This window comes from Clytia hemisphaerica, unplaced genomic scaffold (genome assembly GCF_902728285.1).
Source record: "Clytia hemisphaerica strain Z4C2 unplaced genomic scaffold, Clytia hemisphaerica genome assembly, whole genome shotgun sequence".
Classification (NCBI taxonomy): Eukaryota; Metazoa; Cnidaria; class Hydrozoa; order Leptothecata; family Clytiidae; genus Clytia; species Clytia hemisphaerica.
Genome location: NW_027103378.1, coordinates 271,121 through 343,209, shown reverse-complemented (window position 1 = coordinate 343,209; position 72,089 = coordinate 271,121). Strand labels below are relative to the sequence as shown.

The 72,089-nt window shown below is 35.4% G+C and overlaps 4 protein-coding genes and 1 long non-coding RNA gene across 6 annotated transcripts in view; 2 read left to right on the top strand and 3 right to left on the bottom strand.

Annotated features, from left to right (window-relative positions):
- The window catches only part of LOC136824754 (pleckstrin-2-like), a 16,169-nt gene extending 11,634 nt beyond the window's left edge, over nt 1-4,535 (bottom strand). The window contains exon 1 of the mRNA XM_067080727.1: nt 4,508-4,535. The gene's annotated coding sequence lies outside the window, so the exon portion shown is untranslated. The remainder of the gene's footprint in view (nt 1-4,507) is intronic.
- Nucleotides 4,536-18,521: 13,986 nt separating this feature from the next.
- On the bottom strand, nt 18,522-35,351 carry LOC136824752 (periodic tryptophan protein 2 homolog). Its single transcript, XM_067080726.1, has 21 exons — nt 35,263-35,351; nt 35,060-35,172; nt 34,573-34,667; nt 33,943-34,042; nt 33,316-33,459; nt 32,758-32,893; nt 32,187-32,313; nt 31,767-31,821; nt 31,116-31,253; nt 27,655-27,862; nt 26,341-26,489; nt 25,893-26,040; nt 24,953-25,103; nt 24,123-24,303; nt 23,772-23,865; nt 23,177-23,230; nt 22,329-22,452; nt 21,640-21,705; nt 21,073-21,291; nt 20,322-20,547; nt 18,522-18,686 (listed from the first exon to the last, which is right to left on the bottom strand). Exons 1-21 carry the CDS (start codon nt 35,278-35,280, stop codon nt 18,593-18,595), a joined length of 2,640 nt encoding a protein of 879 aa, XP_066936827.1. The 5' UTR covers nt 35,281-35,351; the 3' UTR covers nt 18,522-18,592.
- Nucleotides 35,352-35,541: 190 nt separating this feature from the next.
- On the bottom strand, nt 35,542-36,382 carry LOC136824751 (uncharacterized). The gene is made up of 3 exons (XR_010849163.1): nt 36,281-36,382; nt 36,076-36,132; nt 35,542-35,719 (listed from the first exon to the last, which is right to left on the bottom strand). It is a non-coding gene; the product is annotated as an uncharacterized lncRNA (long non-coding RNA).
- Nucleotides 36,383-47,844: 11,462 nt separating this feature from the next.
- LOC136824745 (protein KIBRA-like) lies at nt 47,845-60,038 on the top strand. Of its 2 annotated transcripts, XM_067080717.1 has the most exons (11): nt 47,845-48,158; nt 51,268-51,308; nt 52,488-52,556; nt 52,947-53,041; nt 54,308-54,364; nt 54,986-55,108; nt 56,008-56,268; nt 57,949-58,409; nt 58,537-58,954; nt 59,128-59,667; nt 59,895-60,038. In XM_067080717.1, exons 1-11 carry the CDS (start codon nt 48,025-48,027, stop codon nt 60,036-60,038), a joined length of 2,343 nt encoding a protein of 780 aa, XP_066936818.1. In that variant the 5' UTR covers nt 47,845-48,024. The 2 variants fall into 2 exon arrangements, with proteins under 2 accessions (XP_066936818.1, XP_066936819.1); XM_067080718.1 differs by lacking the exons at nt 47,845-48,158; nt 51,268-51,308; nt 52,488-52,556; nt 52,947-53,041; nt 54,308-54,364 and adding an exon at nt 54,632-54,652.
- Nucleotides 60,039-60,043: 5 nt separating this feature from the next.
- Nucleotides 60,044-64,657, top strand: LOC136824746 (protein WWC3-like). The gene is made up of 4 exons (XM_067080720.1): nt 60,044-60,565; nt 60,946-61,101; nt 62,171-62,967; nt 63,952-64,657. The coding sequence occupies exons 1-3, from the start codon at nt 60,044-60,046 to the stop codon at nt 62,348-62,350; spliced, it is 858 nt and encodes a 285-aa protein (XP_066936821.1). The 3' UTR covers nt 62,351-62,967; nt 63,952-64,657.
- The last annotated feature ends 7,432 nt before the right edge of the window (nt 64,658-72,089 follow it).

Sequence of the window (72,089 nt, the reverse complement as noted above, 5' to 3'; positions counted from 1 at the left end):
AAAATTATGTTTTGTATAAGAATCAATTATTGTTATTTGATTCAATTGGTTCAGTGAATCAAAACTCTCAGTTTAGTTGACACTTTGGTAATGGTATCTTCATTGCATCAAGCGAAAGGTTTGTTTTTATTTTAGTTTGTATCTTTGAAAGACCCCATCGGCTTTAAGCTGGGCTGTCGGCTTTAGGACCTCTCACGGTACTTATGAAAGCACTGACCAACCGACTGAACTTGTACCGTAGGTCGGGGAAACTTCGGACAGATTTTCAAGTTTTTTCTTTATTTCTCCTGGAATATGAAAAAAAGATCAACCAAACTTACTGTACATAACATTTGTGTTATTGTCTTTCAGAAAACAAACGTTACAAGTAAATCAGCCAGGTCATTATGAAAGAAACACCATCTCAATTTCAGAAAGGTCAACTTCGTAAAATGTTAAACTTCGGAATGATTTGCCGTCATTCCAACGATCTACCATCATGACTGGATGCTGCGCCATTTCAAAACAAAAACATTGAATTTGAAGTGCTATTTGTTAAAAAATACCAAGAGACAAATTTGTGTGAGCCGAGAAATTAACGACATAAAGATACGGATTGCGCTTAATTGGTCAATTAATTTTCTGGGCGTGCGATGGAAGTGTGAATAATAAAACTCATCAACCAATCATTAGTTTTTGCACGTAATTTTTTGTGGACGCTAAACACATGATTAGAGGGTCTTCCTCAGAGTGAATTGGTGAAACAAACACGTTTTATAAGAACTTTTTCGATTAGACTGTCTCGTTTCCTTATGGTTACTATCATATCGTTATATTTCGTTAGATATTTTTCTTATTTTTCGCAGGACTTTCGGATGCTAAGGTCTAAGTATTATTTTTTTTCGGAAGCCCATAAACTTTTCCGACTTTCAAATAAAGTAACAACGGTCTTTTTAAAACACCCCTGTGTCGACTCCCGCTCGACTTGAAAAATTGGGCCGAGATTTCGTATCCGGTGGGGAAACATCTTTTCAATTTCAACCTCATTAGGAAATTGAAGCACTTCAAAACGACCCCAACAGATATTTTGATAAAAATTTCAACCCTATTTTTATGTGTTGTTTTGAGTGAAGTTCCACCGGGGCTTTGTGAAACATGGGTGTTATAGAAATATAAGCAAGAGAGCTAAAATGTTCATTGTGAAAAAACTTTTAAAGTTTTATTTTTCGCAATATGAGAATTTAGTTTTGATTCCCGTATTACATTATACATTCCCGTATTACGTATACATGCACTTTAGTAGTTTCAATGAAATCGGGATCAAATGAGCAAAAAGCCATCGGCTGTGGACAAATGGGTGTTTTATACAAGTCAAGTGAAATTTAATGTTTGCTAAAATAGCGCTTTAAATAACTTAAGTTACTGTTGACTTTCATATTCAACTTGACTATACTAGGAGGCCACAGCTTTTTTCTACACAGCCAGCGGAATAAATAAAACCCGGTCTTTGATGAGGTTTCCAATTTATCAAGAGATAAAAAATTGACTTTCTATTCAACAGTAGACTACAATTTTGATTTCGATAATTGTTCGACGATGGACCAGGTGGACGTGCGAGGAAGTTAACGCGATCAAGATCGTGGTTAAAAGTAACCCAATATACTACACAAGGCTTGCCTATGTTTTAGTAGGGAAAGAAATCGGAACGAAACGCCGTACTCTAAATTACGAATTAAATACTAATTTAATGTTTTGTTACCAGTGGGACTACGGGCGGATCACAAGTTCGTCGATGCAGGTTTTATAGATTAGATTAAAGAGAGATGGAAAGAAATAAATACAAAATACCTACCGAGTAAGTAAGAACTTCAATGGTAGACTAGAAACATAATACTGTATCTAATTCTGCTTCATTGCCGCTGTATATGTCTTACCTTACTTTAAATAAGACACCCCTATCTCACAGTGGCCCCGGTGGAATTTTTTCCAACAGAGGGGATAAAAATTCCCATTGATATTTTTGCCAAATTTTCCAGTGGGGCTGGATGATCTGTGACACAGGGGTATATTAAGCACATACCATTTGACGGGTTTGAAATTTTTGAACTTATCGTCTTTTGATTTGAGTTAAAGGTTAAATGTTACGATAACGAAATTTAAATTTGTTAATACAGCCGACGGATTTAAGACGATAGAGCAAGTATGTCGGAAGCATACGAAGGAGTGCAACGCTCGTTAAAAGACAATGAATTTACAATTACAAATATCTTCCTCTGATAAGTTCGACATGGTCTAAAACCGCCTATAACCCTCCAGTAACATTGTGCTACAGAGGTTTCTTGAGTCAAAATGATTTGTAATCCAGCTGTAAGAACCATCGGCTGTCATAGCACCAAAGCGGCCTTTTTGCTAATGATATTTCGATTGTCTATTTACAGTATTTTTTTCACCGGGACACATTCATTAACATTAGTAAAAAAAGGAACAGGTAAACAGGTTCTATCACAACCATTCAATACAAAATGTTTAAGTGGAAACACCCCTGTCTTGACTACCGAGATGATAAAAATGTTTAACCTATTTCAGCTATTGTTAATGGGCTGAATGACAATAACTTAGGGGTAGTTTTCACATCAAAGCCACAATAAATTGATTATATTTATATTGGAGAAATTCGGCACCTGGATCTGGCGAAATCACTGATCACTTTAGGCGTACAAACGAGCACAAAGTTTCGCGAGGCCGAAATAGCGCAAAGTTTACGACAAACTTTCACGAATCGTTAATTTTAAAATTTTTAAACAAATAATGGCTTATTAATAGGAAAAATTGGATTGCAACCTTTGTCTTTTGACTTGTGAATGAGGCTTTATCAGGCTAAAAGTGCGATGAATCCGTGCGAATCTTATATTTATTACAGCTTTTTACAGATTTTCTATTTCGTCAAAAACTTTTCGTCTACATAAACTTTCGCGAATGGCCTGAAAGAGAAATTTCTTTTCTGCATAAACTTTCGCCAGCAGAATTTTTCGCGACTTTTGCAAATTTTGGCCTTTTTGGCGAAAGTAAATGTCTTTGAAAATTCTGAACAGGCCAAGTTTATGCTCGTGAAAATTTCTCAAAAGAATTGGAAATCTATAGAACCTCAAAATCGTAATAAATATCAAATTTTCGACATCATTTTATAGTTTAATACCTGTTATAGTCGAAGAGCAACAGTCTTTATCGGATTTAAGGTATATTTTTCCATTTTAAGGCAATTTTCATTCAAAAGTTCTCATTTATATCCAACGATTCGCGAAAGTTTCTGCTCGCGAAAGTTTGTACGCCTAAAATACATGCACTACTGTCACACCACCATGGAAAGAGCATGACAAACGCGTCTTCAAGTGTACCACCGGAGGCTCTTTAATTAGTTACGATAATCTTAGATTTAACTCATTAGAATTTGCACCTACATATTATGTGTGGATCAGATGGTGACTTACAAGCAAGCATTTTTGAAGAATTGTTTGACATATTCTGATGTTCTAATGAAGAAAATCCACCATCATCGACTTCTAATAAAAAAGGGTTTTCCCTTTACCTTACTTTATACTAATAAAGCACCAAATTATCTGCACGTTTATCATCAATGTCTGGTGACGTCAGAGCAAAGTTCTTATAATTGCTTCGAAATCACATTATGTTTCTCTTGGGATTCGTTTAGAGAAGATCTTTCTCGGCTGACGGTAAAGCTATTCTCGCAGTGACTTTCTCGGCGAATTTATGGAGCAACTTTGAAGAGCTATTGAAGATTGAGGAATGCATATTTTTAGCCCAAATAACTTTTAACGTGACATTCAATGTCTCCTCTTTTCATCACGTAAATAAAATTATGAGGTCGCCGCTTTAGATATCCAACAAATCTCTTTACAATGGAAGATGGTAAAATATCGTGGTTTTCTTCAATTTCTTCTTCGTTTTTCTTTCGGCGTTCCGTCGCTTGATATGTATCGTCGAGTGTACTTCATTTCTGAACTGTGAAAGAAAAAAGTACAATAAAATGTTAAATCCTCGCGAAGTAATCACTTGTTAAAGATTTTAGTCCGAAGTTTCCTTCATTCCGAAGTTTCCCCGACCTACGGTAGATGTTTTATAACTCGAACAGAACATAATTGCAATTCACCCATATACCTTTTGTCATGCTGTCATGTTGGATAGATGCATGATTATTAAAAGTGTGAACTATAAAAAAATTTTCTCTAACATGAATGATTTCGCATATAGCAGTCTACTGTAGTAGAATTCTGAGAACTAAAAAACTAAAAAAAAGTTCCGTTTTCGAAATTTGACTAGCTAGCTAGACTGTCTAGCAAAAGGTCTAAATTTTAGACCTCAGTTCTATGGTTTAATATAATTTTGACAGTCAAGGAAGCCCCTCAACTGTGGTATACTGCAATTGCGGTAGTTTACATTCAGCGCTGGTCAACAAAGATAAACAACTATCGACTGTGAAAATCGTGTACGAGAAGATTTCTTTATAGACCTTTTCGCCTTTCCATCCGCCATCTTGAATTGTATGCAAAAATACAGGAACGAAAAAGCCGTGGTTGGATTTAGTTGGAAAATATGCAAAACATATGCAAGTTTACACAAAGATTAAAAAGACAACAAAGCATCTTATAAATAAATTTTATAATCGTTAGAACAATAGAAGATGTAATTTCTTAATCCAAAAAGAAATATTTACCGAACAACAAAAACCTTTTAGAAATTTGTTCTTAAAGACATAGCATATTCTGTTTTCATAAAAAATTCCACGAAGACGGAGTACACACATCAACTTTCAAAACAAGCAAACTGAAAGCAGTAATTATGACGTCACGCATTCAGCGGGTTCAGATCAATGTTTTGATTTGTTCGTTTGGCGGTTCTATTCCCAGGAGAATAATTTACCGTCAGCCGAATAAGGATTATTTTTGTACCTTCGCGGGTGATTTTTCAGTTTGAGTTTATGTCTACGCTATACAAGTGTCCTTGGTCTAATGTTATGGTTTTTTGAAGTGCTTGTTCTAAGAGATGGGCAAATTTTATTATTTCTAGTTTTCAAAAGAAGCAAGTTTCATCTTTCTTCTACATGATTACACTTTAATAAAATGCCAATTATACATGTAAGTTTTATATTCATACTTTCTTTTTGCATATGTTTTGCATACTTTCTAAGCAGTGGCGGCCTGGCAGGGGGTGCAGGGTGTGCAGTGCACCACCCAGAAAGACCTGAGAGGGGCCCCAAAAAAGCTTTTCAAGGGGGCGCCAAAAAGCTTTTTGATCTTTGGTTGGGCGATTTGGCGCCCTTTGACACGTTTTTAGTGCCTTCTATAAGTGCAATGTAAATTTTTTTTCGCCTGCGGCGCTTCCTTATATTTTACGAATTTTTTCAAAACTATTATCAACATTGAATTGCGAAAAGTCAAAGCAAGAGAAGTGTTGTATCCACCAGGGGTTAAAGAGGATGCTCACCCCCAAAATGAGAGATTGATCGAAACTGCTCGCTGTGGTTTTTGTGGTCTTATGCGGACTAACTTTCTCCTTTTTAGAATATCTTTTGAGCTGTTTGACCTTTCTTACACCAATTTTTTTTGTCTGCGGCGCCAGAATTACAAAGAACCCTTATTCCTGCCAACTTTCTGAATTTTAGGGCCTCTTTCAGCCATTGATATTTAATGGAGAGTAAAGTAACACCAGAAAATAACAAGGAAATAGATATCAAGTTATCATTACCACCACCTTCGTATAAATAAACGTTTGTTAACTCAGAGATTCCGGGCGTTACTTTCAACCAGTCATTGCTCTTACAGTTTAATATTTTCACTTAATTGTGGAGGGCGCAAATAAGGACAAAAATACCAGGGGCGCCAATTTCATAGTTTGCACCACCAAGAAAATTAAGCCAGGCCGCTACTGTTTCTAAGGGAATTTCACCACGGCGATTCGGCCACCATAATTTTTGCATACAATTCAATATGGTGGATGGAAAGGCGAAAAGGTCTATTAAAAGAATCTGATCTTTTACGAAAAAAATTTTTTGTGTGTGTGTTAAAAAGATATGATCAATTATGTACAAAAATTGCCTGTTTTCTCCTTGAATCTTGAAATATGTTTCTTGTATATACTGCAGTTGCGGTATATAAAACAGTATAAAAATGTAAAAGCCATGTTTATACGTCAATTGTAGTAAAAAATTACTACCTGTATGATTGATGCCAGTGTGGAAACGATGCAAAGTCCACGCCGAATTGTTATTTGATTAAAGTGTGGTGCGCGGCAAAAGAATTTCCGCTTGCAGAAAAGGCTGGCGATATTTTTGCAGGGGGGTTTAGGGAGGCGCTGTAAGCCCCCCAACGGATCCAGGGCTGAGCCCTGAGATTTTGATCTTCTCATGTCTAAAAATTGCTAAAAAATTTGTAGATCTTCTCGTCTCGAAACAGCTCGAAAATCCTGACTTAAGCCAATATCTTACTTTATATCCACTCCTTACGCCAAAAGTAATTACTGCCTCACGCCGCATATATATTCGGCGTGCTGTTCACTAATATAATTCCAGCCTGGCCTCCTGGGGCTGGGGGGATATAGACCTTTTCGCCTTTCCATCCGTCATATTGAATTGTATGCAAAAATTATGGTGGCCGAATTGCCGTGGTGAAATTCCCTTAGAAAGTATGCAAAACATATGCAAAAAGAAAGTATTAATATAAAACTTACATGCATAATTTGCATTATATTAAAGTGTAATCTTGTAGAAGAAAGATTAAATTTGCTTCTTTTGAAAACTAGAAATAATCAAATTCGCCCATCTCTTAGAACAAGCACTTCAAAAAACCATAACATTAGACATAAACTCAAACTGAAAAATCACCCGCGAAGGTAAAAAATAATCCTTATTCGGCTGACAGTAAACTATTCTCCTGGGAATAGAACCGCCAAACGAACAAATCAAAACATCGATCTGAACCCGCTGAATGCGTGACGTCATAATTACTGCTTTCAGTTTGCGTGTTTTGAAAGTTGATGTGTGTACTCCGTCTTCGTGGAATTTTTTAACGGCATGAAAACAGAATATGCTATGTCTTTAAGAACAAATTTCTAAAAGGCTTTTGTTGTTCGGTAAATATTTCTTTTTGGATTAAGAAATTCCATCTTTCATTGTTCTAATGATTATAAAATTTATTTATAAGATGCTTTGTTGTCTTTTTAATCTTTGTGTAAACTTGCATATGTTTCGCATAATTTCCAACTAAATCTAACCACGGCTTTTTCGTTCCTGTATTTTTGCATACAATTCAATATGGCGGATGGAAAGGCGAAAAGGTCTATTGATGATGACGCTCTTCTTATAAAGAATAAAGAACATTAGAATAAAAAATAGATAGATATTAAAAACATTTACTCGAAAAAGAACAACAGCATAATGAATAATTTTACCACTAACTGTCCAGAATGGTCTGTATTGCACAAAATGTCCAAGTTTTAGAGGCAGGCATCAGAAAGTCAACCGCATCCAGCATCAGCAGGCATTAGTTTCTCAGAACTTGTCTAGTCGGCTCCACCTGTAAAAAAAACAACCGACTCAATCCAGTCAATCTGATAAGTATCTGATTGGTTAAATCTCTAAATTATGATGTAATCAGTACCGTGGCTGATATGGGCATCCCTGCGCCTATCTTGCCGCGGCGGTTTAAAGACCGGTCTCCACTTGTGCGCGCTTCAATCGCACTTTTTTCGAGAAAAGCTTCCACGCTATTGGTCAAAAGAAAAATGAAGCAACTCCATTGGCGCGATCTGACGTAATGGTTTTTTTCGTGCGCGCGCTATATTTTTATGACGTAATCTTTTTTTTCAAGCAAAAAGGATTGAAGCCAAAAAGTGCGATTTCAGCGCGCGCAAGTGGAGACCGGCCTTAAGTCAGGTTTAAGTCAGGCGGTCGCCTGTCATCTTAGGCGGTCGCCTAACTTTTCAGGCGGCCGCCTATCTTTTAGGGCGACCGCCTAACTTATCGATGGATGGTCATCAAATTAGCTTTCTGGGGCAATCTCCATTAACCCGACCTCGACCTCGACCCTGACCCTTGAAAAAGGCCGACCCTCGACCTTGGAAAAAAGCCGACCCTCGACCAAAATACAATAAAAAGCCGACCCTGGGTAAAAAAATGCTTTAGCGACTTTTATAAGATTTTTTTTGGATGAATATTCCAAAAACTGATCATTAGAACACTTAGAGAATACTTCAAGAATAGTCGTCGGTGGGGGGGGGGGAGGAGGATGAGAATATTCTTCACAAGACCCCCCCCCCCGGGGCATCATATTATTGACCAACGTATGATCAGCCTCGTATCCATATATCCCAGGCTTAATATTTACGTTTTACGTTGATGCACGACCGTGTGTATCCCATTCCACCCCCTGCTTGTCTGCTCAACTTTTATATTTTAAAAAACACTGCCACACTGTTTTTTTTACCCAGGGTCGGCTTTTTATTGTATTTTGGTCGAGGGTCGGCTTTTTTCCAAGGGTCGAGGGTCGGCCTTTTTCAAGGGTCAGGGTCGAGGTCGAGGTCGGCTTAATGGAGATTGCCACTTTCTGGTATGCATTTTATATTTGAATCTTAGGCGGCCGCCTATTCTAACTCAGGCGGCCGCCTAACTTGTTAAATCTTAGGCGGCCGCCTGAGTTGGGATAGGTGGCCGCCTATTCTAATTCAGGCGGCCGCCTAACTTGTTAAATCTTAGGCGGCCGCCTATCCCAACTCAGGCTCCCCGAAAAGATAGGCGGCCGCCTAACTTAAACCATCGCGGGAAGATAGGCGCAGGGATGCCCATATCAGCCACGGTAGCCGCCCGAGATAATAGGCAGCCGCCTAACATTGTCCGCCCATCTAAGATAAGGGTAGGGTTGCCCATATCAGCCACGGTAGAAAACGAAAGTGGGAGGCGGGAGGCTGAAAACGAAAGCTGGGAGGCGGGAGGTGGGAGTCGGGAGGCTGAAATCAAAGGTGATAGGCTGAAAACGAATTCATGGCATGCACCATTGCAATGTCTTCCGTTCCACCCAATAGCTGATTGGTTGAAAGTGACGTATTGACTGCTTTTACGTCACTTCCAACCAATAAGCTTATTGGCAGAAGCAGCCAACGAGCCCATTTCCCCGAAATATCTGTTTCCCTTTTCCAGGAGAGAGCTTTTTTGAAAAATGGGGAAACAGATCCGATTTTCTAGGAGAGACCTTTTCCTTAAAACTATCTGTTTCCCCACTCCAGCTGATGACGTCATCAGAGAGAAACAGATCAATATTTCTAGGAGATGACATAATAAATTGGGAAACCAGATATCTGTTTCGAAAAAAGATGATATTGCATTGGAAACAGATTGAACTTTAAGGGGGAAACAGATATCAATAACAAAAAGAAAGGGAAACAGATGAAAATTTCCAGGAGAGGCGAACAGATATCCTATATTTGGGAAAACAGATCAAAATTTTAATTCTGAAAATTGTGGAAACAGATCAAATTTTCTAGGAAAGATACTTGAAATTAAAAATTTAGGTTTTGCGGAGAAACAGATCTTCATTTCTAGGAATAAAATTTTTGAAATATTCGACCAACAGATCAAATTTTCCAGGAAGGCTATGTCTGGGAAACAGATATTTAAAAAAAGGTCCTCGTTGGATGCTTTCGTATTGGCTCCGTGACGTAATGCCAGAAGACATTGCAGTGGTGCATATCATATGAGGGGGGTTTCGGCTCATAATTCGGTTGAAAACAAGAAGTCGTGGTTGGGGGCGCCGTCTTTCGAAGGATGTCGTGGTTGGGGGCGCCGACTCTCGAGAGTCGTCGTGGGTGGGAGCGGCGTCCTTCGAAGGTCGTCGTGGGACAGGTGGTCGTGGCACAGGACGTCGTGGGAGCCTCTCTTTCAATTTTTTTGAACAGTGCGGCGACCTTCGAGAGTCGTGGTTGGGGACGGCGAACAGTCCGGCGACCTTCGAGAGTCGTGGTTGGGGACGGCGAACAGTCCGGCGACCTTCGAGAGTCGTGGTTGGGGACGGCGAACAGTGCGGCGACCTTCGAGAGTCGTGGTTGGGGACGGCGAACAGTGCGGCGAACTTCGAGAGTCGTGGTTGGGGGCGGCAAACAGTGCGGCGATCTTCGAGAGTCGTGGTTGGGGGCGGCGAACAGTGCGGCGACCCTCGAGAGTCGTGGTTGGGGACGGCGAACAGTACAGCTACCTTTGAGAGTCGTGGTTGGGGACGGCGAACAGTCCGGCGACCTTCGAGAGTCGTGGTTGGGGACGGCGAACAGTGCGGCGACCTTCGAGAGTTGTTGTTAAAACCAATTAAGTATAAGCCCGAAGAGCTAGAATTGAATTTTTAGCCTTTCTCAGGCAAGAAAAGTGAAGCAAGCCTTATAATTTACGCAGTGTTTATTATCACTAAGGCGATCAGTGAATCACACGTCATTAGAGTTGATGGACCACCCAAAACAAAAAAAGAACGTATTAATCTTATTCCGAGCTGGTAATTTTGTTAGGTCCTTAAAACTTTAAAATTGGCTCACTAAAAAGATAGCTCTTGAAAAGAACTAACAAACTCAAATATGACATGTTTTGCTTCAGCCAAGGCAGAGAAGTTAAAACATCATCATTATTAGAAAAAAAAATTAGGTTTCCCACTGTATTGAAGGAGTCAACAGGCCATATGAAATAGCTCAGGAATCTGTTATTGCAACTATTTGCAGCATTTCAAAAATTTTTGCGTTTAATGGTGTTTTTTCCGCCAAACTAAGATCAGCATGCCGACATCCGACAAACCCGGTTGATTGACATCCCCTGGCCTATTTAATTTGCTATTAAATAAAATTTATCTTTATCAATTGTTTCGATCGAAGATTCTCCCATTTCAAATTCATGCTTTTTCTTAATCTTTGTATATCTCTTTTGGTAGCAGCACCAGATTTCAGAATTTGCAACTATATATATTTCCAGGCGTAGTCAATCGATGAAATCGATGCGGAAAAATAATCCATACTAATCGATGATCAATCGATGATAATCGATAATAATCGATACGTAATCGATAGTTAATCGACGATTAATCGACGCGTAATGTTACGTTCCATCGATTGCCATCGATTGACCATCGATTAGTATGGATTGATCAATCGATGGTAATCTGCAATGATCGATGGTAATCGATAACTAATCGATGATAAAAGTTACGTTCCTATCAATTACATATCGATTACACATCGATTATATACCGATTACCGTCGATGAAAATCGATTATTACCGAGTACATCGATAATCGACGTCGTCAATTGACTACGCCTGGATATTTCCCAGAGGCTTGAGAAAAAAACTCAAAAATGTAGCTACTATCAATGTTGAACAACTGAGTGTTGTTAATATAATAACAGAAACTTTCTGGAAAGGGTCTAACAATGGAAGCAAAAATTTGCCCCTGAGATCTCAACGATTTCCGCAATACCCTGCAAGCTGTAGATGACTTTTGTCATTTGTAAAAAATAAATTTTGAAGTTTAATTAAAAATTTTAATAAAAAGTTGCTGCTTGACCCAACCACGACTCTCGAAGGTCGCCGGACTGTTCGCCGTCCCCAACCACGATTCTCGAAGGTCGCCGCACTGTTTGCCGCCCCCAACCACGACTCTCGAAGGTCGCCGGACTGTTCGCCGTCCCCAACCACGACTCTCGAGGGTCGCTGCACTGTTCGCCGTCCCCAACCACGACTCTCGAAGGTCGCCGCACTGTTCACCGCCCCCAACCACGACTCTCGAAGGTTGCCGGACTGTTCGCCGTCCCCAACCACGACTCTCGAGGGTCGCCGCACTGTTCGCTGTCCCCAACCACGACTCTCGAAGATCGCCGCACTGTTCGCCGCCCCCAACCACGACTCTCGAAGGTCGCCGCACTGTTCGCCGCCCCCAACCACGACTCTCGAAGGTCGCTGCACTGTTCGCCGTCCCCAACCACGACTCTCGAAGGTCGCCGGACTGTTCGCCGCCCCCAACCACGACTCTCAAAGGTCGCTGCACTGTTCGCCGTCCCCAACCACGACTCTCGAAGGTCGCCGCACTGTTCGGTGGCTCTCGAAGGGCGGCGTGGGTATATTAAGTGATATTTTAAGGACCAGCTAGAAAATATTGAGGAATAGAAGACCAGAAAAAATTGAAAGAGAGGCTCCCACGACGTCCTGTGCCACGACCACCTGTCCCACGACGACCTTTGAAGGACGCCGCTCCCACCCACGACGACTCTCGAGAGTCAGCGCCCCCAACCACGACATCCTTCGAAAGACGGCGCCCCCAACCACGACTTCTTGTTTTCAACCGAATTATGAGCCGAAACCCCCCTCATAATATCATGAATAGACGAAAGGCCGAAAGCGAGAACTAAGTTGCAAAGATAAACAAAATCTTGTGAAGATAAACAAAGACAACGGTTTAAAAAGCACTCTCACGAGTTCCGTATCGTTTGTTAGTATAAGCTTTTTCAATTATAATAAGGAACCTTACGGAGCCTGGAGTATGTAATTGATCTAAACAGTTAGCCTAGCCCATGAGGTCAGTTCACCTGCAGTAGTGTTTTTTATTAGGATTTTCAAATTGCAATTGTTCGATAGTACATTGCTAGCGCGCCGAACTCAGAACCAATGACAAGAGACTATGCTAGTTCGAGCCGGGGTCAAATTTTCAGTTTTGAAAAAAAATTCTAAGTCGCAAGGCGTTTTAAGCATTTACCTACATTTCACTCTTGGTGTTTTCAAGTTAGTCTTTAATTATTGGAAATATGAATTACAAAGTAAAATACTTTCATTTATCTTTTTTTCTACGCTCAATGTCAATTGTTTACCAATAGACGATATCGGATTTAGATAAATGCAATGCATTCTGGTTTCTAGGGACTCTCAAAGGAATTATAATAGATCAATTATAATAGATTATAATTCCTTTGAGAGTCCCTAGAAACCAGAATGCATTGCATTTATCTATAAATCCGATATCGTCTATTGACAGGAGCAGCCACCGGCGGACTTTTTCCAAAAGTCTGTACTATTTTTTCCAGGAGGAGCATCACCATCTCTCTCAGAACAGATACATCCCAGATACATGTTTTCCAGGAACACTAATTTTCTCCCAGATAGAACAGATACATGTTTTCCAGGAACACTAATTTTCGCCCAGAACAGATATATTTTCCCAGGAGCGGGTTATGAAAATACACGTTTTTTTTTTTATAAGGAACCTTAACTTTGCTTTTGCTCTGAGCCTGAAGTTCCTTATTTTTACAGAAAATTTCAGCCTCAAAGTTCCTTATCAGTTCCTTATTTACATAGCTGCTAAGTTTGGATAACCATCTCTTACTGTTCCTTAAAGCTTGATTTCTTATTCTCAGCCTGAGCAGTTCCTTAACAATTCCTTATTTTTTGGACCATTTTCAGCCTCGAGTTCCTTATAAACGTGTTCCTTATAAAAAAAAAAACTTGTAACAGTTCATATTTTCCAGCGAAAAAAGGCCTCCCGAACAGTTATTTTGTATTTTCTAGCCGTTGGCTGCTCTTGTATTGACAGTATGTGCGGCAAAAAAATTGGCTTTTAGAATCGCACCCTTACAGTGCAGAAAAAACAGAAAAAATTCGGTGAAATTCATACCCTTACAATGCATTTTTTCAAATTTTAAACTCTTTTAGAGCAAAAAAAATCAAGATTTTCGAGCAATCAAGATTTTTTGAGCAATAATTTTTCCCAGATTTGCTGAAATTTCCACCCTTACAGTGCATTTATCACCCATTTATCAAAAGTCCACCATTACAGTCCATTTCTGACTTCTTAAAGAAATGATTTTAGATTATTTCCAACATGCAAGAGCCGATTGCACTAAATATATATAACACTCGAAAAATCATGTTATATTTTTACATCAGCAGTTTCGAAACAAAGCTTGCTATATTTTTATGTAAAATTATTTTTATAAAGAGAAACGCTTCCTAGGATTAAAGGAAAAAAGAGAGAACGGAGAAAACACTTGGTTTCAAAACATACTATTTGAAATATTTTTTTTGATGGATTGTGTGTGTTTATAAAAAATAAATGATCTGATTTTTCTTAGCTCTTTGTTACCTATCCCTTGACCAAAAACGTTTGTGCGTGGCCTTATAAATGAGCCTCTCACTTTTGTTTTCAGCCTCCCGCCTCCCACTTTCGTTTTCAGCCTCCCGCCTCCCACTTTCGATTTTAGCCTCCCGCCTCCCACTTTCGTTTTCAGCCTCCCGCCACCCACTTTCGATTTTAGCCTTCCACTTCCGTTTTCAGCCTCCCTCCTCCCACTTTCGTTTTCAGCCTCCCGCCTCCCACTTTCGTTTTTAGCCTCCCGCCTCCCACTTTCGATTTCAGCCTCCCGACTCCCGGCTCCCGGTTCAGCCTCCCGCCTCCCGGCTCCCAGTTTTCCTGTATGCCCTTGAGAGTAATTCATTGATCGTCAATTTCTTATCAAATCGTCAAACCAACGAGTAATAAATTGCTCTCAAGGGACTAATGAATATAATTTGTCAAGTTTGGTAATTTTTGATAAGAAATTGACGAGCATTGAATTACTCTCAACTAATAAATGAAATTTGTCGAGCATTGGCTGCGTTTAGACCAACTGGCATTTGTAATTTGGCATTTGCTCATGAGGGATTCGATTTTAATAGCTTTTCCATTGTATTTTCTGTCATGGCATTTAAGGAATCGTCTTTTTAGAGTCATTACTGAAAAGGTGATTCCCTCAAGTTCAACTTTGACAGATCAAACAATGAAAAGCATGGAATTTCTCAAAAACTGCAGTCAATAAGACTGAAACTTTTTGCCGTAGGGCTAGGCTATGGCAGATCTTGCAAATTTTACAATCTATAGTATAGAAAGAACTGAATAAAAAACGTCCAAATACTTTAAAAAATCAAAAATGTCATTTTTTCTCTTTGTTTTGGTTCCTTTGTTTGATTTGAAATGCCAGGAAAGGGGATTCCTTTGCTCAAAATGGCATTTCAAATGCCAACGAAATGCCAACACGTTGGCATCATTAGGCGTTTGACAAACCGAACAATTGCGCGGAACAATAGAATTCAAAAGAATACTGCAAGCAATTACAAATGCCAGGCTGGTCTAAACGCAGCCATTGTAAGCTTTGATGAGAAATCAACGAACAATGAATTACTCTCAAGGGACTTATGAATATAATTTGTCAAGTTTGTAATAATGGATATACAGTATATGGCCCCCAAAACGGAGACCACGACCACGACTCTCGAAGGTCGCCGCACTGTTCGGTGGCTCTCGAAGGGCGGCGTGGGTATATTAAGTGATATTTTAAGGACCAGCTAGAAAATATTGAGGAATAGAAGACCAGAAAAAATTGAAAGAGAGGCTCCCACGACGTCCTGTGCCACGACCACCTGTCCCACGACGACCTTTGAAGGACGCCGCTCCCACCCACGACGACTCTCGAGAGTCAGCGCCCCCAACCACGACATCCTTCGAAAGACGGCGCCCCCAACCACGACTTCTTGTTTTCAACCGAATTATGAGCCGAAACCCCCCTCATAGGAGGTTTTCATTAAAATGAAGATTCTGACTTGTAGATTTATCAGAATTAAACGATTTTTGTTAATTTCGCCTTAGTGAAAGTATTACGACAGGCATGGTGCGGCGGCGGCGGCGATATCGGAAGAAAATTTAGAAAACGAAAGTACTTGGTACGGTGGACGAACTCACTAAAATCAATTTACAAATTACACGCTCGTATAACCACGGAAGATCTTCGCAGTTTTTCTTTGGATTACGTCATTATATCTTTGTGTCTTTAGCTTCACAGTTTTGTTTTTTCTTTATTTTCTTATAAGCATATACTTTATAAGAATCAAAAATAACTCTTGATAGACGGTGATATACCTTTCGGTAATTAGTTCTTACAAAGTAAACAAGGGTTGGCGCACAATATGAGCATATTTATTTTTCTTATAAGTATTTACTTTATAAGAATCAAATCAATAACTCTTAATAGACGGTGATATACCTTTCGGTAATTAGTTCTTACAAGGTAAACAAGGGACGGCGCACAATATGAGCATATTTATTTTTCTTATAAGCATTTACTTTATAAGAATCAAATCAATAACTCTTAATAGACGGTGATATACCTTTCGGTAATTAGTTCTTACAAAGTAAACAAGGGACGGCGCACAATATGAGCATATTTATTTTTCTTATAAGCATATACTTTATAAGAATCAAATCAATTATTCCTGATAGACGGTGTTATACCTTTCGGTAATTAGTTCTTACAAAGTAAACAAGGGTTGGTGTACAATATGAGCATATTTACCTTTCTTATTAGCATTTACTTTATAAGAATCAAATCAATAATTCCTGATAGATGGTTTTAAACCTTCCAGTAATTAGTTCTTACAAAGTAAACAAGGGTTGGTGTACAATATGAGCATATTTATTTTTCTTATAAGCATATACTTAATGAGAGTTTTTAAAAATTAAACAACAATTGTTCTTAAATTGGTCTTATTTTTTTAGCGATTTTAAGCTTCGTTGTTCTTGTTGTAAAATTGTTTCATCAAGGCTCGATGTAAAGTAGATTTCAGATTAGTTTCATCTACTTCTTGTTTTTCTCATGTAGTTCAAATTCTAGGTGAAATTTTCGACTTCAAGTCGTCTTGTTCATTTTGAAAGAATGATGGTTATACTTAAAAATGAGCATGTTTTTGCTGGTTTGAGACAGATTCAAAATAACATATTTGCGTCTAAAGAAAATATTTTAACACCAAAATTAGATAAAAATTGCATATAACTCACTCTACCTCGTTGGATATTGAACATAAGTTATGAAAACGGGGTATAGGAGACTTTCTACACCTAATGCCGTTCAGAAAATGCAAATACATCTGTGACTTTAGAGGCTGGGTAAAAGATATAGCATCTTGAAGGTCAACCAGTATTTTTCAGTTTCATTTAAGCTTTTTTTCTAAAATTTTCACAGCTTATTCCATACATGAATGGAACTATTTTCAAAAGAGATTTGTTTTCAAAAACTTGATTAAGAAGTTGTTAAATCAAAATTGTCATTTTGAAATATTTCATAAAAATCCAAAATTTTACATCCATCGGGTCGTAAATTTAAGGGAAAACACAAATATGTTCATAGTTTTTCCCCCTATTACCGCTGGGCTTAATAATTTGATTTTAACTACACCTCCGTTTTGGGGGCCCCAAACCTGCAGTTTGACAATCAGGGGTATACTGTAAAAATTTTATCATATAAATTTATGCCCAAAACCCTCTAAATCATATTTCCAAACTATGGTTAAAATTTTGTATTCATATCTTAAAGATATCTCGAGAAATCGCTAAAATTTCAAACCTCCGTTTTGGGGGCCATTAGAAAGAAGCTACCTATCTTTAAGCGATTGAAAAATATTTTTGAAATTGAAAATTTTGAAAAAGAACTTCCAGGAAATAAAGTAGAGATGTTAAAGGTTTTCATGCAAACAAAATTTTTGTAAAATCTCTTTTCCTCTAGATTTGAGAGAAATTTCAAATTTGATCGCCATTTTGGGGGCCACATACTGTACCAGTTTAACTGAAATTTCTTTTTACTTCAGCTTTTTATTCTTAAAAGGGCTTATTGGTGAGTAATTCTTTAGAAATTCTAATTTTGGGGGTGTTGATATCTCTAGGCATTAGAATGGCAAACAATCGGATGAAAAAGTGCTGACGCTAGCATAAAAATGTGTAATGGGTTATCTTACTAGTTCAAAAAGGGGTCACAATGTGGATCCAGACAGTCAATACCAAACAATTCCATTTTTTCATCGGCTCAACAACCGGAATGATCATCAAATTCCCAACTCGACTTGTAAAGAAAGATGGCTATACTGGCCTATTCAATTTGAAACTTGCTAACAAAATTTCAAAAGTAGAGTATAATTATATGTTCAAAGCTCGTTGTTGCCCATTGTGACACTCAGCTCATAGGACTATTATAAAATATTTTGAATCATTTAAAAGAAATTTTGCAGAGAATTGTTCAGAAAATTTTATAGTATTGATGAAAAATCTTAATAGTTTAGCCCTGTAAGAGTATCAGAAAAAGGTATTTGGTGGTATTTCAAGAGACATCATGAAAACTTAAAGCTATACTATAACAGTGACAAAGGAGTCGAAAAAAGTGTGTACAAAAATTCACAAAGGAAGGTGTCGATGGTATAAGAGTACACTATTCTCGAGAAATGTCAAATTCATCACAGGCATTGTTATCAAGTGATTTGGTAGGCTGCATGCATCCCCAAATTAGTTTTGATATATATCAAAACTTATCAGAGGGGATGTGTGCAGCCTAGTGATTTGGCACACCTCGAGAACAGTGCATTACGGATGAAAAGATTTCGCTTTGAACTTTCAGTTTGAACCCTTTCAAAGGGATAATGGAAAAACGAAACAGAATATACCATACCATGTATAGATATAAATTCTTTCGAAATATAAAAACATCCTTTGTAAAAAACGTAATAAAATTCTATTCGGTTTCCATGAGTTCAACTTCTGCATCGGTTGAACTTTGAAGCGGAATTGAGGTCAAATACTTCAACGTGTAGGTATTGCTATCACACCTGAAATAACGAGAATGCAATAAAATTTATGAATAGTGTTCACTGCATCTAATTTGATCCTCGAGAGACGAAGAATATTTTTCGAATTTGCTTCAAATTCAAATTAAGGGTTTTAGTTTATACAGTATATAGCCCCCAAAACGGAGGTTTTCATTAAAATGAAGATTCTGACTTGTAGATTTATCAGAATTAAACGATTTTTGTTTATTTTGAAAGAATGATGGTTAGACTTAAAAATGAGCATGTTTTTGCTGGTTTGAGACAGATTCAAAATAACATATTTGCGTCCAAAGGAAATATTTTAACACCAAAATTAGATAAAAATTGCATATAGCTCACTCTAGCTCCTTGGATATTGAAAATAAGTTATGAAAACGGGGTATAGGAAACTTTCTACACCTAATGCCGTTCAGAAAATGCAAATACATCTGTGACTTTAGAGGCTGGGTAAAAGATATAGCATCTTGAAGGTCAACTAATATTTTGTTGGAGCCCTAGAATCAGCATTGACAAAACCGAAAATTCTAAATATGAGAAAAAGCAAAAAATCTTGGAATTCTATTCCTATCACCTTGAGTTAATAGTTTATAACAAAAAATTAACATTATATATAAATTTTTTGGCTGAATCAGCAAAAACGGCAAATTCTGTCATTTTTTTGCAAAACATAGGAGAAAAATATCTTTAAATCTTAATATTTTCAGTTTCAGTTAGGCTTCTTTTCTAAAATTTTCACAGCTTATTCCATACATGAATGGAACTATTTTCAAAAGAGATTTGATTTCAAAAACTTGATTAAGACGTTGTTAAATCAAAATTGTCATTTTGAAAATTTCTAAATTTTCCGTTTGGACTTTGCAATATCGAAAATCTTGAAATATTTCATAAAAATCATAAATTTTACATCCATCGGGTCGTAAATTTAAGGGGAAACACAAATATGTTCATAGTTTTTCCCCCTATTACCACCGTTTTGGGGGCCCCAAACCTGCATTTTGACAACCAGGGGTATACTGTAAAAATTTTATCAAATAAATTTATGCCCAAAACCCTCTAAATCATATTTCAAAACTATGGTCAAAATTTTGTATTCATATCTAAAAGATATCTCGAGAAATCGCTAAAATTTCAAACCTCCGTTTTGGGGGCCATTAGATAAAAGCTACCTATCTTTAAAGCGATTGAAAAATATTGTTGAAATTGAAAATTTTGAAAAAGAACTTCCAGGAAATAAAGTAGAGATGTTAAAGGTTTTCATGCAGCAAAAATTTTTGTAAAATCTCTTTTCCTCTAGATTTGAGAGAAATTTCAAATTTGATCGCCGTTTTGGGGGCCACATACTGTATGGTTTTTGCCTGTACCAGACGACCACAGAGTGATAACAAAATCGCGTGTTGGGATAGAGATAGGCTAATATGGTTTTGGACCATCATTATAATTCGATTTATAGAGATATGCGCATATGAAGGTTCGAATTACAGGGTGAGTTGACGCTAAATTGACATGGCATGTTCGAGATAAGGGGATAGACGGCTTTGATAAACAAGCGACGTAAAAAGTCATCGGAAAAAATACTTAAATTGCAAAAAATTAGATTTTGATTCAGAAAGAAAATTTGATCCATTCTTCACTTACAATGAAGTCAACGATGAAGAATGTCGAACCAAATTTTTTTGAATCAAACGCAAAGTCGGTAAATATGAGCGTGAGTGTGACTTGATGTAACCTCCGTGACACGACAATATGTGTTTACACCACGCCAAATAGAATTGTACGTGTGGTGAGTCTTCCAATTGTTTTCCAACGAATTCTAATAGTTTTGATAAGAACATCCGTGGTACTCCTTGCACGAGTGTGCTTACTATAAAAAAAAAGAAAGATAAAGACTTAAAAGTATAAGTATTTTGAAAATTTTTCGAACTCGTACCCAGAGCCACCCACACCTCTTTCACTTGTGGACTTGATACAAACCTTTCGTGAGCCCTATCAGAATCATTAAAACGCAAAATAAGGGTCTAGGTTCGAGTTTGTTGATTTCTTCCTTTTATAGCTGCTTACAACAGACAGCCTCAACCAAAGGAATACAAATATAAGACAGCGTATCTTTCTAAACAAATTTCCAGAACCTTTTTCTATATTGTGAAAAAGCATGCTTCAAAACACTCATCAGTACAGCAGTCTCTTAATTGGTCCTAATAACTCGAACCTGTATTACTCAAACGCCTCATTGACTTGATATTATTTTCTCGTCCATTCACGATGCAGACCGCTATAAAGAGTATTCTATAACTTGCATTTTCCATAACTCGAATTTCAGTCCCCCTTGTATGATCAAGTTATAGAGGTTCCGTAGTAATGTGTATCAGTATGTATGGAAGAAGCTCACCGTCGTCGATTTTGATATTTTCGATGACCCGTATCATATACTTCTGTTCGTTCAGTCGGAAAGCATAGTTTAGTGCATTCGAGTGTTCTTTGTTGTTGGAAAGTTCTAAAATCTTCTCTGGAGTGATGTCAAGATCCAAACCCTCCGGTTGAAAAGCAACGGAGCCGTCCAAAGAAAAGATCAAAAGTCCTTCGGTCGTCGCAGCTGCCCATGATCGTCCTAAATTACAACGTGAAAGATTGAATAAGTATTTGAATTACAGAGCCAGAGAGAATAAGATAGCAGAAGCTGGTTGCTAGATAAACATAATGTTATTCGGTTGACGCTCTATGATTCGAATTCCAAGCAGAATTGGATTTTCACCAAATGAAGGAGCGTATCGGACGGTAGAGCGTTGTTTATGAGAGTTTCTTGTTGACGGTGGCTTTCAATATTATCGAATAATGGAGATTATCGAATAGTAGAAGTTTTCATATACAGCTTCAGCTTTATATGAAAATAAAATTGGCAGTTAACCAACAAAAATGTGATGCATACTGAAGATGATCAATCAATTTAATGGCTTACCTGCTGGCGAGAATCGCAAGGCTTTGGTTTGAACTTCCGGTTGCACACGTCTGCATGACATATCCCCTAAAGAAAATTTGACAAATTTAAAGCCATAAAAAAATTAAAATGAAAAAAAGTTTTTTTTTGAAGCGGGAATCGGTGACGTTATTGATTCTTTCAGAAAGGATACTATGGTCTATTTGCTTTCTTATTCTTTCTTTGCCGATAAAATTTGCACCAGACAAATGAATACGAAAGATTAGATTATTGGTTTGGATTGCAGGTTGTATATATGCTATAATGAAGAATAAAGGCCCAATGCAAAACATTTTCCTCTTTTGAAAAACTGACACCTGAAGGAGCGACGACCAAGTGGCCAAAAATGTCATTGTTTCAAACCATAGGGGTTCGTGGTTCTAATTGCCGCTTCTTCCATAGTTCCGTTCAGTTGATAGATAGCCGAGCAAGCTGCCCGTGGACCCCGTGAAAACAACCGAAAGACTGCATAATTCATGATATGCACCACTGCAATGACTTCACGAAATTATGCAACTTTTCTGTTTTTGTTCCACCCAATACATCACTTTTTCTATTGTTTAGGTGACGTGTTGGGTGGAAAATTTTAAAAGTTCTCAGAAGTTCTCCAGTGGTGCATATCATGAATGGTCCTAGATTACTGGGCTATCCATGTTAAATATCGACTGTACCTTTCTTGACACCAGGGAGAGCAATCAGACTTTTATCGCCATCTTCGTCATCACTGCGATTATCCAAGTCCATCAGATCGATTGGTCCTGCTTCTGTCACCCCTCGCTTACTGTGCTTGAACACCTGTTGCAAGAAATAGTAAGTAAAGTCAACTCTCTCCAATTCGAACTTCTATTATTCGAATCCTTCTGTAATTCGAACTTATCATCATTCCCTTTCAGGAAAAACCTTAGTAAAACGCTTTCTATAATTCGAATCTTTCTATAATTCGAACAATTTAGATGCCCCCTTCGTGTTCGAATTAGAGAGAGTCAACTGTATCAAATTTTGGGAATAGGCTATTACTCTTGTTTGAGATGCCTGCTTGCGAGAATAATCACTCTTACTCATATCAAGCTATTAAAACTCTTGAAATGATTTTTTCCTGGTTAAGGTACGATATACAAGTCCATTTTGAACTATAACATACAATTAAGATAGCGAGTAATGTTATTAAGGGGTGAGTGCAAATTTTTGTCATTTGTTTCACGACCTATTCGTAAATTTCCAGTAGCGTAGCCAAGAGGGGCGCAAAATTTGTGTAGGAGAGCAGATTTTTATGACACTGTAATTATCTAATTAATAGACAATTACAGTGTCATAAAGATCTGCTCTCCTATACAAATTTTGCGCCCCTCTTGGCTACGCTACTGATTTCCAAGAATCTTTTATGAATCCTCCACCCTTTAAAAATATGGATGGTAAATGAGAACAACCTGATGATAGAATAATAGTGAAGAAGTAGGAGCAAACTTTAACTCAGCTGAAATAAAGTCGAGTGAAAAAGTTCAGTGAAAAGTTTTCCCACCTGCATTCCGTCCAATGACATATTGTTTGAAATGTTGAATCGGCGAAGCATAATCTAAATATATAGGGAGAAGAAAAATGCTCAAGAAAGTTGAAATTGCAAGGTAAAGGTTAAGTCGAAAATAGAATTTTAATTTTTTACGGCAATAAGTTTTATACCATAACAGAGTTCACCAAAGTTGCTTTTTTGGGGACCGGAATACCATTTTTGAACCAGACTTAAACAGAAACCTGTCTAGATGGCAATGGCAAAAAAAATGTAAAAGATTGAATTAAAAATGTGAAAAAACTAAAAATGTTACGAGTCTAAACTTTTTACCATCTGAAAGAGGAAGGGTTAACTCAAATTTTGAGCGATCACACTTTGAGTTTGCTTCACGTGTTCAAAAGTTATGAAAAAAAAATCGAGAAAATTCTCTTTCGAAAAAGCGTCATTTTTGAGGAAAAAGTGTGTACACTTTATTTTTGAAACACACGGTATATGATACTTAGGAAAGCCGTAATAACAATTGTATTGTGAATGTCAAGTGTGAAACTAATCAAAAATATTCAAAATAAAATCAAAAGAATTTTCAATGAGAATAAATTGCTGTTACCTCTTGTCGAATGTGATAGATACAGACATGGCGGGATTTGCCACCTGCCAGTAAATGGTGACCATCAGCACTGTAGCACAAGCTCGTGAAACACCTGCAACGAAACAAATGAAATAGTGTTCTTCATACGTCTGTTTTATTAATCATCCTCAACACATGAACAAGGAAAGTTTTCCTTACTTCTCAAATCATTGAAATATAAGTATATAAGTCCAAGCATATCGTGCATAACTTCCATATTGTACAAACCTACACTAATTGTTGAGCTTTGACTTATCGCTTGTGGTGAGCGGAGAAGCAAAGCTTGTTCCTTAACAGTCTACGGAGTTAAATAAGAACAATTCTACAGACCTCCTACTCATCAGTTGTTTGGAAGAGACGAGATCATTTTTACGGCGACCAACCAACAAATCACGCCTTCCTTCAATTGAGCCATTTAACCGGCATGTATCCGGATCCCAAAACCGGATTTCACCATCTAGCGATGCGACAGCTATTTCATGACCATCGGGTCGGTGTGTGACAGCCGTCACTATAAAGCCAGAAATATTAATTTTAATAACGAGTTTTGAAGTTAACGTGTCCTAGACCAACCTCATTTCCGTGTATCCCAGACTTTATGTTACTGATTGATGTCAGAGGATATATCATCTAGCGTTATCATAAGGCATCAAAAAGCTGATAATACGCAGGGAACGAGGTTGGTCTTAGCCATAACAAAAATCAAAGAGCTATTAGGTCTCCGTGAAAACAAAGTACGAGTAATTTGACAATGACTTCGTTTGTCAGACAAAAAATTAAAAATGATTGAATTTGTGAACTGATAATAATATATCCGCTACCATGGGCCCTGAAAACTTTCGACTTTTCACCCTTATTTCACCCCTCTAAACGGTATATATAAGATTAAAAAAAAATTACTTTGCAGACGGGGGCAATGGGTACAATTATTGCATTATCATACCTAACACCTTGACACGTATGTGGAGCAAGATTGGTCAGAAAGAGGAAAAGAAAAACATTTTCCCGCTTATATCAGCATATATATCAAAAGGCAGACACTGCCCTTTGATATGAAACGGGAACACCTAATTGTCTAAAACACTAAAAACTAGTTTCGAAAATGTATAAACAATGTATTAAAAACAATAAAATGTTTCTTTCAGTAATCGAAAACATACCATCAGAACCGATAGAGATCGTATCCTTTGGACTGGTTGATGCATAGACGTCCCATAAGCGAACAGTTTTGTCCCAAGAGCCGGACACCAGGATGGCTTTGGCCGGTGAAAAGGATAAACAGCTGACCGGTCCTTCGTGCCCACTCAAAACCTACGAGAAGAGGGTTAATGTAAATATGATCAGCTTTTTGCAATAAACAGCTTTATACCAGATCTCCTTTAACCTGTTATATCTCAGAAACGATACTATTTTAAGTCGAAAAGTCCTAGAAGTTTCCAGAGCTTTCTCATGCAAATCCTGATATTTTCACACGTTTCTACTTTTCGAATTACAAGAATTCACGGTAAAAAAACAATGGTAAAAAACAGAAAGCCAAGAAAGCCAGAGAATACTGGGGTTTAAAATTCCATATTCGACAGAATGATAATTCAAGCATCACCCTTAAGTTATTCTTCTGCCACTTTAAAAAAACCGAAACAAGAACTACGGTCAATCTACCTTTCGAAGTCTTCAAGTAGAAGTCACGTGATAGAATGACTTACTTTAGTTAGAATGAAAAAGAATTCTCTTACCTCTCAAAAAAAAAGTAAAGATGAAAAACAAAACTTTGTTCATTCTTGACGTTTCGATACTTCTTGTATCATGATCACAAGCAAATAGTTAGCTTACAAGCAAAAAACGTGTTGATAAATCAAAATTTCAAAATCACATCTAGCAATTATAGGTCATAAAATTTACATAATTGAACGCATACATATAATTATTCAAAAAAGCTCTAGAGGATAAGAAGATACCGTTTTATTTGAATCAGGTTTTAAATGCCTGATGATTAAAGATTCTTTTATATAAAGTTCTTCATCAGTTTTTCCTTTTTCATAAATCATAAACCTTCATGTTCTCTAGGGACACGTCGTGCCCAGTTCTAAAAAGATCTCTTACCTCTAACAAGCGCCCAGTCTGTAGTGACCACATGCAAATTTCGAAGGTATCCAATGAACCAGCGCATATAATCTCTCCACTGTTATCCAATGCCAGACAGTAAAATTGACACGGCCGTGGTCCCGTGAATGTACGGAAATTACGGTATCTGTAAGAAAAGGGCCAAAAAAAAGTTAAGAAACTGTTAAGTGTTAACTAAACGGTTCCCGTCGTGGTAAACATCGGGTTAAAAGTACTTCTTACGCTTGATATAAACCACTTAGTTTGTTAAGGGATTTCACCTAGTTGGCGAGTGAGAAGCAGTGGATGTGATATTAAAAATTGTGTCGTGCCGTAGATTTTATGATGAGCCCATCTCAAGATATCACGAAAAACTCTCGTCTCTATAATAAATTTGCAACCCCAGAAAACATCCCATTGACGATAAAAAGGTAAAAACTTCAAATACCTGTTCAGATCGAAAGCACGAACAGAACCATCGAGCGACGAGGATAGAATAACTTGACCATTCTGACTGAACTCCACACCTGTGATACCTCCACTGTGTTGCGTGAAGGTTACAAAACAAAACCCAGAAATTGTATTCCATACTTTCACCTGAATAGCACAAAATAGGTATGTTTAAAGCACAAGTCACAAAGATTCATGCATTCATTCATTTTTATACATCTAGTGTACAAGGAGGGTTGCCACAGGTTTGCCAAGTTCGAAATTCCAGACTTTTAGTCTAAAAAGCCATGTTTTTCAGATTTTTTTACCTGAAAATATCAGACAATTTCCAGATATTCTGACCAAAAAACCCAAATATTTTCCAGACATTTTATCCATTAGGGAAAGTTTTCAGTCTTTCCTTAAAGGGAATAGCGCTATACTTATAGTAGGGGTCGGAGTTGCTGGTACTTCCATGGTATACTCTGAAATACATGCTGATGTCAGCCCGAAAGCTGATTGGCTTAACCGACAGTTTTACGTGGTTTGAGAGTATAGCTAAAACTTTGTTATGTTTTCAACAGTAAACGAAAGTGAATGAAGACAAAATGTAAACAAAAAGATTGCAAAGAAGTTTTCGAATAAATTCACAATAGAATGTCTTCATTTAAAAATAGAAACACTCGATTTCATTCAAAAGAAAAAGACATTCTTTTTTTCTTTCAGTTTTATGTAAGTCTTTTTGTGTTGTTGTTGAACATTATAGTAAATTATATTCACTTTTTTGAATATATTTTTTGGAATAAAGTCACTTTTGGTTTTTGTTATGATCCAGCACTCCTAAATACTCCTCCGTATGGGTGTTTGTGCCAATGCTAGATCAGCATTTCATAAATATACCATGCGTCGTTCCCTTTAACGTCAATTGAAAGGCCAGATTGAGGAATACAACGTAATGAGAAATTTAAGAATGAACACGATTTAAAGATTTGGTTGCGAGCGTAACGAGCAGAAATTTTTAGGGATTTTAAAATTGGGGCAGCAAAACAAACTTTTCCTATAAGTAAGTTTGCGACCGCACTCGAGGGCGACCGGAAGGCTACCTTTTCCTATAGCTGTTTACCCTAAGGTAGAAGAGGTCTCCAATCCTTCCCCTGGATTTCTCCACTTACCCTTGATCCGTCTCTTTAGTTGCTGAGCATCAAGTACCATTTTGGGAATCTTTGGTATGACCCGACTGGGGATCGAACCCACAACCTTGTGCACCGTAGCTGAATGCTCTACCTTCATGCTACGGTCGCATGCAATTTCCTATAAAAAAATTGTTTCAAACCTTTCCATCATCGCCACCAGTAGCAATATATTGACCATCAGGCGAGTAAGCCATCACGTTCATGTCATAAAAATGCCCTTGTTGTTTCAAAACATACGTCTCACTCTGCCATTCCCATACTAGGAGTTGACCCAATGCTGCGGATCCAAAAGCTAACCATTCACTGGATGCATTAATGGCAACGGTGTTAATCTTGTACTGTGAGATACTACAAGATAAAAGAGGTTTTAGTAAGCATTATGCTTCATTTTGGAAAAGTAACAAGGGCTTCTTAGACTGCACTATAATATATTGACAAACGATATTTAACAATATCGTTTTCGGACCGTAATGTACGAAGTAGGAATCTTCTTTCAGTAAACAATCCCCCTATATTGTTGGAAAATTGCAAATCAAGAGTCTTGTCAAGTGAAAACCAATTTCCTCCGTCTATGTTAGAGTGTAGTCAAAAAAAACACATCATCTTTCTATGAAGATTTCGGTCACGGCCTTTTTCAACACTTATAAATACATTCTATAATTAGTCCTGAAAACTCCATGTCGAAGGGGGGGGGGGGGTGGCTGCGTATTTAAAAATCCATAGGGGCACTAGATTTTAAGGGTACGTGATGCTTTCAAGGTAGCCCTTTAAGAGCTATAATGTTGCAATTGAATTTTTGTGTTTTTTTAAGCAATTATATCCAAATCTTCTTTATTCAGTTGCGATTGCAATCGAAACTAAACATGATACTGCCATTAAAAAGTCATTAGAACGGAACGATTCAAAGTAGCTCTTGTTTATTCAGTTGCGATTGCAATCGAAACTAAACATGATACTGCCATTAAAAAGTCATTTGTTTCTCATTAGTACTAGTTTAAAAAACCACAACTTGCTAGTACACTTTCTTAACAAACTTAATAAAGTAGATACAGTTTTGGTTTGAGGTTTAATAGAGGAATATTGAAACGGGAAAAGTTTTGAATCTTTTTTTTGTTGGTTTGTAGTTAAAGTCACCATAAAGATGTCCTGAGATGTCATTAGATACCAGTACAAATTTGAATAATATCAAAGTGGATTTTGGTGATAATGTCACTTCCATTTTTTATTGGCATGAAGTGACTTCTCTTCGAACACTGAAGGAATCCATCAGTAAACGGTATCAAATCGATCTGCATGATATTCGAAGTGTAAAGCACAACAATACTGTATTGAATGAGAACAAATTCAGTCAATTGTATAAGACTCGTTTCACTGAATCCGTTGAATTGAAAATCGAAGTTTCTGATCGATCAGTCATCGAAACTCAGCGACGATTGATGATACGCGAGAGACAGAGATCTGGTAACATTCAAATTCACTGGACACTTTCAATTGATCATAAAATGAATGATTCTTTTAAATTCATACCAAAAAACTCCAAAAGAACAATCTTAGATCTAAAGCATGATCTTCACGATAAAAAAACCTACTGTCAAGCAGAAACTATTATTCTTATACTCAATGAAAAAATCATTTTAAGTAATGATGAATTATTATCGGATATATTTCTCCATTTCGAGAAATTACAAATAGAAATTGGTCAGTAGAGTTGATAGACATATCGTAGAACACCAACCCTTGCTAACGTACGTTTTACCATTCATTGATCTTATCGTTCCAAGGACTAATGGTGAAGATTCTATTACACAATATCCTATGATCAATACAGGTGTGATCAGCCTGGATGTGTTTCATGATTGGATTGAAGCATCTTACGGAATCCCAAAGCGAAAACAAATACTTCGGTTAGAAAGAGATCAAAGAAGAGGTATTCATACGGCATACTTAAGTAGAACTTGTTTGGAAATGAGCGAGTCTATATTTCATCCAGAGCACTTAAATCACAGAACTACACAAGCAATAAGAGTCTTATTATATACCATCTATCGTGAGAATAATATAAGAACACTGGCCCCCATTCATTTATCTAGTTTCGAGATAGATCACCATTGGGAATATAGCTACATGACGAATGGTCATTTTTTGGATTACTTTATCAAAGAAAAGTTCAAAATACCATTTGAGAAACAACAATATTTTATGGGTGGTTGCGTAGTCTCACTGCGGGAGGAAATCACCGAGCAAAATCTGACAGCTGTTAACCCAATTGAAATAAAATTTGCCGCTCAAGTTGATGACTGTGAACATGAATTATTAGAAAACATCAAACGATATGGGATCAGCCGATTACGGTCTATAATTATCAAACATCCTAATAATGGTTTGGCACTCCTTGAAATTCCCTTATCAAGGTTTGGGAAAGAAGGCCACTTTGGTCTTATTTACGAGATACTTAGAACAACATATCATGAACTATCGTTAGTTGACATCTGCCTTTTACGAGAAGAGGAAGGACACATAACCAGAATTTGGGACGGCAACATCTATGATAACTTTGCGGCATATAAGGATGGTTATTTTAGAGAGAATTTGTACGCTACTTTATTACTGGGCTCTATCGGCTCGACAAACGTAACCGAAGTTGAAGCATTCTGTCAGAAACATCAAATGAAATTCATTAAACATATCAAGATCAATTTTTTAGCAGGCCAGTTCAGCATCGATACTGTATCAAATAATTTGGAAACGATTGCGGAAGTTAAAAGACAAGTCAGCAGTTTAAGGGGTATACCACCTCACCTACAAATTTTATATCACGAAAAGGTAGAGCTTATCGATGAGACTAGTTTGGTCTTACTTAATAAATCAATGCTCCTGGATTACATCACTTTCAATCTAGTTGTGAAACCAGCCAAAGAAGTCGAATTAAAAGTCGTGTGTAATTTTTTCAACGACAAAGAAGAATTTCAAATGAAAGTAAAGGAAACAGATACTATCGGAATATTGAAAGAAATGATAAGCGAGAAAGTTGGGGTACCACCCATAGGCTTCAATATTCTTAATTCTCACTTTTCAATACTATCAGAATCGGCCTATATTCATGATTGTTTTTTTCGGAACAATACTGTCGAAGTGAGGTCAAGGGTAATTGTTTCTATAGCTGACATCGAAGGTGTTATTAACGATATGAATTATAGTATTGAAGATCACCACCATGATACTGTTCAAGATCTTATCGATCAAATCGAACGCAACCATGCTGATAATCAAAGCTTTTTCACTTTGACAGGGAACGGGTTGAGTAAAAATACTTTATTGAAAAATGTAGGCGATACTAAATTGACCTTCGTTTTGAAACGTAAAAAGAGGTCAAAATGTACAATACTCTGATAGAGCAAGATGACTAAAGCGCGAAGACTCAGCGATTCTGACATTGTTGTTGTTGAAGTATTTTAAGTTAAGATGGACACAATATCTTTGGTGGAAATTTGATTCTTATTGTTTTTTGGAACCACAAAACTAAAATTGCAAGTACAGTTTCGTATGTTCAAAGGTAAAAGCAAAAAAAATGCATGTTAGAATGAGTTACCAGTTACTATACCTTAACGAGTGAATTTGAATGAAATCGGGCATTTCGTAGAGTTGGAAGATCCCTGAGGTGTGGCCAACAACAAGAATCTTTTTGTCTGCATGGTATTCAGCTGATGATATTGAACTTTTCTCTTGACCAAACAAATGCCTAAGAAAGAACATCGTTGTTATTACTTTGTTCAAATACTAAGGGGAGAGAACCTCCCAACTCCCCGTAAGTATCAAAATGGGTCAGAAATCTTCATGAAGGGAAAGGGGGTGGCCGAGACGCATTAAACCTTTTCTTATTCAAAATTGTTAATGTTTGTGTTATGAAATTTTTACTTTCTGAAATATATCTTTAAAAAACCTTTAAAAAGTGTTGAATTTTTATTGACAAGCGATTTTTAAGTGTCACCTTAAGTTATGCCTAAATTCCCCAAGTTTTTTCAACTAACTTAGGGAATTTTTGGACATGCCATGTTGTAAGCTACACGAGTTGTTTATAAAGGTTTCGCAAGACAAGCCAAGTCAAACAAAGCCAGAGAAATAATTAGTCCAACAAACTGTTCTGATTGGTTGTTCTGTTTATAGAATAATAATGATACTTAAAATTGTAGTTTTTCTACGCAAACGGTTTAGAAATATTAAAATAGGCAACGAAGAAAGAAAACAAAGATACTTTTTTTCCAGCGTCCAACTGACTTGTTCCTCTCCATCTTCTTCGTCACTTTTTTCTAAGAAAACCCAAACGAGTTTAAAGTAAAAGGTTTTTACATTCTTGATTCTCATCATCTTCTAACCCTTAAAGACACTGTTAAATTTTGTGATTACTTTAATAATTAACAAAAAAAGAAAATCTCAGAGTGTTCCCACGAGTCTCAACCCCAAAAAAATAAAACAAAAAACGATCAAACTCTTTCTAGAACGTTTAGCCCATCTTGATTTTAAAAGCAATATTGCCTGACTATAAAAGTCCTTTGTCCCTCTCTAAAGTAATAGTTTCAATTAAATTTACAGATCAAAAGAGATATATTTAAAAAAAAATACTTCATAACACAACAAGATTTATCCAGAAAATTTATTAGTTTACTCGACATACCTTCACCACTTTCTTCATCATCATTTTCCAGTTTTCTTTTGCGAACTTCATATTTACTTTCCAGTTCTTCTGGGTTGTGTGAAGCTGTCCATACAGAAAGAGCACTGTCTCTACTAATCGAATAGACCTAAACACGTAAAAGGTGGTCAAGGTATATGTAACTCTTTGTAACTTTAAAAATGAGGGCTCGAATATGAAAATTTTGAATTCTGTGAATACACCACTTTGTTGCGAGATGAGCCACTGAGGAGACTGGTCACATCATTCTAGTATATCCCACACAATAGTTTGTCCCCCACCGAATAGCTATGTTTAAACAGGTACATATACATCTATCAACCATTTAAACGCAAGAAGACTTTGTTAGAATCTATTGGGAAGGAATGCAATTAAAACTCTGGATTAATACAATGACTTCAGATATTTGAGGTGAATCCTTTCTGGTTAAGTCTGACCCAGTCTTCTCACACTTTAGGGGTTGATCTGGGTTGATAGAAGTATTTCCATTATTAGTCCAAGTTTTTAACACCCAAATCAGTGTTCCACTGTTCAAACTTTTATGAAAAGATACATTTAGTGAGTCCTTTTCAAAGAAGCAGTTGATGATAGTACTTCTATGACCAGTTAATGAGAAAACTTTGAATTTTTCCATTGAGAATACTGGATAAACTCGAACTGTCATATCCTTGCCACCGATCACAATAAACCTGAAAAAAAAAGTAAGTGCTGTCTATTATGGTTTTAAAAGTACAAAAATTGGCTGGACTCCGAAACATGTTGGGAAACGAAAAATCAAATAATAATAGTCGCATTCTTTTTCACCGTACAACCATCTTTCTGGTTCAACTTGGTTGGTATTTGGTATTGGTTGGTATAATTAGTATAAGATCAACATTAAAAAAATCGGAAAAACAAAATACTACAAGCCTTCCAGGGAGACAGTGCTTCATTCTAAATTTTAGGAAATCAAATGCTAAAAAAAATCCATTCACCCTGTATTTAATATAAAAACCTAAAGATAGACATTGGGAAAGACTTGTCCTTTAAAAGTAAATCCTTAGAATATTACAGTGATAGAAAATCGAAGCTCAAAAACAGAAAGGATTTTCTAGGCAGTATAATTACAAACCTTGAATCGCTTGACCAATTGAGGCATGTTGTTTCGTCATAGGCACCTGATAAAACTTTGAGCAGGATTGTGGAGTGGAAAGTTTTGGTGATACCAGGCGCTCTCCATACTTTGAAACCTCGAGCATGTGTTGTTGCATAAAACCTAGTAAGATAAGATACACCATTATTTTCAAACCAGCTTTTTGTCTTGGATCTTTAATCTAATTTCTTAATAAAATTTATTTTTAAAAACAATATAATTCCTTTATTAAGAGCTTTTAATTTGGTGCCTATTGAAGTTCTGTGTTAAAATTATGAAATCTTGCAATTGTACAGATATTCCCTGAAAAAAATAGAAAGGTTTGCAAAAAGAACCCTGGAAAAAGAAATCTTTGCCCTATGATAAGGGTTATACGTCCCTGGAAATTCCAAAATTTTCTTCGAACACTGGAACGCATAGCTTTATGACCCCTTGAAAAATGAATAATAAGTAGACGACACTTGGTCATCTAAACAACCCCTTCATAACTTGAGCAAACACTCTGGAAAAATACAAAATGTTGCCTTTAGACCCCCTGGAAAATTTCAACCATGCCCATATATGGATATAAAATTTAATGTCCCAATGAAAATGAAGAGCACTTACTCTCCACTTGGGCTGAATTTGATACATTTGACTTTCTTTTTAAAACTGATCGTGTCAACAACTGTTTGTGTCAGCAAATTGTAAATCAAGCATTTACCAACTACAAAGAAAGTTGTTACTTATTATCAATATCCAGTCTTAGAAGCCAGTGATATAAAAAAATCAAAAAACTTTTTACCCTAGACTGGAGCATAGCAATACTGATGTTTTATGATAATATGGTCATTCTTACAGGATAATATCAGTTCATATAAGCAAGAAATTGTACCTCTTCCATTATTTCAATGCTCATTTTCTACACGTTTTTTTTATAAAAACAAACTATATAAGAACATAAGGCGCCCATGGCCAAAATGTTAAGAGCAAGTTAAGAATATTTTAAGGCTTCGTGGATTATTGGATTCTTAAAACTGCCAATTTCTTAGGAAAATAGGTTGAAATGGTAACAAAATGGTGAAATTGAGAACATTTACAGGCTTGAAACCCAAAAAGTTAAGAACATCCGAAGGCCTAGAAAATTTTGAATGTTCTCATAAAAAAGTGTACTTTGTCTTAATTAGTCGACTAGCATGCTAGAACATTTTTTTTAAACATAGAAAAAAATAATAAAATAAATATCATAATGTAAACCTTCATCGATGGAGAATAGAAGATTCTTTTGTGAACACAAACATATTTTGCTGATGTTGCAGTTGTTTTCAAATGGCAAAGTTGATGATTTGTTGCTGTAAAAGATTAAAGGTTTTAGTTTAACATAGAGTTTTTTGGTTTCATACCAGGTACATTATTTCATATCAGGCAGATGTTTACTTGTTGTTTCATAATGCAGACTAAACAAAATTCAAATTCCTTCATCATTCTAAACAGAATTTCTCCACACTAGAGCTGGTAATTTAAAAATGACTTATTCATTGAAAATTTGAAATGTAAAGGATCTTTCAATTCAAAATTAAGCAGTAAATTGTGCAAGAAAAAGCAATATCAACTTCTTAAAAAACGAAACCTTTTAATCTAAGAATGACAATTAGAAGTAATATTTTTATAAGAACATTTAAACTATACTTTTTTGGATAGAAAAGAATTGTACAAAACTTCAAGGAAATTATTTTCTGCTTACTTTTTCAAGTCAAAACATGTGACTCGATTACCAACTGGACTATATAGTCGATCACCTGATGCAGAAAACACAACATTTCCTTTTCGATAAACCGTACCACAAAGGTTACTGAACTGAAAAATAAAAATAAACAAAATATGTTAAATGAAAGGTACAAGCTAATTAAATTATTGGATAAAAAATGATTTAAAAAGAATTTTTACCTTATAATCAACTTTCATTGTTTCCAAGCAAATAGAAGAATACAATTTTTCAAGATGTTCTTATTTCCTTTTTCTTTTTCCCTAAAAATAAACATAGTATATCTAATCATTTGAATAGTAAGGAGCAAAACAAATGGTTCATTGTAAATTGTTTACAGATCGGGTTGGTTATTGTCACATAAGTTTAACGTGTTGGTAAGAAAATACTCAAATAAGGTTAGACAACCTAACCTACTTTTAGTTACCTAATGTAATATCAATTCAGGCAGGGGTTCAATATAATGATGAAACTAAAATATTTCCAAAATCATGCGTTAAATATACAAAAAGTCTAATTATTTGAAAAAAAATTTACAATATTACAATACTTTTTAATTTAAGACAGTGTACATAATTTATATCATCAACACGAATTACTCCTTTTTTCTGTCAAAAGGATCTGACCAAACCTTCATATCTATAACATAATAATGTGAAAATCAAAAAAAAATGAATTATATGAAGATATATTTTCATGAATCTCTCTTGGCTAAGATGTTACATTACAAGTGAAAATGTGTAAAAAAAATGATATCTTTTCAAAAATCAAGATATACTTGTGCAGCCCATTTTTCATGCCCTTTTAGCATCCGGTTATCGGACGCTGCCCCTCCTGAAATTACTAAAATATTGGTAAAAACAGCCTTTTTTGTGGAAAAACACTGAAAAAAGTGCCCTTTTTGACCACCAACGGACACTGCCTTGCCTTTCTAAAATAGGGCCTGTTGTGTATAAACAGTAAACAAAATAATATTTTTAAAACTTTTAACATACTTCCTGGTTGAACTTCTTCTTGTACAATATCTTTACGTGTATCTTTTTGTATATTGTCTGAAACAATAAAAAAAGATTCGCTGCGTGTAGAATAATGACCAAAGAAACAACATAAAAGGGCAAAAAATGATTAAAATTGCTTTGTTTTATCTTTTAATAACATTGCAAAATGAGAAACTCGTAAAAAGCACAAACGTTGACTTACGATATATGTCTGGGCGTTTCATAGGCACAAAATAAATAGGAACCAATGCTATTCCTATAGCAGCTACCAGACCACCAACAAAAATAACATTTTTATTCATCTGTAAATGAGGAATAAATGCTTTTGATAGTTGAGTACACTGTACCCCGTAAATCCTCGATTTAATTTTTCAGGCTCTAAGGGGGGCGCTCATTCAAGCAGGGCGCTTTTTCGAGCGGGCGCTTATCTTTTTATCTCAGAAATTCGTATATCAACAAATTCGGAATCTGCTTAAACTTAACTGTTTCAAAGGGTTGATTTTTTAGAAACTTTCCTTTTCCCCTTTTCAAAAATACAATGCTGACATAAGTTGACACAACACTTTGACAAAAATATTCCCCATGCGATGTTATATTGAAATCTGCAACAAAAACGAAAGTCAAACCACTCTTGTTGATTGCTTCTGTGAAGAATTTTTTAAATTTCGAATTTCTACCAATGAGGACAGGAGCAGAGGAGGAGAATTCTATAGAGAAGCCTTAAAAAACGTACCCTATCTATTCATTTTGAAGAAATTGTGTGAAAATATTTTCTTTTTTATTGGTTCAGTAGAAATGAGGAATTCAGAAAATGTTCTATGTTTGATTTTTTACACAAAGCCTTGCAACTACGAGCCTGCACCCCATTGCCAAGATAGTGACTTGAAATCAAACCAGTATATGAAGTTGAAACATATCAAAAATAAAATTACCAAAAATGAAAGTGAATCAGCTCTCTTTGATAAATCCAGCAATTATAAAATTACCGCAAATTCTTGACAAATAAATTCTTAACACATAATTTTTTTTTGCATTTTAGCTACAATGGGGATTTTCCATGTCTTTATGTGTGCGCGAGGTTGCATGTTACGAGTACAAAACGTATATGTGTTAGAAATCAAATTTATTCAGACTCGTTCAATGCAAGTGCTTTTCATTTCCCTAACAATATCCAGGGTTGCAATTATAGCTTCGCACTTTGCAAAGTGCGAAGTGAATTTTAGATTTAGCGACCCAAAAAGATTTCCTAACTAAAAAAACTATAAGAAAACACCTATTTTGCTACTGCATTCGGCAATGCCGACTTGAAAGCCGACGTAACTTGAGCTGAAGTCGTCTTTTATTTGCCGACGTAATTTACACTCTAGGTCGGCGTGCCGACAAAAGAAATGTTTTGGGTCGGCAAAGCTGACCTAAAGAGGAAAAATATTATTTGTTAGGTTAATCTAATTGTGTTATCATTTGATAACACATGATAATCGAGCCTCATTCCATTCTCTTTATAAAACATAAAACTTAATAACACAATTATAGAGCAGCAGAATTTGTTAGTTCGTTAATTTTCTTCCTATTTTGTCTTTGCCGACCTAAACAAGCTACTTAGGACGGCTTTGCCGACCTAAAGTGACATCTAGGTTGGCAAAATTTTGCCGGCCTAAGGCCGGTTTTGGTCGGCACTTCAGTGCCGATATGATTTTGTCTGAATTCACAGGGCTGTTCACTGGTTTATCTATTGCTTTTTCTACTTCACTACTTTATTCACTCGTTCATCTATTGCTTTATTAACTTGCCACTTCGCTACTTTATTCACTTGTTTATCTATTGCTTTTTCTACTTGACTACTTTATTCAGTCGTTTATCTATTGCTTTATTAACTTGCCACTTCGTTACTTTATTCACTCATTTATCTATTGCTTTTTCTACTTGACTACTTTATTCACTCGTTTAACCATTGCTTTATATAAAATACAACTTCGCTAATTTATTCACTCGTTTATCTATTGGTTTATCTACTTGCCACTTCACTACTTTATTCACTCGTTTATCTATTGCTTTATCTACTCAGCTACCTCGCTAATTTATTGAAGATACTTTCGCATTTTCTTCCAAACAACATCGCAAAATACTAAAAATGCTTCGCAAACAGGGAAAAATCTTTGCCTGCAGCGCTACTTTTTTAACTCCCTTCGCTCAAAAAAATAGGGAAGCTCCTAAAAAAATCGATGCGATGGGCTGAAATGAATTATCTCAGAAAGAACATCAAGGCGATGACACAAGATCAACTAGTTGATGCTATTAAAAGCTTTTGGAACACGGCTGGCCAAGCGAAATGCAACCAATACATTAACCACATAAACAAAGTATTGCCGATATAATGGTTAAACGAGGGGGTAAAGCCTCAGGACCTTGTGTAACTTATAGTTTGTCCAAAAAGCCATAAGTTGGGTGTAAAAAATCAGGGGCCTTAGACATGTTCATTTATACCTTTAAAGAAGCGTATTAGGATGTAGAATTCTAATATCACTGTTAATAAAATTAAATTTTTCACCCAAAAAAGTTATTAAAAGACAAAAACCAAAAAGTGCTGATGTCAGCAAAACTTTTTGAATAACTCCAGTTTGGCTGATGGTATAAACATGAAATTTTGACAAAAGTTGCACATCCTTTAAAAGGATCATTTTGAAAAAAAATCCTTTTGAAATTTTGTAGATGTCAGCAATCTATTACAAAAATTTGTATTTTACTGATTTCTGTTGACGTAAGCAAAATTTGAATAAGAAAATTATGCAAAAGTATCAGTGAAGGACTATTGCAAACTAGGATAAATTATCCTAATTAGGCTTTTATCCTAAATAAGCAAGAATGCTTATCATATATAGGATAATTTATCCTAGTTAGGCTATGCGAAAAATTCAAACTGAAATATTGGAAGAATGATACCGATCCCCGTCTTCTTTACTCTTTTAATCAATTATTCACATAAAGAACATTAACTTTAACCAAATATAAACTTCTTATTAGCACGAGTAAGAAAATATAAAACACTTATCCTAACTAAGATATAATAGTTTAATTAGGAGGAATAGTACATGATATTTTTATGTGTTACGCGCTTTTCCCGTCATAAAATAATAAAAACTTTAAAACAACTTTGAGTGAATGAAAGTGTCAAAAGTGTTCATTCTCCTTTCAACGCTGTGTTATATCTTGTTTTCTTTATCTATGCCTCTAATTGAAGATTTTCTTTAAAAAACAATCATCATAAGCAAAGTTATCACCAAGAAAGTTTGATGCTTAACATTTGGATATGTAAAGTACTTCTTGAAAATTGAATAACTTCTGAATGCACGCTGACTGTGAGATGAGACTTCACAAGAATACTTTGCTAGTTCTAAATTACTCAAAATCATGCAAATCTCGACGCGGATCTCAAAGTTTATTAAATTTTTTGCTTTTTGCCTAATAACAGTGATTTTTGAATTCTATATTCTAATGCGCTTCTTTAAAAGGTATAAATGAATATGTCTAAGTCCCAAATTTTCTGCACCAAACTTATGGCTTTTTGGACATGTCATAAGTTACATGAGACATTAAAAAATGATAGCTACTTTCATTGACGTTTCATCAGTGTTTTTTGTTGTTGTTGTCAGCGTGAGAAAATAAGGATTAAAACTTTTTTTTCCAAATTGAATCTGCCAGAATAAATTTCTGGACAGGGGAGAAAAGTTGAAATGTCCAGCATTTGTATATTAGTATGTCACATTCAGATTAGGAAGTCTTAATTCAATATTTTTATTAAATTTCTAGTTGTTTCCATTATATATGTATTTTCTTCAATTTTCTATTATTTTTTTAGTAGAAACAACATTTGTTTCCGTTGTTTCCTTACCACATTTGGAAATCTTAGACTGAAAGCGGTATTCATCCAATCAGATTCACCTAACACGAAAGCGAAAGCGAAAGTGAAAGTAAAGGTCGAAATATATTATTTTTTTGACGTGATTTGCATATATTAGGACAAAAAGAAACTCCAATTTGTCAAAGATTTGTTTAAAACCACCTTATTTTTTGTTGAGTATCGCCTAAATTTATTGCAAAAATACACATCTCAACATAAATCTATTCAACATTAAGTATTCTGGGGCTTAGCGCCAAAAGGAAAATAAGCTGGTGGAACCGCCCTTGTAGTTTAATCCCGGGATTGAAAAAACCTGGAGAAAACCTTTTCCGTACCTATAATGTAGCTAAGGAATTTTAAAACATGGCATTTAAAGTGAAACAAGATGGCGGAGAAGTAGTGATTGGAGGTTTTTGTAATTAGACAGCATGACAAAGGTTTGTTATATTTTAGCATAACAAAGACAAACTCAGGAGGTAAGGTAAATTGCGTTTTGACTGCTTTTAACCATTTTTCTAATAAAGAATATCTTCAAACTTGACTTCACTGAAAGTAGCTTGGAAAAGGTTGAAATGAGTCAAAAAGGTGGTAGGCCCCATTTTCAAGGGTTCTCTGGAAATGGAGGAACAACAAGTTATAAGTAAAGAATAAGTTTTTCTGAAAGGAGAAACCCCAAATGAAAAGAAAATCCATTTCGGCAGAAATGAAAACTTTTTTTTGGGCCATTCCCATACTAAAGAAGCAAAATAGTGAAAAAAACTACAGTACTGTATATACATGAAAATGAAAGAACTAGAATTAGCAAATGTGATTTTTGAATTCCTCACCCTTTTTCAGATAAACATATAAAGTTTCAGCCTTTAACTATTTTTTCCTCCATTTCCAGAAACATCTTTGTTCATCAACAGTTGCAACTTTTTTTTCTCCCGCTGAATTCGAATTTTCAGATGTTGCAAAAACGTTCAGCAATTTACCAACTTCTTGCCTAGCCCGTGTCCACAGTGTTATATACCGCCGGAAAGCTAAGATCAAGGACTTTCATTTAGTAAAAACCGGAACGCTTTAGCATACATAGATAGAAAAAAAGTTAGAAGGTTTCAAAGATCACGGAAAAATGAAACATTTCATTTGACGTCAACAAAAGTTGCGTCACTTCTGGAGTCGCTACCATGGTTGCAAAATAGTGGCTACAGGTAATTCCTTTCTTCTTTTGCTGTTTTTTTTTTGTTCTATGTGACGTAAAGACGCTTCACAAATGGAAGTACTTCCACTGCACTAAATTACTGTCTAACTCGCTCTCTAGCAGTTGAGCACACTGTCATATTTTAAACGACAAAAAAATGAGTAATCACATCATTTAGCGCCACGCTAAACAAAAGAAAAAAAAGAAAGATCAAAGGCTTAGAACAGAAAGTACTTAAAACGTTCAATAACACGTCGTGGTGAAAACAAAAATACGATATTCGTTTAGCGGCTCTTATAAGGAACACATTGATATATATTTCTGCTACCCCACAACTTGCAGTCGAAAAATTGAGCAAAATATTGAAAATATTTCTGCGGTGAAGTTTTTCAAATTTCCTTATAGAAATCTCATGTTTGGCACTCCTACACGGTAGAAAAAGTGAAGAGATGAGAAATATGACGTAAACATGATGCAAGTAGTAATTATATTCCCAAGTGATTACGAAAAGTTATTCTTTCAACAATGGTAAGTTTTTTATTACGCCTATTAGGATAGCGTCTTTGCAGATTCCTGTGAGAGTTACTTTAAGAAGGTCATTGACATGTGAATGAGTTCAAGGATATTATCTAAGGCCCTCTTTATATCACGATCAATAGGGGATAAAAGCTTGCTTTTTTATGCTTTCTCACAAGCATTAATGCATATTAAGGCAACGTAAAAATCTCGGTCAAATAGTGGGAAGAAATATTATTTTATCAGGTACGTATTATCCCTGTATCACGCGAGTGGTATTTTAGCTCTCCCGCTTTTCGCACCTCCCTGTGTCACAACAAAGGAAATATACCATATTACATCCCTGTCTCATGCGAGTGTGCGAGTGATGTTTTGCTTTCCTATCTCCCTGTCTCACAACGAAGGAAATACACATCATGTCCTTGTCGGAATACACATCATGTCCTTGTCGGAATACACATTACATCTCTGTCTTGTGCGAGTGGGATTTTTTACTTTCTCGTCACTTTTGTCTTGATGACGCGACTTAGAATACCGCTATTATTACCCTAAGTCGATTAATTTTCGCATGTACTTTTTTTTAGAGAATTGAGAATTTTAAAAAATTCGCTGCAAAGCAGCCTCTTTCTCACTAGATTTCACCAAATTTCTTTAGTTTTAACGGATTTTCAATTTATACTTTAATCGTAGAAATTTTAGCGAGAGTAATTTTAGCGTATATTAGCGAGTCAGGAAAATCTTGATTGTTTTTGGATTTATTTTAGCGAATCACGATTTCAAAAAATTTCGCGTGGATAAATTTTAGCGAATACTTGTCTGAGAAAATTTCGCGTGGATTAATTTTAGCGAATCGCCATTTCCAAATAACTTTTTGAGATGTATTTTGGTGAAAGTTCGAGATATAACGGAGGTTCGAGATAAGCGTGTGTTTTTAAGCCTACATTTTCTTACAGAATTCTAGGGACCGACAAAAATAAATATCTTTATTAGTTTTCGCAAAAATCGTAAAAAAAAAGAAGAACAAAATTGGATTTATTTTAGCGAATTGCGTTTTTGAAAAATTTAGCGCGGATAAATTTTAGCGATCTGTCGATTCGGCGTGTTTTAGCGAGATTAATTTTAGCGAAAATAGGGAAAATTCGCTAAAACGCTAAAATTAGTCTCGCTAAAATTTCTACGATTAAAGTAGCAAGAACTAAGTTTTGATCGTGTTAAAAAAAGAATGACAAAATGAAAATTCACAAAAAACCTTAGTTTTGAGAAAATTGACATACATTAACGAAAAATGGGTTTGATCTTGTAAAGTTTTAGGAGAGGATTCTTTACCCTTTCACTAAGCTGCCTGAACCAAAACTTTTCCAAAATGTGAATTATTGGGGCTAAAAATGACTCTTTTGTATGTTTATGGAAAGTTAGCCTCATTCTTACACAAAAGTGACTATCACCAAAAGATCTATGAATTTAAGCTGAAGATGCCCCATAGTATTGCCCAGTATAATTATGTGAATTAATTTCTGACCAAAAGTGTGAAATATTGTGGTGTCTTTGAAGTAAACTTAAAAATAGTTACAAAACTATCTTAACTGATAAAAACTAAAATAGTTGTGAAAATATTATGTAAAATATGTTTCTTGAAAGGTTATGAGGTAAGATATCGATAAACTCGAATTGAAACAAAAAACGTGAAAAATTGTGGTTAAAATCCACTTTAAGGGTAAATTACCCTACTTTTTTAAACTAAGCCACATCACTTCACATATCAATCACAATAACATAAACTTAGTAGAGGGATACTAAGAAGCTGTACAAAACACATCATTGTAATTTCATAGCAAGCTAGTAGTTGTTTTGGGATTTTATGCTGCTTCATATACGACCCTTCTTTTCAGACCTGTCAAATTATTAGCCACACTTGTGCACATTTAATTTTAGAAACAAAATTCTCAAGAACTGAGAAGAATAGAACAAAAGCTATCTGTTGATATATTATAACACAGTTGTTGTGTAGAATATGGGTTAAAATGTGGCTAAAGTACTCGAACTTTCTATTATCTAAAATTATCCAAAATTAGTAAAAAATCGCTAAAGATATAACATAAATAAGATGACGCTATGATTTACTATTAAAACAAGTTCAAAAGATGAGAAATTTGTCATATAAAGTATTTTTAAATCTTCCACAATTAAACAAACTCAATTGAAAAGTCTTGATAGTCATTTTGTGGCTAAATATTCGCCAAAGACCTCAATGATTAAACAGCGACATCCTGAAATAAAAACAAAAAAATTATCAGAAATGATTAGGAATAGAATTGTCTTTTTAAAATGATTTAAAAAATCATATCACTAGAATAAAAATAAAGTGAAAAAGTGTGGCTAAAGCTGAAAATTCTGAAAATTCTACAATTCTACTCAATACTTTTTGCTGAGAAAATTAAATTGTCAAACCTGAATGGTAATTACAGAATTATGTTAATGAGAATATACTCTCCTATGCATAAATAACTATATGTGAATCAAAGTAGCCACTTAAATTCACAAAATAGAATAAGAATTTACTTCCTCAAATCCTTTGACAAACATAAAACAAAAGTTTCTAAAAGTACAGTCAGCATAGTAATGTTTCCAATTCTAAACTAATATGTGCCTTCAAACCTGCTTGTAAGAATATTCAATTTTAGCCACACTTAATCACTTTTATTAAAATAAATTGTGTGCATTGGTGCAAAAATGTTATGTGATTCTTATTTGATTTTAATTGAACCTTTAAGCTGGTAAGATTCTGGGAGAAATTGTGGTTTTTATTGAAAAAACATCATTTTTTGATGAAAAACCACACATTTTCACTAAGGTTTATAGGTAGAGAGAATATATTTGCAGTCACGTTAAAGTAGCCACCTACATTCACAAAATATGATAAGAATTTACTTTCTCACAATCCCTTGACAAACCAAGGTTTCTAAAAGTAAAGTCAGGATAATAATGTTTCCAATTTTAAAGAATATAGTAGCTTGTAAAAATATGTTAAATTAGCCACATATAATCACTTTTAACACCATAAATACAGTTGATTTAATATGTAAAAAAATGTTAGATCCTATATGTGCAAAAATTAACTTTTAGCTCTGGCAGGATTCTGGGAAAGATAGCGGTTTTTGTTAAAAACACCTGTTTATCATAGAAAACCACATTTTATCACTTTCTTTCAAGAGATGTGAGAAGATGTATCGCATAAAATTTGAGTAGCCACTGAACTTCACTAAATCCATACAAAAAATAAATTTTCAACTGCTCTGATGGTTGATGAATTTAATTTTTTAAACTTAATGTAATACTCAATAAGCTAATATTTACTTACCAAAGACAATGTCTTTAAAGCCACAAAATTTCACATTTTGGGTTAAATTTTGATCAAATATTATAGTTCTATATCTGAAATGACTATTTTCCAATAATTCCCGCTTAATTTCACATTATCCTTTAAGTAAAACATGCTTTTTGTCAAAGGATATTGTTTTTCAAAAATAAACCACAAATACTCACCAATTTAATGACTTGAGCCACATTTCTTCACAGTTAATGTTTCTTCAGTCCTTTACCAGGGTATCCCCGAAATCTTGACTTGCTTCCTTCATCCGTAAAGAAGTTATAGGGCTTTCAAGTGAGCTTTGCATGGTTAGCCGCAGTGAAAATTAGCCGCATTTTTCCACACAGTTCAAACGCTTTTTAAACGCCGCTCAATTACACTACAGACTTCGTTCTTTTCGGAACAAAAAATTTAGTATATTCCTCTTTTGGGATTTTTTTCTTTTTTTGATAGCCACAATTTATCACAAATCATAGCTGTTTGAAATTTATCAACAAAAAACACCAAAAATGTCATTCTTTTTTGAACACGATCTTTTGCGAAAAGGGCCAAAACCCATGAAAATTACGAATTTACCATTTTCATCGACCACTAACGTTAGAGGTCGATGCCATTTTCAATTACTCCACGCGAAGTTTAATCCACCTAAAGCGGCAGATACGTAAGGTATTTGAGTACAGAATTTCACCGGTTTGGGGACTGTAAAGATCTTCTAACGCCACATGATGGACATTTAAAAATGTTAGAAAGGTTTTGAAACGCTGTTGTGTGTCAACTGTTTCATATTTGATCGGTATTAAGATGTGGTTTTGCCAGTTGAAGATTAAAATAATTTGAATATATTGCTTTTCTTTCTAGATATTCCAAATGGACTTGCCGAATAATGGTACAGCTATCAAGTATCCCGGATCGAAAAGTCAACGCATCGTCATATTGCACATAAAACATTAATTAGGAAAAGGTATTTCGTTCTCGAATGTTTCACCTGGTTTTATCGTCATCCTTTATACCATTTTCATATGTATCTTTTCTTCTCTAGTAAAATAATTTTGTCTTACACCCCTATTTACGTTGACTTCTATCTAAAGATAAGCTCAATAATATAATGAAGGCCTGAATATACCGCAAAATTAGTTACATGACAATGCTTTTTAATTCATTCGTTGCCTTTTATAGGGACCATTGGGTGAACCGATAATCGAGATCGTTCTCAGGTAGACATGACTCTTAATTGTCGACTTGACTAAAACACGACAGAAAAATCGTTTGTTCACATCGAAGCGCGAAGAACTATGCACCCGATTGTATCCACGGAGATTATATTTACAAATTCTTTTATTACACCCCTATATCAGTGACCCGGTCAGCTCCACTCAATGATGAATTACCCGGTGAAAGAAATTGCATAGAACCCAACAGAACCCAAATCAAAGATCTTATTTATGGTCTTACCGTCTTACCCCGGTCAATCTCTGTTTTTTTAAGAATTCTTGAATATTAGTTGAAAGTCAATTTTTCCCTACCAGAGGAAGTTTAAAGGTTATCACTTAGTGAGCTTTGGAGATCCTATATTAAGACCCGGTGGGTTTCAAAACTTCACGTTGGGTCACTGAGAAAGGGGTGTTCTATTATATATGAAATATAGAAAATGTACGTCTATGCGTGTTAGTAAATGTCCCGGGACAATGTATATCATCCGTTTATGAATTGGGGAGAGAAAAACTCCATATTGAGTAATTAAGTCATTCTGAGGGGCTCAGATAGCCGATAGAACTTTCCAAAGGGGATAAACTTGAAAAATTTGGGGGAAATGGGAAATGATGAAAATTTTGAAGAGTTAAAAAAAGTACACGCCGTCGCAATTTTTCCCCGACCATTTAAAACCCCAAATTTTTTTCCCCGTTAAAATATTTTGCAATAGAAATTTCCCGCTGTAGGTCCCCACCGGGTTCTGTGATGCGAGAGTGTTGTGCAGATTATTATGTTCTTCTATTGCTCGCTTATCCTTCTGACGTGTGATATTCACAGCTTTGGTAAAAAAAACAAACGCAAAGCAAATGCTTGATGAGTTTTTTTGTTCTTATAAAAAGTCTTCTTTTCTTGCTCCATCTTGATTCCAAAGAAGACAGGCCCTAAAAATGAAATCGGAAAAATGATCAAATTATATCTAATCTCACTAATTATGCCAATTAACTAAGTGTTAATAACATTTTCAAGTTTCAATTTATACCGTTGCAAAATCAATTTGCTTGCGTGTTCTCGAGTTTTTGGATATCGTGGGATTTGAAGATTTCTAGTGTTTTAATTGCTTTGATAGATTCAAAACACAAGTTACTCTGCGGTGGAACATTATGATGTTCTCATTCGATAGGTCTTTTTGCTTTTCTTTTTTGTATAGAGATGACTTGAAAAGATCGCTCAGTACTCGACTGTCTAGTCTAAAGTGTCTAGAACCAAAAATATCTTTAGAAATTAACCCTAAATACCAAATAGGACTACAATTACAGGGTACAATTAATCCAAAAGATCTAAAATTGACCGGTTCTCCTGAATCCTGACTGACTAAATTTTCAACTTTTAAGTTTTACAACATAAACCCATTTTTACGTATTTTTACGCCATGCTTACTCGGTCGCCATCTTGAGTCATGAGGAAATTTACCGGTGCCGACAAAAATAAACAATTATAAATAATGAGTATCTTCTTTGCTCTAGGAAATATCTTCTTTGTTCTGATAAAAGAACAATCGACTTCCATATTTGGAACAAAAGAATGTTTGCCGGCACTAATGATCGATCAGAGATGAAATGTTTATGGTAATTTGTACAGAATTGATGTCGAGGGAAACATGCCGAACTGGCATTTTTGGGAAGTTATTATTGTATTTATATGTTAATTTTTGTAAATGGATTTGATAAGAATTGGATGATATATTTTATTAAGTCTTGATGAAGTCAATATTTGACGAATAACAGAGAAACTATGCCTCGACCTCGAAATGGAGTTATTCCAAAACCCCTTCCTGCTGGCTGGGAAGAAGCAAAAACTAACGAGGGAAAATTTTATTACATTGACCACAATTCTCAGAAGACATCTTGGATTGATCCTAGGGATAGGTATGTTTAGGACATTTTTATAGATTATATAATTATTTTTACTACAAAATCCATGAACCAAAATGTCACAGATAAAAGGGGAAAGAGTTTTTTGTTTTTTTCTTTCATTGAAACATTCCAATCATTCTTAAAAACATGATTATTTACTTAAGTTGATTTCATCATAAGTGAAATCAGGATAGCAATTATGTCACATGACACCATTGATAACTGAGTGTATAAAATGCATTATCATGTGATCAAAAGACAAAAGACAATGACATATGAATAATGCAAATTATTAATCATGGAGCCATGTTTGCATTTAGCCCGGGACATAAAGATGGATTCTAAAAGCAAATCAAGATTTATTTCCAATTCTTAGTATTTGTAAATGAACTCCCGCAATTTCAAAGAGATGAACTGAAGACTACTTTTAGCCTACGAGTTATTAAAAATTGTGCTTTTTTTTACATCAAAATGTTTGTCAAAGTGAAAAACATGACAAGCTAAATTATACCTAAGAGGTAAAAAGCCTTAAAAGCCCCATTCTGTGCTCTCACCCAATTGTGAATTTCATTGTCGAAAGGAATTATTGGCTGTAAAAGCAGTTTCTGATAATTGATGGCAAGAGAAATCTTACATTTTCACAGCCGTCTTTTACAGTGTGCAAAGTTTTGGGTTTAACGCTTTAACGCTTATTATCCTAATACATCATATTATGTGAATAATACAAAAGAATTTAACTCATAGCAAGAGAAAATGTTTTAAAATACAATCAAAACAAAACTTGATAACCTTTGGGCGAACATGATGGTCTGTAGTCCTTTATTTAAAAGACCGTCGTGTTCTCCCAATCAACTATTGCATAACTAATTACTCCAAACTTCAGTGGATGCAAGTAAAGTAAGCAGGAAATTAGATATTACCTACAAATAAGTTTTTTTCAAATTGGCACGCTAACATTCTTGCAAATTAGCATGTGAAATTGCTGCAAATCTTCCCGGGCAACATCCTATAAAGTATTAGCTCGAGTATCAGGGTTTTATTTTTGTAATATAGAGCAGATAATTTCCGGCCTAAATTGCTGGGGAAATGTAATATGCCAAACTGAGTCAAAAGGTCTTTGTGTTCTTTCAAACAACTATGTAAACAAGATACAATTATACTGCACACTTTAGTGCCCATTGCTATTTAAGGGACCCCTTACAGACCGCTATCTTTTTAAGAAAAAATATGATTTTATTCTATCTAACAACAGCTCACTGATTTTAATGATTATAAAGCTAATAATGGATTGACATTTTAATTTCAATAATTTGTGCAGTAGTTGCTTCTGTCTTTGAAACAAAAGATGAAAAAAACATTTTAGAAAATTTTAGATTTTATCAGTGGGAAAAAGGTAAAAGAGAAAATTCAGTTTTTTAAATATTTCATTTTGCAAGGTTTTGATTTTTGATAAACACTTAAGTTTTCATATTGGTGTTGCTATCAAATTTGAAAAAATGATACTTTTTACTATTATTGTTTTTTATTATGTGCTATCTTTGCATGGGAAATTTTTTCATTCTTGTCATTCAAAAATAATATTTTCGAATCTTGAAATATTGCTTTTGGTTCAAAAGAAAATATCTTACTTTTTCTATTCTTTGTTGAGTTTTATACACCAATTTTTCATGGGCTTACTTAATTGAGTGCAAGCGTAAACGACTGGGGCAGGGAAATGCTGAGGATTAACCTAGGCATCAGAAATAAGCAATAAATAAACACTATTGTATATGTCGAAACATGAGTAGATGTATTTCCAAAATAAACATTTGAGTCGCATTGGTGTTAAGGGTTTTGGGCAAGAATGTTAATGATACGGATAAAGGATACCACGGTGGCTAAGGCTGGAACAAATGACTGGGCGACTGGGCCGGAACAAATACTCGGCGACTAAGGCCGGAACGAATAACTCGCTGACTGGGCCGGAACTAGTAAGCTAGGAAAGTGCTAAGGGGTTATGATAATAACCCACATCCCCCTAATAACCTCGATGAAACAACCCGGACAACACTTCTGCCTGGCTTAAAAAACCGTAAAGAGACAGGAAAAAACCGTGGCAGAAGCAGGGGAAACACCGAAATCAAATAGGCCTCAGGTATCTTCGTTCTGGACATCCTGATGGCGATAGAACTTGGCTTGGGTAATGTCTGAAAATAAAAGAGAAAAAACAGCAACAGCAAAAGGCACTATAACAATGCAAAATTATATAGGGAGGGAGGGAGGGGAAATTATGTCTGAACAGCTCAGATAACAGACAGTGAAAGAGGAAGTTCACAAAACCGCAAAGTAGAAATGTACCAATGGGGCGCTATTTCACACAAAAAGTAATATAGATAGAACTGGCGCTGCATAAAGGTTACGGGACCGAAATACAATAACACCGCTATCTCAATTAACCTGAGTTATGAATAACTCCAATTGATTGAGTTCAAGCGTAAATGACCGGGGCAGGGAAATGCTGAGGATTAACCTAGGCATCAGAAATAAGCAATAAATAAACACTATTGTATATGTTGAAACTTGAGTAGATGTATTTCCGAAATAAACATTAGAATCGCATTGGTGTTAACGGTTTTGGGCGAGAATGGGGATGTTTGATCGAGGGTTAGAAATGCACTTAGCGTACCACGGCAACACAGGCCGGAATGTTAATGATACGGATAAAGGATACCACAGCGGCTAAGGCCAGAATAGTACCACTGTGGCTACGGCCGGAACGTATACTCGGCAACTTGGCCGGATTAGTAACACGACGGCTAAGGTCGGAACGAATAACTCGGCGGCTAAGGCCGGAACGAATGACTCGGCGACTGGGCCAGAACTAGTAAGCTAGGAAAGAGCTAAGGGGTTATGATAATAACCCACATCCCCAAATCCATCTACCTACCCAATTACAAATAACAGAATAAAAATAGTGGTACTAGATTTATTGATTGACATTTTATGCCACATGAAAGAATCAAAATCTAAATTTAGGATTGTTCCAATCCTTTGGGTTATGTTAAACTAGATTTCGACCTGTTCAAATACCCACTTTGGGTATTGGTGTACAATATTTATAGTTTTTATTGATATTTTTCAGGGAAATCAAACCAAAGACCTTTGCTGATTGTATAGGAAAAGGTATGTCACTTTATGATACAATTGCTTGTAGACCAAACTTAAGCCCTTAGAGGTTTCCAATCAGTATTTATGACCTTGAGGCTGACCCTAAAAAAAAAAAGTTTCCGGTCCACCGGCCGGGTGAAATCTTTTTTCGTTGTCGCCCGGCCGCATTTTTTTTTCATAAGAACTAAATAGATAACAGAGGAAACTTTCTTCTTAAAAACCTTTACTTATTTAAACTCCCAGCTGGCACACAATGTTGTTTCGACGTTTATATAACGTTAAAAAGACGTTATGAACATTAGATGGACGTTGAAACAATGTTGTGTGCCAGCTGGGCTGTTACATCGTTCTCGTTGCTATATAACACTCTTAAAAAAGTTTGTTTGTTTAGCATGACAGCATGCTTTCTGGACATTACGGATCAAATAAACAGTGTTATGCATTTTAAATGAGTGAAGAAAATTTTTCTTTGTCTAGGACAGGAGGATTTCTGAACGTTAAAGATCAAATAGATAGTGTTATGCATATTAAATGAGTGAAGAAAATCTTTGTTTGTCTAGGAGGCTTTCTGAATGTTAAAGATCAAATAAATAGTGTTATGCATATTAAATGAGTGAAAAAAAAGAACTTTTTTCTAAAAAATGACGCTTTTTGAAGATGATTTTTTACAAATTTTCTTCATGTCTTTTGAATACGTGAAGCAAATTTAAAGAATTATAGCTCAAAATTTAAGTTGGCCTTTCTTCTTTCTAACGGTGAAAAGATTTTTGTAACAGTTTGTAACATTTTTATTTTTTTCACAATTTCAATCCAAACATGTACACTTTTTTTTTGAAACACCCGGTACTTTCTTTAACACTAACACGCAGAGAGATGATTTTTTTTCTTTCTATTTTTTTTGATTAGAAATCATGAAAAGGACCAAAAAAAAAATTTTCCCGGGCGCCCGCATGACTTTTTTTTTTTCGTCACCCGGTGGACCGGAAATGAAAATTTTTTTTGGGTCGGCCTGATTCTAAACATTAAAACGAGAAATTCCTTAAAATTTATCCATAATTATAGCTAATCTGTCCAGATTCACCATAGACTATTGTATCACTGTTTTAAGTTAAACAATTAGCACTGATTTTGTGCTTCCTCTGCTTCCTGTCTCTAAAGAACCAACGAATCAAACTTTATTCTTTTGCTTCATAGAATTACCAATTGGGTGGGAAGAATGTCAAGACGACGTTATAGGAACTTATTTTACTGACCATAATGCTGGTAAGCTTTAAAAATTTACTTTTTTATCCAACAAAAATGAGATAGTCGATGAGTTAAATCTGCAAATAACAATCCCTTGATGAGTCAAGAAGTCTCAAACATTTTCATTGCATCACATTAACTAGCACTGACTGAAAAATAGCACTTTTTGTTTTTAATTGTCTACAAATTCCTTTGAAAAGTGATTAGATTGCAACTATTAGAAAACTTTATATGGAAACATTTTTTAATTATTCCAAAACTGCTATAAATCATGGTATTTTCACATGCATTTTTCTTTTAGATAATTGGAATACACATTTTTTTCTGGACATAATATATATTTGAAAGATCATTTATTTTTTGGTTCATTTTTTTGAAATTTTGTTATTTGTTGTTATTTCTTTGTAGAAAATAATCAGCTGGAGGATCCACGCCAACAATGGCACGAAGAACAGCAGATTATGTTGGGTGATTATCTATTGCGCACTAAACTTGATATTGAGGTAAGTAGTTAAAATACTCTCTCCAATATCAAACAACTCATAAAAAAGCATGGTAATGTGTTATAATCATTTCTTGTTTATGAAGCATAGGAAGTTGTTAAGAGTATTTTGTGATTTTGGTATTCTCTTTTGTAAAATCTTCATTGCCACACCTCATCATTCATCAGTTTTTATTTAATATAAAAACATTCAAAACTTTTGAAGCCTTCCAATGTTCTTAACTTTTTGAGTTTTAAACCTGAAAATGTTTTGTTCTTAGTTTCACCATTTTCTAAGTATTTTTGTTTAATTTCTTATTAAATTGGGTGTTTTGGAGTCTTAGTTTTTCGCAAAGCCTTAACTTGCTCTTAATATTTTAGCCATTATTATAAAAAAACATGTAACTGAAATCATTATCACTCTGGCTCAAAATTTGTGTCCATGTTCAGTAAATTCATTTTTTCCCAAACATCCAAACTTTAATTTTTTTCCAAAGTTTGCATAACTGTTTACAAGGTGTGATTATTTGGTTTCTTTAAAGGAAATCTTTATTGAAAACAGATTGAAACTTTGTATGTAAAAATAGCAAAAATATAGTTAAGTAAGCTTTATTATACTATTAATAGGGACAAACAGATTTTTCCGTTTTTAAATGACGAATTAAGATCGACATTTTTCATCAAACTTTTGATTTTCTATGGTTTTCTTGGTCTTTGTCATTTTACAACATGCATACAATATTGCAACTACTGGTGCCAATGGAATTAGAATGCTAAAGATTTTTTTTAAACATGAACTTTAATAAAGACTCGTCTTTTTTGAAATAAAACATCATCTTAAAACACACTAAAAGACAACACATAGGATATAATGATCCTTCAATATGTCATTGGCTTCTGATTCTATTGTGAAAGGGAATATAATTTTAAATATGTCATTATTAAAGTGAATCGTTAGCTGACTTCTGGAATGTGGGTTATTTTTCTTGTGTGTGTGACGCACATTAATGGTGTTGGAGATTTTGAATCATATCTCCTCTCTTTCTCTTAATGTAGCATCTGATAGCTTTGAGAAGTACAGTAAACAGCTATCTCTGTATTTAATTTTCACAAGGGTGAAGTTTTATAAGAGAGTGAGAGATTTTTTTATGTAACTCTCAATTTGTGTCTGGATTATAACCATGAATTATTTTTTTATGACATCCTTATCATCTATCGATGAGGAATTTTTGTGATTCTTAAAACTGACATGATTGTTTAAAATGCTGTTGTTTTTTATGCTTTTCAGGCTCAACAAAACTTAGTTAATGTTAAACAACGACGCTTGCGATTGGCACAAAATAAGGTAGTGTAAAAATATTTCAGCATTTTTTATTAAGAAAATTTATATTTTAGTGATGTCATTCAAATAAGAGATATAATGTGACATTTTTGAACAGTTATGAATTTCTTTTCTTTTCCTCTGCACAGTTGAGTAGGGTAATGTAATATCCCCTACAAAAAGTTAATATCATAATTGAAGGGTTTTGAGTGATTTGCGTTGATATTAGGAATCATGAGCACTTGTCCAAAATATGGTGATCTTTTAAAGGACTTACTTACTTACTTTACTGATGAGAGAGGAATTTAGTGTGTAGGTTGAAATTGCTTTGTTTATTTTAGATACGGTAATACTTTAAGAGTTTTGATAAATGATCTGTGAAAATCACTATCAGTTTTTTTTATGAAAGAATGCAGAGACTTAAGCAATACCCTCTTAATCGATGATACCGTCGTGTGTTTGACTGTTTCATGAAGTATAGTCTCAAGTAACTTCTCATCAAATTTTCTCATGGAAGATTTCATTCTAAAAAGGATAACAATATGGTACTTGTTGTTTTTAAAATTCACCTTATTCTTTTGTTGTTGTTTTAGTTTTTTTTTTTTTATGAAATTCTGTTTTTTAATATTTTGATCTTCTTTGTAGGTCGATTATCTGGAAGGATTAGAGCGACAACATTTCGAAACGAATTCCAGTCAAATGTCTCCAGCAAAAGCCCGTTATGATTCACATCAACTCAAGTTTGACATTGCAAATGCCAGGGAAAGGGTAAGTGGGCTACTCTAATCATTACGTAATGAAAGCTCACTTTCTTAATTTTGTTTCTTCGAATTTATTGCTTTTTAGTTAACCCTGAAATCATTTATAAACGCTTTTGGTATTATGATAGATGCGTAAGGTTCTCATAAGAGTGTATCTGGTAGAGATTTGTTGTCTTTTTATATCAAGCTCAATCAACTGAAATGAGGTTTTATTATCATCACATTTGTAACCCTATTTTCTGTATCCATTACATATCTTCTCGCATGTGGTGAATTTTTGTGAATTCTTCTTGGCATCGTGCGTCGGAACAAATATTTTCTTTAAAACAAAAAAAAATAATTGAAAAGTGATGCATCGATTCTTTCAAATGATTCATCTACGAATCTTGTTAAACTCCCCTTCCTTTCTGTGCCAACTATATATCGAAATATCGTCATCTTTGTGTGTTTGTGTTTATGTCTAATTTCAGTAATTTTGTTCAAGCAATATATAATAAGTTGATGACGTTTATCATTTTTGTACATCAGAATAGTGATTCTATACAGTTTCATTATTTTTACATCGGTTCGTCGACTTAGCTCATAATTCTAGACTCGATACAGTATCCTTGCTATTTCATGGAAGATAAAAATCGTGCGCATCTCATAAAGTTGCATAAAAAAGAAACACTAAAGAGTTTTGAACCAACCTGTAGACCCTATATGATATAGGTTTTTAAGGTTAACAAAGGGAGTATGCAATCATTGTATTGGTAAATATACACCGATATAATTCCCGAATCTCCCTGCAAGGAAACAGCGGATTGAGAGGAGGTTTAAAACCACGGCGTCTCGCTTGAGGTTATCTATAGACTATATTCTACATTTTATTTGCTCATATTCAAATAACTGTTTCACTGTTTACAGGTTGGCAATTTGAAAAAAGAATTACACAATGTATCCGATGAGGTGCGCCACCAACAAGAAGGACACGACAGACTGGAGAAAATTAACGAGACACTTTCAAGCAACGGCCCCTACCAAGTGGACACGGCCCGCGAAAAAGTGACAGTAATGAACGATGTTCGCGAACAACTTTTACTCGGTGAACAAGAGAAAATCCACATACTTCAAGATTTGTTACGACAACGTGACGAATACCGTTCTGATATAGCTGGCTATAATCAGGTTAGTGTACGCACGTCTCTTATAAAAATACCCTCTAATTTAACACTATAGAGTATTCTTTAAGGCCTTAAAAACAATTAAAGCATAGGGTAAAATGATGAAGGAAACTGAGAAAATCGAGCCCCTAATCAAATGTTCTTAACCATTAAAAGCTCAAGACCTTCTGTTCTTATATAGTTTGTTCTAACATAAACCTGCAGTGCAATAAGCCCCCTTTTCTACTTTTTTTGTTTCCATGACAACTACGTACATATACAGATCATAATACTCGTATACAGCTCATTAGCTGTCGGGTAGGGGGTATTGATTAAAAAACCTTTATTGAAAAGCTAAATTGAGTACGTGTCTTGCAAGGAATTTTGAAATTGAAAGAGACATAATTGTGTTTCGTTCAAAAATTCTCTTTTGTTATTTTAAGTTGAAAGTCTTTAGGCTAATGAGGAAAGTATGTATGGTGAAATAATTTTGTACCCTGAAACTTTTAATGACTTTCGTTACAAATTTTGCAGAGCCTTTGTACACTCTTCTGGAATTCCATAAAATCCTTCAAAAATATTTCTCATCTGTGTTATCGTTAGCTATTTTTTTAGCGTGTTTCGAATATTTGTTGTGCCTTTTCTCTTTTGACTGAAATTTCATAATGTCAAAAACACTTTTAGAAAACTGACCTCAAGTATTTTTGACGCGATTTGAATTTTGATACGGACTCTATTTTTGTATATACGAGGGTGGTGGCGTTGGACGAAATAGCTCAAATAGCAACGGGGTTTTGAAGCTCTTTTATATCATTATTTGTTTTTTCTGAAATCAAAAAAAGAATGTTGAAATTACATAAAAAACGTTAACAAAATAATTTACCAAAAGATTATATTTCATATCTCAATCATAAACACCCAAAGCCTGCGATGAAATCTCTACTCAATTCGTGAAAAATGTGCTTGTTATTTGCTTTATCCTGCTATATTGACACACAGATCATATCATTAGTACAACCCTTCTCTGAAATTCTCTGCATTCTTTTTGCAACACGAAAAATAGAACAACAAAATAACTCTTTTGAATTCCCACATCATTGTTATTCTTTTGGAGATGCCTATACAAAAAACCCCATACAAAAATACAATTTTTAAGGGATAAAAGTGAAGCACCAAGAGATGTTATTTTAAGAGATACTTGTCATTCTCCATGCATCAACATACCGTGGGAATGCCATCATGTAATTTTCCCTTTAATGACGCAAAGTCAACATTGTTCTAATTCCTTTTGATAATGCTCTCCTAAACACTCCTCCTTTTTATCCATTTCACGCCACCGTCACTTTCTCGATTTTCCTCAGCACCCTTTACACACCGATGAAATATTCGAGCTGGAAAATTTAAATTTTCCCAAGTTTCTTACTTTTTTTGTATGGCAAGCAAGTTCCTGGATATGGTTAGTCCTAAAATATATCTAAATAGGCGTACTGATGTCTGTCGTAAAAATACATTTTGCTCTTTAATTAGAAGGATACCAGGTTAGCAAAAGCTAAATAAATGCCTACAATATAAAATAGGATAAAACCTTCCCAATATCTGATCGATTACTTTTACAACAAACTATGCTTTATTGCTTGTTTTCCTGTTTATACTTTGACAGTACATCATAGTAAGTACATTTCAATTTTTCTATCTTATTTTACAGAAGGCAGGATCATGCACAAGTTTAAACAGTACTGGAAGTAACGGACAACTCTCCATGAACGGTAGCGAAGAAAACGTCAACACTAATAAACGTCAACTGCGTAAAGACTATCAACTCGCCTTACACCGTGTACAAAAACTTCAAGCTGGCCTTGAACTTTTGAATCACCACTTAAGGAACACGCAGAACGGACCTGAACAACATCGTTTAGCATTATACAACGAGAAACAACAACTTTTTACTGAACTCCAGCGCTGTGACGAATACATTAAAACCGAAGAGGCACGAATGCATCTTGAAAGCGAGAAAGATTTATTAAGTAACGAACTAATCTCAATGAGAGACGTCTCCACGAAAGTCATCGAAGATCGCAACAGATTAGAAAATGATCGTAAGATCTTGGAAACGCATTTGGCCGAGAAAACCCGACAAACCAATCTACTGGAAATGAAACTAAAAAGGTAAGCCGACGGACTTCTTTTTACAGCGTCTCTTGATCTGATTCTTGTTGTCACGCGTAGTACACGTATGAGGACACACTGTTCTTATGTCAAAATCACTCGCAATAATTGTCTCTTCCTTTTTTAGTTTATCCACCAGCACTTTATCCGTCTCCTCTACTTCAAGCCGTGGTTCGCTCTCAACTGGTAGTCGTGGCTCACTATCCGCTTCAAGTCGTGGCTCACTAAATTCACTCGGACTTTACGGCTCGGATATGACGAATGGTGTAGATCACTATTCGAGTGGACTGTGTCATGCGCCCTCGACCGCCTGTCCGCCCATTTACGAGCAGAGTATATATTCATCTAGGGGGGAGACGACAGAAGGACTTTCTATGACGTATGACCAACAAAATGGCCATCAATCAATGTCTAATTCTCGTGTTTCTTTAACTTCTATTTCACCGCCCATTTCTCCTCTTACCGCGCCCATTAGTTATACAGATGTCGCCAACCTAAGACGCCCTATACACCCTGCTGGCTCGAATGAACGACTACATAAAAGTGTAAGTCAAAATCTCAAATATTTTTCTTACTGGAAAGTGTAACAACTATCTTTTATATTGGGTTTTTCGTGGGCTGAAAATTTCCAAGGCAATGGTTTGTAAACCCTAATTAAGAAATTGTTTTAGCTTCTACCCTCCACGCTCATAAATCCTTCATTTTCTTTTGTTTTTAGGCTGAAGACGGACTGAACCATTATTCGAACCCAGTAAACCAATACCAATTCATGATGGGAAGTAATTCCGATCTTTCGCGTTCCGTTTACCCAGCCGTTTCCAACGAATCCGTAGCTGCAGACAGCGGCGTTTTCGAAGCATCGCAACACGGCAACCGACACCATAAAGTGTCCGTGACACGACAGGATAGTGGCCACTCTAGTGGTGTTTACTGTAGCGAGGACAGTATTGAAACGGCACAAGTTCGTATAGGACTCGAATACAAATCCCAAGACGGGAAACTAGTGATATCAGTAGGTAAAGGACGGAACATGAAAGCATTATGCTTCGAACAAGTACGGCAGATATTTTTAAAAGGACGTTTATTACCTAGTACGGACTCTTCTTTACGCTTTAAAACCAGGCGGGCTGAACTGTCGAATCAACCTTCGTTTAACCAGCAGTTTCTGTTTAAAATTGACCGTAACAAGTTGTCGAACAAAGTACTACAATTGGACGTTCATGCGGATGTTATCGATACCGGTAAAGAAGAATGTCTGGTTAGTTGAATCATGAATCATTAGGGCCTCCAATTCTAACAAAAAGACTCTCGAGTATTGAATAAAAATGGCCTAACTGTCTAAAGACATTTACAATGAGTAAATTTGAAGTGATTGATTAATAGGCTTTCACCAATAGACAAATCTTTATCCTAACTGGTATAAACTGTTTTAAAAGGTTGCGTTAACATATTATATTATTTGGTCATTTTTTTTTTATTTTCTAGGGAAGCGTACAAATCAGTTTGGCAGACTTCGACTACAATCAACAGAACACGATGAAATGGTACAACCTTCTTAGTTCATCTTTCATGGAAAGTCAACGGAACCCTTCTTCGTCTCTCGTCGCTCTATATCATCCGTATCACTAGAAAGTATGCAACAACAGCGCAGTGGAACTCTACACCGTATTTGTGAACCTGAGATGGGGACCGTCGGGCGACACCAGCGACTCCGCTCCAATTCGTGGCAAGAAAAGATTTCATTAAGTTCTCACAACAGCGCAGAAACAAACTCCATCAACGGGTCAGTCGAACAATTACCGTTACTCCAATCATCTTTATCGTCGCTCCATTTACAACATGGACGTTCTAAATCTGAGGAGAGCGAACAGTTACCGTTAGACGCTAACGTCGGTCGAAGTGTGTCGGACTGCACTGGGTGCCGACGTTCTTTCCGTGTACCGTTCGAAAGGATGGGTGCCGGACGTCGAAGTATCCGACAAAGTCGGTTAGCGGAACTGAAATACAACAGTCTTTCTAAGCATTCACCATCTACTCAACGTCGTATTTCAACCAACAGTCGCTCATCACAAGCATCTTCCAACGCTGCTCCGTTCACGCCGACAATGACGTCAGTCGATATCGAAATGGAGTTACAAGCGGCTTTTACTAAAAAAGTATGTTGATTTTTTCTGTTTCAGCGGAAAGTTTTATTCTATTAGATTTATCAGCTTTTCGAACGGGCTTTTATTCATTCTAGTATGGGCACTTAGTTCTATGAGTAGAATCTTTTAACTTCAATGTTTTAGTGAAGTATTTCGATATGGCTTATATACATACTTTACAACAATTTGTTAATCTGTTCATTTTGAAGAATTATCGTATTGCCAACATTCCATAGAAAGTGGGTTTCACATACGAGTCGTTAACGATTTAACACAGAGCTCGTAAATTCTGACTGGACTTCCTGTGTTACATTCCAACGGCTTTAAAGTTTAAACTTAAAGAAAATTGTAATTCACATTGTAATATTTGTTTTATCTCTCTCTTCCTATAGAATAAGCTCAACGAAGATATCGAACGTTTAAAAGAAATTAAGACCATTATAGAGGAACAGCAGGGCGTAGGAGATGGCGGACCGTTACAATACCCACAATGGCTGCTCGAAAACGGAGAAAACCTTGACGCGCTGTTACTTGACGCTAAACGAGAGGTAAATTTTTTGTTTTCGTCTTTAAAGGAATCCATATGAAGCTGACATAACATATTTAGCTGACGATGTCAGCTTAAAGCTCTTTATAGCTTTTGAATTTGTATTACACGTGTGTTACGTGTCTTTCTAGCTTTTCTGGTTCATTTATATGATATGCAGTTCATTAAAGAATTTTATAAGTTACACAATTTCACCCATAATTATACGCATAGGCGTTCTGGATGCATCGAATGATCATCATTTTCAGTTTTTCGAAATAATAGACCACAGTAATGGCTTTTTGTGATTAGTGCTTTTTTTTTGCGCAATGATGTTTTCTGCTGCGGGAGGTGTTGTAATGTTAAAATCAGTTTAGATCAATTTTCCGGTTACCACGTTATATGCTTCGTGTGTTCTGTTCCTTTACAAAATTAGTACTAGTAATCGTATGGTTTGGAGTGCAATTAACGATTAATGCTAATGATAGCCTTCTATTAAATTATCAAAATTAATTTTCTTTCATTTGTGAAAACGCGTTTCGTTGTTTGTTGTTGCGCGTTTCATGCTTTGTTTTGTTTAACAATAGCGGGTGGGAATTATCGTCTTAAATTGTTCTAGTTAATGAGAAATCACGCAGCGTGCTTACAAGCTGCTCCTTATACTTTGTGAGAGTTGCTAACTAATTAGTTTATCAGTCTTTCCTTTTTCCCTTATCTTTTTCGGTCAGCTTTTGATTAATGGTGCAGTGACGTCACTAGTAGGTGGCTTCTGTATCCTGATGCCATACTCGGCTTAGCAACTCTGCACGTTTTTTACTCCTAGTTACTAACTAAGAAGATTTTTCCCTGCTAAAGCATTTAAATTAAAATGTGATTGCATTTCCTAAATCAAATACCTTATTTAGTATGAATTTTGTATTTCTCATTTTGCATATTCATGCATACTCACAAAATGTTGGTTCGGAAATACACGGGCCAAATGATGAAACAAGCGGCTCACAACGTTTAGCTTCTAAAGCAAAGGATTTCAAAACATTGTAAACATGTGACAGTTTTCTATAATATTCTATCTACTTTCGTTTTTTTTACAGTATGCATCACTTTCCGATCAAACATCATGCCTATCGTCAATAGTCAACCCCAAATACACCAACTTAGCAAAAACCAATCCAAAACAGGCTACCGTATTAGGATTTCAAGACAAAATGAGGTTTTTCACATCGGAACAATCGACGGCGAAAGTACCAAACCCTGAAGTTCATTGGGTCTAAATAGAAATGCAATTGGTTATAAACTATTTTCTACTTTTTTGTGTTTTCTGTCATCTTCCTTTTAATACCAACTCATATACACTGGAAGTTTTTTGCTCAATTTGGCTGGACCGTTTCATTTACGTATATTTTTTTACGTTCGATTAAAATTTTTTGTTTGTTGGTATGTTTTTAATTTTAGTTTATTTTTCATATTTTTTGTTGTTAAAAAACCGGTTCTGTTTGTTCTAATAGAAACAATTTTAAGGGATTCTTTGGAGCTTCCACATGTAGATATTATAGTATATCTTAAGACCGCATCTACCTTACCATTCCATATCTATTTGTTGGATACGTGTTTTTTTAAAAGAACATCCGAAATTTTTGAAGCCTTTGAATGTTCTAAACTTTTTGAGTTTTAAGCCTAAAACTGTTCTTAACATGTTGTTATTTTCAGCATTTTTTGAGTATTTTTGTCCATTTTTCTATGAAAATCGATGTTCTAGAGTCAGAAAGCCTTAAAATATTCTTAACTTGTTCTTAACATTTTGGCCATCGAAACCTTATGTTTTTATATAGTTTGTTTTTATAAAAAAACGTGTATGTATGACGACATAACTCAAGATTGATGGATAGATGTAAGAGGCCAAAATGGAAGCAGAACCAAACTTGAAGCAGCTAATCGCCTCGATGAATTCTATTGTATTTAACAATAGAAGTTATTTACACGCACTTGAAGTGAGAAATTATTATGAAAGATCAAATAACGATTCAGGGGGTAATCATATATTTCTTAAAAATCAGAAATGAGACTAATATACTTTTTATAAGAACTTACAGTGAGCGTAAGTTTTGTGGATTGAAGAGAGCAGTTTAAGTCTTTTAAGCAATGTAAAGGCGTTATGTAATTAAAGATTCGGATTTAGGTTCTGCTTCCAGTTTGGTTTAGGTTTTGAATATCACGGAACCAAGATGGAAGCACTTGTGAAAACATTAAGAAAATTAAAACAATTAAAATTATTTTCGTTTTGATTTAATTTGAAGTGTTTTGGATGTCAATATCCCTCAGTATCTCCCTAACATATCTCATAGTATTCTAATTTAGAATCTGCTTCCATTTTGGTTCATGTGTTGAATATAGCAGAACCAAAATGGAAGCACTAGTAAAATCATAAGAATTCTATGTTATGTACTCATTTACAGAACCTAAATCTACTTGGGAATATCTTTCAGGAAAATTCTGACATCAGAGAACACATTGAAACGAAAATAAGTGAATCTCTATTGCCTAGAATCAATTTTCTTTAAGATTTGTCCGAGTTTTACCGGTGCTTCCATTTTGGTTCTGTTGCTGTATTAACCAAGCAGATTAGCTGTAACAGTTCTTATAAAAAGATAAGATTTTCAACAGCTGATCTTTCGGCATTGTTAAAGTTACGTAAAGTTAGGAACATCTTTTTTAAATAGGCGGCGTCTTTTATTAATAAGTTAAAACCTTTAAACAAGATCATAAAAAAGAGAAAGAGAAAAATGAATGTTTAAAACATTAAAACATAGCCCCCCGTTCTATTCATCTTGTTTCGACTTTGGTTCTGCTTCCATTTTGGCCTCTTACAATAGAGTAACTTCGTGTTGTTATGGGAACGTGCTTTGTGTGGAACTTATCCTAAGTTTTCTATTTTTTGTACGTGAATTCTCTCGATTTTATTCATACGTGACGTACGGATGAGGTCGAGAAATATTCACGTTCACGTATTATGGTGTTTTACGTAACTCTTGTCTGGCACGTAAACCATTGGCTTGTAACAAGTCACTGCGCATGCGTTTAAGTCTATTGTTGTGAGGCAGAGCCGAATTAAAGTGTACAATTTTAAGTATTTTAGCTTCATTATTTATTTCATTTCTTATGCGAATGAAAATTTTGTAACCACTCCTGCCCTGCAACTATTTCTTTCTAATCTGTTGTATATTTTTGTATATTTTCATATTTTTCTGCTGTCCCTTTTCGATGTCAAAATTTTTACTTTTTACCAAAAAGCAGATAGTGTATAATGTCCAATAATCTAAAATGTCCTTTTTGTACCAAGAAGCAGGTTGTATCCTCCATCTTGCGCTAGGGGATCAATTTTACCCAAGATAAACCGCAATCATGAATTTTTGCTTTTTCTCCTACACTATGTGTTTTCAAAAGACCAAAAATAAAAGTGAGAAACAAACAATATCAGTGTCGTTTATATGTAAATAGGAATTTATTGTTATTTTTTTACAAAATATTTTTGTAGCTTTTATTTTTTTGGTCTCGATAATAAGCGAAAATTTTTTAGTTAACATGGAGTTTTATCTTACATCTTCACACTTTCCTTTCTTCCATACCTATTCTTATTTTCCCAAAGTTAGAAATATCCATATCGTTTTCATGGGCGAGGAAAGGAAATGGAGACTAAATTTGTTAAAATGACATCACATACTCTTGAGTGTACTTTATTTTCGATGAGTGGGTAGTAAATACTCGACTAACTTTTCGGAAAATGCGTAGGTTTTAACAATTTTATAATCTTGAAGTAATTTTCCCAAGCTTTAAATTTGGAAACATGTCATTGTTTTCTATGACAAGACCACCCTCTCTCTGAGACACCTGAGTAAAAAGCCTCTTTTCACAAAAGTTCAGAATATTGAAATTTAAAGTCGTGTCATAGGGAACAATTAAAAAAAAAAGAATTTTTCATTTTTATTTTTTCAAAAATTTTCCAAATATCACTATTACAACGCTCGGCCACCATAGTAAGGTCTATTAAGGCATTGTTAACTGATGGAACCATATAAAACTTTGTTCAAGTTATTAAGGAGCTAGACAGTTATAGAGGTTCGAGTTAAAAATAACCCCACTGTATTAAAATAGCATCTCGCCCTAACTTCAAATACTGAAAGAAAATCTCAATATATTTCGACCACGATTGTAAATGTGGTATATTACAGAACGAACAGAATAAACATATATGCAAGCTAATAAATCTATAGACTATACTATACTATACTAGCCATAATTTTCATTAAGGTGCCACCGCAGCAAAACGAACACATAGAGTTGAATTTGCGTTCGTTTTTTAATTTTCGTGCATTTTACACAGAGCATTTGTGAAAGCGAGAAATCGAAAGTCCCGTCTCCAGTCCACACAGCTAAGCTTTCACAAACAACAAACAGCACACAAGATTTCTGCTTGGTTAATATCTTTTTAACGTAGTTGCTCAACTGGATTTACTTGAGGGACATTGTTTGCTACTAAATGAATAACTATCAAACTTATGGCGCGCCAAAGCGGAAATAAATACTATCTTTTTAAAACAATACTATCTTCGTTTAACAGTTTAAAACATACTATCTTTGTTGTAAACATACTAGCTTCGTTTAAAACATACTATCTTTGTTGTAAACATACTATCTTCGTTTAAAACATAAAACATACTATCTTTTTTAAAACATACTATTTTTTGCTTAAAAAATACTATTTTCGTTTAAAACAGAGGCCCGGAAAACCCGAGTTACAAAAACTCGAGTTACAAAAACCCGAGTTACAAAAACCCGAGTTACGACGAATGTGACGTCATAAGTCTCAAATTATGACGTCATAAGGGAACTTCTTAACTCGAAAAAGTTTTTTACTGTTGTTTTGTAACTCGAAATATTTTTTTTAAATTTTGTTTTAGAGTTACGTAACTCGAAAATAAATTTTAAATTTCATTTTTCGAGTTACGTAACTTGAAATTGTATTACATTATTTGAACTTTCGAGTTATCTTCAGGTGAAACCAAGTCGGCCAAAAATTCTAGAATTCATATTATTAATAAATAATCGAAGTAACGAAAGTGCCAAATGATTTTCAAATTTTGAAATTTAAAATGAAGTAAAAATTTTCAAATTTCAAAATTTGAAAAATGAAAAATGGAAAATTTTTAGTATTGCTTAAAATTGGACAAAGCTCGTTGTAATAAAAGTGCCAATTAAAGGTTTAAATTTTAAAAATTATATTTGTCACACTTTTTTCATTTATCTGAAATTTAAGAAGCAAACTAATAGAATTATCTTTGAAAAAACATATTCGTGAAATTGAAGGGACAAAATATCCACCTGTTTTTTGCCTATTGTCTCAGATATTAGGCTATATTAGTCGAAAGTAAACATCGTTCTAAACCCCCATAACGTGGTTTCTTTGCCTTATATGGTAAAGTTGATTACCTAAACGTTCTTAAGGTCAAATTATGATGTTACAGTGTGTGCAAATCACACTTCTGTATACTAGGAACAAAAAGTCTATTGACGGGTCACGTGACGTTTATCAACCAATCAATTCTCTCAAAGATAGAATCACTCGAATTGCAGGGCTTTAGGTGATTATTGCACTTTTAGTGTACCTCCTGTTGACGTCAACACAGATTGCTAACCTTCTAATGGGCTATTCCAAAAAAAATTATACAGGGGTATTGACGAACTTTTTTCACTAGCCCCCCTGGAAATATTGAATAGCAAATTATCCCCTGGAAATTGGGATACAAACCCTCTGGAAAACTAAATTTTGTGAAAAAGGGCTGGAAAACAACTGATGTCAGTTTATGAGGGGAGAACCCCCTATAAACCTTGAATAACACCCTTGGAAAATCAAGGCTTAGACCCCCCTTGAAAATTTCGTCAATACCCCTGTACAGTTTAAAAATGGAATAGCCCAATTTATTCATACTTAAAATTTAAAAACCTCTTTTGGCACTTTTATTACGTCGATTGGGGTATAAACAATTTTTTTAATTTCAAAATTTGAAAATCAAAATTTTTTTGTATTTTTCATTTTTCAAATTTTGAAATTTGAAAATTTTTACTTCTTTTCAAATTTCAAAATTTGAAATTCATTTGGCACTTTCGTTACTTCGATTATAAATATACACCATTTCTTTCGAGAAGAATCAATAGATCCGATTAGAATAGAAACTTACTTTGAAGCGGAAATGATAGAAACAGCGTCAAAAGATCTAATTTATAAAACAATAATTATAATAAAATAAAAGAACAGACGTCATAAACATGATTTTGAACAATCAGAAGAATATTTTAAGCAATTATTTTAACGATTACAATTCATTATATTATTTTGTACATTGTCCAATCGAGAATCTTTTCAACGAAATATGTGTTGTGTTTTTTTATAAGAACATCTAAAAATTCGAAGCCTTCGGGTCTTTAGCTTTTTTAGTTGAGCCTTAAAATTTTCTTAAAATGTTCCTATTTCACTATTAGCATTAGGTGACTATTTTCTGTAATTTTCTAAGAAATTAGGTGTTTTTGAGTCCATAAGGCCTTAGAATGTCAAGAAATGTTCTTAACTTATTGTTATAATTTTAGCCCTCGAAACCTGTTCTCTTATGGTTTATTCGTAAAAATGTGTGAGAAACCTAAAGAAACTACAAGTTCTACCGAAATTTTTAGTTTTTAGCGAAAGGACAATGAATTTGAATTTAACAAATATAGATTGTGGAATACAAAATGTATTTCGAGTAATCGAATCTTTTAGATTTTAAGTCTACTTCGCCCAACAAAACCTTCAGAAATTCCCATCAAAATAGAAGATTGTTTACTGTCCCCTTTCATTTTTATTCCCTTCCTCTCTTCTTTTAGTTTTATAGATCAAAAACCCCATCTATATACTAAAAGTCTAATGTGAGTGAGCCATGGGGGGGCCATTATGGATTTTTGAGATGGGGGTTCGAGAGTTACGTGACCGATTTTTTGGTTTGATGGTTGGGTGGGTGGTTGAAAACGAAAGCGAAAGTGGTCAGGGGAAGAGTGTGGAAATTTTTTTTTTTTTTTTTTTTTTTTTTTTTTTTTTTTTGATATAGGGAATTGGGATATATTATTCATATATACTTACAATAGGGGCAATAAATTAGAGTAAATTTGGTTTTATAAATAAATAAAATAAATAATTGAAAACAATAACCGCTAGTGGCACTAGACTGTAGCTAGCAGCAAGTGACAATGAGTCTAACCTAGGGTCTAACGAAAATGACCGATTGAAAAAGAATGTAATAGCACAACTAAGTAGTTGCGCCGGGCTGTAAAGAAACAGAAACTTGAAAATTTCATAAAAACTCAATAAAATTTATAAAAAAAAAAAATTAATTAAGAAACATTAATTATTGCTAACTCTTGAACGAGAGTTAGTCAGTTCAATATCATTTGTATTCAGTTCTCTACTCCAAATGGAACGGGATCCACGAATACATAACAAAGACGATCTCAACAAGCTGAATGATATTTTTGATCGAATAAACGAAATTGATTCATGGAGACGTACACCACGTTTTTCAGCAAGCATCACGGCCAATCTTTTGTAGAATGTTTGGCATTCACGTCCCATACCTCCGTTTGTAGAAAATACTAGTGGGGTGAAGGTACCATTTTCGACACTGTTCACACGTTCATTGTAATGTCTCTTTTTCTCGTTTTCGTTTCTTTGGAAGCACTTGCTGAGCTCCAAACCCCTGTACCTTCGAGCGCTTAGGTCAAAGACCCTAATATCAAAAAATGCTCTTTGGCCAGGTGTCCAGAACCCAGTTGCGCTAACGTCAAGTCGTGCTCCTTCGGACGTATTCGCGGTTTTGTGCGTCAGTCCTTCGCCGTCAAGGGTGATTAGTCTCGGCTCGTTTCGTACGTTGACGCATACCTCATCCAAAAGTTTAGCAGTGATATCTCGTACCTCGTTATGTCTAAGAGTAACGTAGCCTCCTTTCTTGCAGGACAGAGCATGGCTGATATCAAAACGATTACCACAGACACATTCACTTGGTAGACGAGGGATACTCCAGTCATAACGAACTCGCAGTGCATCGTGAAACTGTTCCTTGTTAAGATCATAGCCTTGATCTCTGATTGGAAGGTTGGTCAACCAGTTCGATGCTCCGGTATAGCAATTGGCTTCGTGGATTCGTTTTTGATCATCAGTCATTTCCGCCCTGATACGATCTTGTTTGTCTTGATTTCTTCGGGTTTTCTCAGTTTTGATCGCTGCTTTAGTTTTTGTTTCATTGTCATTTGGTGGTTGGAGGTTCAAGATTTGGTTTTGTAGATGTTTGGTGAATTGTCTCGAGTTTTCGTGTTCGATGGGTGCGATCTCGCATACGTTTTTGAGACCGAGGCCTCCCAGTCTAGGTGGTAATGATAACAAGTCTCTTTCTAAGTCATTTACAATTTTACCCCCTGTAATGGCTGGAATGAGTTGGTGTCTGACGATTGTTTCGATGGGTATTAAGTAGTTTTCCATTTCTGGAATTGTTCTTAAAAAATACGAAAAACGATGCTGGTAACCGCTGGTGTAACACGTGTATGCTGATTGTGGTTGAGTAACCGCTATTTCTGAAAGAAGAGTAAGTTCCTTGCACCATTTATCAACAATTTCTTTACAGTAACGGTCTTTAAAGTTTATACTACCAATAACTGCACCGAGATGCCTTTCACCGTCTTTCGAAACCTGGATGTTCGTTTCCCAGAAAATTTCTTCAGCCTCGTCTAGGTATTCCTCTTTAACGATAAGCCACGATTTAGTCGGCTGTGGGAAGTAGCCGAAGTGAGGACCAACGGTTGTAATTCGTGACCACCAGCGTTTTAACGAGAGAAGCTTTCCAACAGAAGTTATATCGTCGGCGAATGCTGCCATTTTATCGGGGATATCTGCAATTATTGATAGCATTATATTCAAAAGAGGTGGTATTCCAATTGCGTACACTGCCATACCGATCGGATCTCCTTGAGTGGTTCCTTCATTTGACTTAAGCTCGACACCACCGATAACGAAAAGTCTAGCTGGAGAGCGATAGCAGTTATTTACATAGCGAGCAAATATTGGACATAGCACCTGGACGTTGTAAAGTAGAGCTTTCCGGTTAATGTTATTAAAAGCGTTAGCAGCATCAACTAGTATTACTGCTTCGGCTGCTTCGTTTTCAAATACAGATCGCATCGCGTGGATTGCTGCTTCACTGCCACCTTTCTGGCCGGAACACATCTGTACTCTACTGCCACCGACGATAACGTCCTCTTTAACGACTGCCATTACGAGCTTCCCACTGATGCGCCTCAAAACCTCTCCTACGCCGATTGGTCGTACTCCTGGTTGTTTATCGAGCGGGACTAGTCGTGCAGCTAAGAAACCCTGTAATGATTCATCGTTAGTTTCTTGGGTGCAAAGTTTTCGCGTTAGCTTTGCGATCGATTTTCGAAGATCCTTTCCACAATCGCCGTAAACTTTCGATATAAGTGGTTTACGCCATCCTTCTGCGTCCATACCCGATGGTCCCGATCCACCTTGTGTCGATAAGGCTGCTTTCGATACCATCTCTTCATCAATACACTCAAAAACAATCGGATCTATATGCTGAATTGGACCATTGAGCAGGTTGTTTTCATTGGTATCGCGACCTTCAGGATGTTTTTGTCGAAGGAGATTGATCGTTTGATCGTCCAGTGGTAGCACGCCTCCACTCATGTTGTTGGTGAGTAGTTTGATTGCCCCGTTAACATCGCCTTTTTTCATTTTTATCTTAAATTGCTTCGATAGAGCTTTGATAGTTTTCTTTTCGACCGGCTTTGGCAATCTCGATTGAAGCGTCTCGGCCTCTTTGACAAGGGCTTCGATATCTCCTCTTCGCCATTGGAGCAGTCTCCTCTCTAATGCTTCGACGTGATCGAGTGTGGAAATTAACGTTTTTGTGAAGAAGTCGTTGCAGTGCAAATCTTTCGCAAATTTAAAAACCCACTTTCCCGTGGAAATAATTGACGTTTTTTGGTTTTTTGGGACCCTTGGGGCATAAACTACCCGTTCACCGCAAAAATTCCGAAATTCGCGAATTGACCGTTGACAACATTAGGGGACCTAATGACGTCCCAGATTTGGGAAAAACTTCAAAATGCGATATCTCGAGTTTGAAAAGGAGTTGGGAGGTCGGTGACCCCTCATTGGATCGAGAATTTTATGGAGAATAACATGGGAGGGTTTATATGGCTTGAATGGGACTTTGAAATTTGGCTGAATTTTTAGGCGTTTTCAGTTGATGACGTCATTAAAAAAGGAAAAATGCGATATCTTGAGTTTGAAAAGGAGTTGGGACGTCATTGACCCCTCATTGGATTGGAAATTTAATGGAGAATAATTTGGGAGGGGTAAGAGTGGGTATATAGAAACTTTCGAAAATAAATATATTCAAACTGGGGCATTTTGGGTCCGATGACGTCATCAAAACCTGAAAATCCAATATCTGGAGTTAGAGAAGGATTCAAGCAATGATTGACCCCTCAATGGATCGGAAATCATCAAGAGAATATTGATTTCAGTGAAGTGAAAAGTTTATTACCCTTTGGATGACGTCATTTAGGGCCCAAATGACGTCACAAAACATTAAATTGGCGATTTCTCGAGTTTTGATCGGTCTCAAGTGGCAATTTTTCGTTCTTAAATCTTAGGTATTAATTCAGTCTATAGTTTCTTCTTTACTATCTAAAGGGCTTAGGATGCGTTCAGCTTATCTACTCCTCGGCGGGTGCGACGCCGGGTGACGGCTAGTTCGTAAACTAAAAGAAAAAGAGCGCTTTTTAGAATTTTTGGCCAACTTGGTTGCGCTTAAACATAACTCGAAATATTTTTTTAAAATTTCGTTTTAGAGTTACGTAACTCGAAAAATGAAATTTAAAATTTATTTTCGAGTTACGTAACTCTAAAAC

What these genes read in the sequence shown, in the direction of transcription:
- LOC136824752 (XM_067080726.1), bottom strand. An exon ending in AATTGGTCAAGCGATTCAAG is followed by an intron (nt 32,894 to 33,315) that starts GTTTGTAATTAT and finishes TTTTTTTTTCAG; the next exon opens with GTTTATTGTGATCGGTGGCA. An exon ending in AGTTGGACGCTGGAAAAAAA is followed by an intron (nt 31,254 to 31,766) that starts GTATCTTTGTTT and finishes GTTCTTTCTTAG; the next exon opens with GCATTTGTTTGGTCAAGAGA.
- LOC136824745 (XM_067080717.1), top strand. Translation starts at nt 48,025, where the DNA reads ATGCCTCGACCTCGAAATGGAGTTATTCCAAAACCCCTTCCTGCTGGC. An exon ending in TGCTGATTGTATAGGAAAAG is followed by an intron (nt 51,309 to 52,487) that starts GTATGTCACTTT and finishes TTTGCTTCATAG; the next exon opens with AATTACCAATTGGGTGGGAA. An exon ending in CTGGAAATGAAACTAAAAAG is followed by an intron (nt 58,410 to 58,536) that starts GTAAGCCGACGG and finishes TTCCTTTTTTAG; the next exon opens with TTTATCCACCAGCACTTTAT.
- LOC136824746 (XM_067080720.1), top strand. Translation starts at nt 60,044, where the DNA reads ATGCAACAACAGCGCAGTGGAACTCTACACCGTATTTGTGAACCTGAG. An exon ending in AAGCGGCTTTTACTAAAAAA is followed by an intron (nt 60,566 to 60,945) that starts GTATGTTGATTT and finishes CTCTTCCTATAG; the next exon opens with AATAAGCTCAACGAAGATAT. An exon ending in TACTTGACGCTAAACGAGAG is followed by an intron (nt 61,102 to 62,170) that starts GTAAATTTTTTG and finishes TTTTTTTTACAG; the next exon opens with TATGCATCACTTTCCGATCA.